A 72,089-nucleotide genomic window follows, 5' to 3' on the forward strand; every position below is an offset into this window, starting at 1 on the left:
TTGTGCTCTAGTAGTGAAGGCCACACATCCACCCTTGTGCAAATTTTCTTTTCATTTTCATGTGTTTCTTCTAAGATAATGTAAATTAATGCTAGATTATGTGAAGTATCTTGAGTTACATTCAATTTTACCAGTTTATGTATTTAGTCTTTTCCATGGATGAATACAAAAGGGGATTTACAAATGAATTATCTAGGTTTTCTTATTTTGTCTCTTGATTCTTCATATGCTATTAGCTTTGAGATTAAGTGAATAAGGTTCATTTGATTTAAGACATCTTGGATGAGTTGTGTATCAGATATGTTGTTGCTTTTGACTCAAGGAGTCAGGTAAATGCTTCAATGTTCTGATAGGGTTTCTAGGTGTATGAAGGGGATATTTCATAAGAATGGGATTAGGGGGTTTTAGTTGACAAAATTAATTGTAAGGCAATCAAGTTAGGTCATCTTGCTGGTAATGACTCTATGTTGCAATTGATAAGGCACTAATCACTAAATCAGATGCAAGCTGATATGAAGGTTATTTGCATAAAATCTTTTAATCAAAATCAATTCAGTTTTCATGTTTTGTAGTGGGCTGAAAAGAAATAACCCTCTCTTAACTTATGGATTCATAGGTTATGATTTGTATCTATCTCATTTCTATGTCATTGCATTAGTATTAGAAGATAAAAGGGGTTTCATCTACTATTATCAAGTTCAGATTATATGTTTAATTGCACTAGTACCATATATCAGAAGCTCAAGGTTAACTTGCCTAGGTTTTACAGAGCCTGAAGTGAAGTAGTTATGCCTTATAGTTGGCCCAAGACTTCAGTCAAGTGTATCCATCATAGGAATGTGCTAGCCTTAGATGAATTGGTTTTGTTTCTTGGTTATTTTCAAAACTATTCAACTAGGAGCCAACAAAATGGCGATTCTATTGGGGAAATATTGTAAATGCCTAAATTATTTAGCTGGAAACCTCTGATATATTTTGCATATTCATTTTTGTATGCAAAGTTTTGTGATCCCTAGTTAAGCTTTATTCATGGACAACAACATCTTGTAAAATTGGATGTCAATTGTGTTCTATGACTGTTATAGGTCTATCTTCAATCAATTCAATTTGCAAGTGTTGTTGAGAAAGTTTAGAGTCAAGAATTGATTTATGAAGTGTATTTTCTTTTCAAGGTGTTAATGATTTGCAAGTTTCCCCTACATTGAAGATCTGGTTTAGATTTATTAAGTGATACATTATGTTTTATTTCTCACAAAGTGTGAGTGGAAATTCTCAAATCTCTATACTAGTTTGTTCCTAGTTGATTCCACTGCAATATATTGAAGGATTTTTAGTTGTGTGGGTAGATCATAAACTATTCATAGTCTTTTGAAAAGGAAGTTTTAAATTCTTGATAGGTTTTTTAAAGTTTTGTGTTGATTTGTTGTCATAAGAAGTTTGAATGTAAGAATGGATCACAATAGTGATTTCATTTTGGTTCTCCTCAAGGAGATGACAACTCTATAGGGATTTGATCAGTGGTGTGAAGAATTGAAATCAACACCTATGCCAATCACCAGATCAATGTTTTCATGCAAAAATACTAAAGGTATTTTTCTACTTTCATGAGATTTAATTTCCATGAAAGTAAGCTTTACAAGAGATTCTCTGTGAAATGGTTTCTAGCATTAAATAGGAGAATGGTTTAACACATCTCAACATACTTTTTGGAAAGTAGATTCAACAAAAGTGTCTGTGCATTTTGAAGTATGTTTGAAGTTTTGAATTAGTAGAAAGAACTCCAAATCTACTGCAATAAATAAATTCTGAGAGTATTTATGATGAATGAGTTTTAAGTTTGAAGAATGTCAAGTTTCCTTTCATCAAGTATGTAGCTGGTCAGTGAAATTCCTAGATCTATTTCTATCAAGAGATATATGTCATTAAATTTTGATGGTATTCATCATTTCCTAAATGTCATTTGTAATGATGTTATAAATAAATTGCCTAAGTTTAATGGGAACCATCTTGTTTCAGCTAGTCATCATGTTGAATTGTTCAGTGATTTGATGGGTGACTATGAGATTCCTCATGAGGACGTGCACATGAAGTTATTTTTTCAAACTTTGGAAGGTGATGCTAGAGATTGGTTTTCTTTTCTATTAGCATGTTCTATTTCATATTGGGGTGAGTTGCATTCTACCTTCATGGAGAAATTTGGAGAACAAGTAAGCATATGTGATTCTTATGACAAGTTCTTGAAGATTCACATTGAGAATGGTGAACTTGTTCCTCAATTTAGCATCAGATTTGCTAGAGTTTTGAACAAGATCCTTGAGAGTTATAAAACCAATGACCAAATGTGTTTAGGTATTTAATTTGATGCATTTGACAAGAAAATGAATTATCTACTTAGGGATAAAGAACCATAGACATTATATCAGGCTTTCATGACTGCTAGGGATATTGAAAATAATTTGAAGTATGGATTGATTAGAGGTCATTTTTCTATGAATGATTGCCGGTATAATGGTTATGAAAGAAAGGATGAACATAGTGTTGATACTTTAATCCCAAATCAGAATATCAACACCCTTGTTGTAATGAATAATCAAATTGAAATTTCAAATCAAAATGTGTGTGTAAAGAAGAATGAGTTTATTGCAAATGAAGCTACATATGTTCCTGATGTTATAGTAGTAAGATGTATTTCAGACTTTGATAGGGTTTAGCATTGTATTGATTTTACGAATCAAGGTTTAGTTATAGCAGTAAATTCTTCTCATGATAACTATATGTATAATGATGTAACTAATGCTTCAAAAATTGAGGTTTCTGCACCTATATCTTAGTCTTGTGCAAGTGAGGAGGCTAAGAGTTATCTCTCTGATCACAAGTTTGATGTTGTTGATCTGACATGCCATGGAGAGATAACACAAGATAAAGAATGTGAGTCACATTCATCTCAGTCACAGTCAAAAGAAAATAGTTCACATGTTTGTAATGTTTTAGCAGTAGATGATAAAGTGGATTCACTTGATCCATCAGATATGCAAGAAATGTTTTCTCTTATTCATAGATTTCATCATGTTGAGAATGTTATTAGATCTAAAGTTGAAAGATATTCATCTCAATATGAGAACAAAGAAGCTGAAAGTCATGTTTCAAGAAATCAAGGTGCAGTTGTTGATTCAATGTGTTGTGAAGAAGCTTCATGTGAAGACAATGGTGAAAATTGTTGCTCGAGTCAAGAAAAGAATAGTGTTAGTATATGTTCATCTTCAAGTGAATCAGATGTAAATTGGGAAGAAGAAAGTAATGATGAAAGTGATTACTCTTGTGATAGCAGAGGTAGGAGTACTATTTCTAAATCTGAAAATGAAATTCTAGTTCAGAGTTATACAAGTCAGCTAGATGTTCAAACTTGTGAAGAGTTGTCTACACAATATGAGGATAAAGAGGTTGTTTATAATAATAGATTACCTAATTGTGTAGATGAATGTCTTGAAGGTGCATTTAGTAATAATCAGCAATACATGAATGATTCTAAGATCAATGCATTAATAACTATTGGTAAGATAAATAATGATAGGTCTGCAAGGCATTTGAATCACCTTCATGAATACAATGAAAGTAACTTTGATTTATATTCTACATGCTTCATTGACGGAGTGGATATTGAGTCTTCATATGGTTCTGATTTTTCTTCACATGTTGAAAGTCTTCATGAAGATGAAATGGGTAATGGTTTTAAAATGTATACTAATGCTTTATATGATGAATATTGTGATGATGATCAGCCCATTTTTTGTCAAAATGTTCAAAGAGGATCACTACATGGAGTTATCAACTCGTTGTTTGAAGAAGACATGGAAGGTCCAGATTTAGCTGAGGATGAGTTCAATGATGATACATTGTCTTACTACTATAAGAGATCATATTTCTCTTTTTCCAGATGTGATAGTGAAAATGATGATTATATTGCATCTCATGATATGAATAACATGGTGTTTGACAAGGTTGTTAATGAAAATCAGCATGCTCCTTGTAACGAGTTTTATGATGCATACTTTAATGTGAAAACTAATCCATTTTCTGATTGTGAAGAATCATTGAAGGACTCTAGATTATTTTTAGATTCTAACATTGATGATATATGTGAGTGCAAATTTTATCGCTTGCTTGAGTATCATCTAGTTATGCATAAGGATACACATTTTCAAGGTATGTGTGATCCTTTTCCCCAAGTTGACTATGAAGCTTTCATATTCAAGAATGATAGCATGCATGAGTCATTAAATGAAGAGGATTTTTAGTTTCAGTCTGATATGTTTGAGCATGCTGATCAAAACTTTTATAATGAGCAATTTGTAGAAAATGAAGCTAGTTGTTATATGCATTATGAAATTGAAGGTGTAGATTTCATTTTGCCAAGTGAGTTGTTTCAAGATGCTAATATGATTAGTGAGATTGATAGAAAGAATATTTCCAGCTTATCTCATGAAGAAAGGAATGAAAATCAGATTTATGATAGAGGTAAGAAGTTTTGTTGAAGTTCGGTGGCCTTGGGTCATCGTTTATACATAGTAAAGCTAGTTGTTTTTGCTTTCAATAAAGCTATTCGAGAGAAGTTTTTGAAGTCAGGTGTGTGCTCTGCTTCTTCTAGAGATTTGAATCCTTGCCATGCCTGCAAGGGACATGCATCCTTAGACAGAGCCACTATTGGTCTAATTTTTTACAAAATAAAATTCTCCCAATCTAGGTTAAAAAAATCTGAATTGAGTCAAAATTGTAGCCTTGGTTATGATAATTTTGAGAAAATTAAGCCTTATGAGTGCTTTTAATGCATGTGAAACTGGCTGTGCTTTTGAGCCCCAAGAGGTGTTTAATGTTTCTAACACCTTTTATTCAATGTGTATACTTTTTCCATGAAGTTAAGTCATCATTCCAAGCTATTTCGTGAAGTCCTATTTTGAGCGTTTATCAAATCTGCATTTTTGCTCGTGTCAAACAACGACAAGAGGCTATGTTTACAAGTGAATATCTTACACCCAATAATGTTTCATGACTCACCACTTTGGGAGTGTTTAGTGTCCATACCAAAGAGCCTATGTTTCAGATTTTGAGTCGTTTCAAATCCGTTTGACTAGGTTTTGAATCCCTCAAAGTTGGTTGTTTATCAATGTCATGTTGATGCAATTAGTTTTGAATTCTAGAAGGCCTTGTTTGACAAGTTATAACTGTGAACCAGTTGACTAAAATGATGAAATTCCTTTTGAATTATATTTTAGAGGTTAGAGCCATGCCATGTTTCAAGTTTGGGCTTATGATGAATTCGTTTGATTAGTTTTCAAATGCGATTCCAAACGGAATTTCTATCTTTTTACTGTTGTTAGCACATGCAAGTTTGTTAGAACCCTTGTTTGTGATGTTATAACTTGAAATTCATGATAGGTTAGATCAAATGGATTGTACCACTATGTTTTACTCTAAAAATATTTTTAGTGTGTAAATTTTCAAGTCATTACAAATTCGTCTGCACACTTTTCTAGGTCAATTTCATTTGCAAAAATCACTTTTCTGCCATTGTTTCAATCTGCAAATTCTGAGTAGCCCACTTTGACGCTTGCCATTTGTGTCCAGTTATTCATCATGAGCCCAAATCCAAAATTCATACTCTCCTCATGATAGAGAATCAACACCCCAGTTTTCATGCCCCCAAATGTCTGTTTACCCAGTTTTCAAAGCCAAATCTAAATGCATTTTACTACTTTCTGACATGTTTTCTTGCAAGTAGTTCTGAGAGGTCAACTTTGACAGTCAATATCTTTTGACTGAGAATTTTTCATAGGATGAGATTCAATAGGGTAGGAGTGTGCAGAACAAAGAGTCAGTGTGCCATTTTTTGAGCCCGATCAAGTGTTCTAGTCAGTTCTTAAGGCCGGTCAAAGGACCGTCTGGCATTAAATTGGTAGTTTGTAGATAAGTGATAAAATAAGCTTTAACTGATAGTTCAATGATTGAATTTGATTTTGATCAATATCAGATGATGAATAGATCAGTTTTTCTTTTCGGTTGTTTGGAAACGAATTTTTTTAGCTTGTCCCACTTTGGGGCTCGACTAATCTTGTCGTAATGATAGGACACTGTCGAATCTTCAAAGGGACTAAAATGGGTTATAATTTTTTTATTTGATTAAAATGTTGTAATACAGAGGCATGTCTAATAGTGATTTTAGTGACTTCATTGAGGAAGATGTGTCAGACCGTGAAAGGAGGTTTTCAAAGTAAAAGAAGAGACACTGGTCAGATTCAGAAATTGAAACATCAAAAAGTTTGGGCTTTCTGGAAGAGGAATTTCTAGAAAAAGATGGCAAGAATGATATTGATGATTCAGATTTAGATATGAAATTTGGCTCTAAAGGTGAGGACAGAGGCTTTTTATGAACAAAAATATGGAATTGAAGCCATGCTTAGAAAGAGGGGGTTGCATAACTTTGGATTGAAAATTGTCCAGTGGAGTTCCATGCTCAATGTAGCAGTCTAGAAGAACCATTGGTCTGCACTACAAAAAGTAAAAAAAATACATTTTAAAACCTAACATTATTGATATATTAGAGCATAACCAATACTATCCAATGTTAGACAAGACTTCCACCAAAATAAATCTTGATTTAACTCTTTTGATATTGGGATAAAGGAATGATTCTTAAAGACAAAATGAAAGTATCCTGTAGCTGAGCTCATCCAAGCTAAGAGATGAAACTGTTCTTGTTTGATATTGACCTTTGAATGAAGGAGCCCCATGCTTCAGCATGCAAAAAAAAGGGGTGTCCATGCTTTGAAAAGGGGAGACTCATGCATGGAAGGGGAAAAAGCCCAAGAAAGAGCAAGCGCAGGGGTGTTCAGGACAGGGAAGCCATTGAAATATAGGACCACATCAATAATGTTAGAGTAAATAAATAATTAATTATTAATTATTTATTCTATTACTTAAGCTTATTTAGGTTAATACATTTATTTAATATTTAGTAGTTAATAGTTGTAGAGATGAGTTGTTGACAACATGAGAGTTTGTTCCCTTCTAGCATGTTCTACTTTTTTGTGGATGCTTGGTTGTCAACCTTATCTTCTACCAATTTCTAGCTTGTTCTACAAGCTTCTATGAGGCCTTTATATTTGGGCTCTCTCATTGTATTTTTTCAAGTCATAACTCTATTTTCATTGTAAATACATTTTCTTTGTTTTGTAATATGATCTCTCTCATGTTCGTTTAGGGTTTTTCCAAGCTCCACCTCTTCCTTCCTTGGTTTCCCTTCGACAAGTTGTTTGCAGTCACGATTCATATTTTTTTTTAAATTTTTGAGACAGGGCTCCAGGAGGCAATATTTTTTTTACTTGGAGGGCTTTTTGTACAGTCGTACAGATGCGTAAACCGAAAAAAATTAAAAAAAAATTAAATTGTAGGAGTCGCCAGCCGGCCACCACCACACCACTACAGGGCCTGCACGTAGCCTGCAGGGACTGTAGTTGGTAGCGCCGCCTCTGGTCTATCATGGGCCGGCCTCAGACTCTGCTCTACCTAAGCGCCTCCTCTTCTGGTAGCTCCACCTTATTAATAACCTCTCCTCCAGTGAAAACCACCTATGCACCCCTAGCCTGCTGCTCAGCTTGGTTCCTCCACTGTCTTTTGCCCATCCTCAGCCATCAGATCACCGTGCACAGTTAGTGTGCCCACATGGGACAATCAAATTTTTGAGGCACAGTCAGCAACAAACAGTGATTAACACGTGACATGGGTGTCACATGGCACCTTGCCACCCTGACACTATGATATTAGCCATTTTCCATGTGGCTACCACATGGACCTACCAGGTGGCATGCCATGTGGCACCCTTTTTTGTGACAACAGCCCCCAAGCCGTCAAATTTAAACACATGATCTACTGATGTCAACACTACATCAACAACCCTCTTGCACCTCTCTAGGGTCATTTTTGACCTACTTACAACTGTTTGGCCATATCTTGAGCATACAAAGGTATTTTTCCAATCCAAAAGAAGTGTCAAAAAGTTGGTTCTAAGATAGAGACATTGGTGTAGGTATTTTTAGGTTTTGATGCAGTTTCGTTGCCCATTTTTTTAGTTGAAGTCTAAAGTTTTTCTTTTGACTCTGGTATGCATATCTTTTCCATCCCATGTTAGTTTTTTGAACACATTATATCTTTGGAAAGCTATTTTTGTCATCTTTTAGAAATGTTGTCTTTTTCCTTAAATTCTAGCCCATGCTCTTTCTATCATGTTTCTGGCACTTTTTCTCTATGGTGGATATCTGGGGTGTTTCAGGTCTGAGGATCATTTTCCTGGCATGGTTTCTAATGTTTTGAGCTATATTATCTTCTGTGTCCATCTTTTTCCTTTTTTGATCATTGTAGACATCATTTGTAAGAACTTTTATATATATGCACTGAGATAAAGTGCCACTCTTGCATTTCAGGTTCATGAACGTTGTTTTGAGATAGTTGTACCTATACTTTTTTTATAAAGCACCATGGGGGGATAGTTGTTTGCTATTTTAGGCCTTCTTCCTTTTTTTTTCCCATTTAGTGTCAGTGTGACTGTGTCTTTATAGGTGTTTGTAGCTCTTCATCTCTTGTTGTTCTTGATTCTATCTACAGAGGATTTTGGCCCACCTTCTCAGTTGCCTGTCATCTCACCTTGCCTGTATTAAGGGGGATTATGCTATTGTTCTAATGCATCCTTGGTTTGATGGTTCAATAGTGTGAGCTATGTATTAGTGGTTGATCCTATATACGAGGCAATTGCAGTGGCTAGCTACCTATGTATTTTAGTGAGATGGATCATCTACCATATAGAAACGCTCAGTTCATGCCTTCTTTTTCCATGGAGGTTTTTCAAATCAGCAATTTCTTTTTGATGGAAGATTTTGCGGCTTCTTCATGCTTCAGTGATGCTCTCATCATCACTCTTTTTTCCTATTTTAGGGGACATTCCCCTAGTTGGAGGCTTCTTCGGTTCTTCACTAGGTTCTTACCTCTTTTTTGGGGAGGGTTTTTCCCATGTGGTTTTCTCTCTTTCCCTATTTTCAGAGGTTGCATCTCTTTGCATTGTTCATAGGTACCTAACATGGTCTCGTTGCTAGGACTCATTTTGCATTTTGCATTTCGTCTTAGATTTGTGAGCTTAAGGCATTCCCCTAAGTTACACTTAAGGGGGGGTGTTAGAGTAAATAATTAATTAATTATTTATTATTTATTCTATTACTTAAGCTTACTTAGGTTAATGCATTTATTTAATATTTAGTAGTTAATAGTTGTAGAGATGAGTTGTTGACAACACAGGAGTTTGTTCCCTTCTAGCATGTTCCACCTTTTTGTGGATGCTTGGTTGGTCAACCTTATCTTCTACCACTTTCCAGCTTGTTCTACAAGCTTCCATGAGGCCTTTATATTCAGGTTCTCTTAGTGTATTTTCTCAACTCATAAGTCCATTTTCATTGTAAATACATTTTCTTTGTTTTGCAATATGATCTCTCTCATGTCCATTTAGGGTTTTTCCAAGCTCCACCTCTTCCTTCCTTGGTTTCCCTTTGACAGGTTATTTACATGCAGGTGATCTTGGTGAGTTGTGGAGTTGGATTTCATCAACTCCTACAAATAATGAAAGGTATGCATGCGAGAGAGAAAGTAGATGAAGAAAGGAATTTTCTAGCTTGAAGAACAAGGGAGCACAATGAATGAAGAAAGTGGCCAACAAGTAAGGGAGAAATGCCTATGTTAGGAACAAAGCAGGGGAGTCAACATCAGCAATAGTCCATGCATTCTAGGAACCCATATAGTTTAAGAGGTATAGAAAGCCATTTCAAAGGGGTTTGAGAATTTTTTTTTGATATGTAATACTATGTCAAAGGATGGTGGCTAGACACTAATTAGTCCATTGTGTGCAGAATGAATCCTTTGTAATGGATCATTTTATAAAATGCTTTATAAACACATAAGACAGATTAGGAAGCCACCATAGAAGAGGTCATAGCATATGAAAGGTTGTCCATGCATTAAGGAGAGACCACTGTATTATGCCAAAAAGGAGATGGAAAGGCAATCTAAAATGACAAAGTTGCAGAAGACAGTCTAAAAGAGACCCCACACAATAGAGAAAAGGGAGCAAATGGATAAAGAGAAGATGCCACACAAGAAATAATGGATGTTATAGTGAACTTGTTTGTCCCACATTCGTTATGTGGTAGATGTTTTAAGTATTTAAATACAAACCTACACAATGAGCTTAATGTCTTAAAGACAATGGCTATTGTGAAAGCCAAGTCCATGCATGGGGCCCAGTAACATAGGTGGATGCTAGCTGGAGGATGTCAAAGAAGATATTTTAAATGAAAGCAGAAGTGAGATGATGTGGCGATAAAGGACAAGATTGTGACATGTAGCTGCATCGAAGGGCTAGCACATGCCCACAAAATCAAGATGCTCGATGGTTAAATAATGCATAAATGTAGGAAGATGCCAAGTGGTAGTGGGTCCCAATGCATGGTGATGTGGTGATCAATAGCTAGTTTAGACTGGAGGCTTAAGATCATAACACGTGTCTAGATCCTATGGTCAGTGCAATCCTGCAATATGAAGATGCAAGGTGGTTAAGAAAAGCAGGTATGTAGGTGATCGACATGTGGCACTGGGTCCCTACGCATGATGATGTGGTAGATGCAATGAGCAAGCCAATCAAAAGATGACACATGGCACCTAATGGCAGGAATCGACCAATCAGGTGCTCCCACATGGCATGCCTGGACAAACCTAGTTTAACCCAAGATGCAAGGATAAAGGGGAAAAATGAAAATATTTAATATATCAATTTTTTATCATTTTCCCAAATTTGAAAATATGCACATTCAAACACTTTTAAATCAAAAGGGGTTTTATTCTAAAGTTTATAATTTAGATTTTTAAAAAATTTTGATTTTAAAGTTGTAGACCTGAGCCTTATACTAGGGGGTGATTTTCAAATAGACTTTCAGGGGGTTCTTGAGATGCAAATATAGCAATGTTATATATCGCCAAAATCAAGAGAAGATGAAATTTTTGATTATGAAGTTCATTTTTTTTTATAGGAATTCATTAGTTCAAGTAATAGCCAAAAATGTAATATTTGGGGCCTTCTTAGTGGAATTGGTAAAAAATTGAAAATCCAATTAGAAGCTTGGTAAAACATGGTAAAGAGATAGTTGGGGTCGAATTTGGTCACTTTCAAACCAGTTTAACCTCAATTTCTTCAGTATTTTAGTAGACTTTCAGATTTTGGTGACTAAAAAGGTTTTCATCATTCAACAGGAGATATTTTTAGATCAATTATAGGAAAATGATGAAAACAAAAATCAGATCAAAGGGGAAAGAGATTATAGAGAGTCTTTTTAGTTGCAAGGGATTGAATTCCAAGTGGACACATGTCATTCTGAGATCAGATACAAGAATTCATCTTTGTCTATATCTTTCTTTCTTTCATTCATTGTAAGGGTTGACAATTTTCTCTAGGGAAACTAGTAGGGTTTCAGTGTTCTATTGTAAAAACAGGATTGTTGATGGTTTTTCTTTCTTTCTATTGAGTTGTGCTCTAGCAATGAAGGCCACACATCCACCCTTGTTTAGATTTTCTTTCCATTTTCATGTGTTACTTCTAAGATAATGGAAATTGATGCTAGATTATGTGAAGTATCTTGAGTTACATTCAATTTTACCAGTTTATGTATTCAGTCTTTTCCATGGATGAATACAAAAGGTGATTTACAAATGAATTATCTGGGTTTTCTTATTTTGTCTCCTGATTCTTCATATGCTATTAGCTTTGAGATTAAGTGAATAAGATTCATTTGATTTAAGACATCTTAGATGAGTTGTGTATCAGATCTGTTGTTGCTTTTGACTCAAGGAGTGAAGTAAATGCTTTAATGTTTTGATAGGGTTTTTGGGTTTATGAAGGGGATATTTTGTAAGAATGGGATTTGGGGATTTTAGTCGACAAACTTAATTATAAGGCAATCAAGTTAGGTCATCCTACTAGTAATGACTCTATGTTTCAATGGATAAGGCACTAATCACTAAATCAGATGCAAGCTGATATAAAGTTCATTTGCACAAATCTTTTAATCAAAATCAATTCAGTTTTCATGTTTTGTAGTGGGCTAAAAGGAATTAACCCTCACTTAGCTTATGGTTTCATAGGTTATGATCTGTAGCTATTTCATTCCTATGTCATTTCATAAGTATTAGAAGTTAAAAGGGGTTTCATCTGCTATTATTAGGTTTAGTTTTATGTTTATTTGCACTGGTACCATACATCAAAACCTCAAGGTTAACCTGCCTAGGTCTTGCAAAGCCTGAAGTGAAGAAGGAGTTATGCCTTATAGTTGGCCCAAGATTGCAGTTGAGTGTATCCATCATTAGAATTTTCTAGCCTTAGATGCATTGGTTTGGTTTCTTGGTTAATTTCAAAACTGTTAAATTAAGAGCCAACATAGGGATCACTTCAAAAGAGTGAAAATTGGTAGCATGTTATTGGTGGTTTTTCCCAAATCAGGCTTCCATGTTAAATCCTTATGTCAAATTGTGTGATTAAATTTGTGGTATTTCATGTTTATATTTTTACAAAGTTCATTTGACCTGGGATAGTAATATACTAAGGTTTGAGATAGTAGATGATCTAATCAATGCACGTACATGTATTTGTTAAGTACTGAAAAGTTTTATCTATACATTTGGACTTTGGATAACTGATTCACCCCCATCTTAGTAATTTTGAATTATTCCAACAATTGGTATCAGAGTGCCTAGTGCTTATGAAGTAAAAAGTTTGAAGGTACTTCAAGCTAAAGATCAAGATGTCTAGAAAGGAGGTGCCTGAGTTAAACAAGGATAATTCTCCTATAAGGAAAATTTTTATGAAGCTATATCTAAGAGGACTTGAAGATTATGCAAAGTCACCTATCACCACTAAACATGTTGAAGTAGTTGGATCCCTAACTGCTAAACAACCGAAACAAAAGAAAGAACACAATTAGGCAATGTTGGAGATTGCATTTATCCTAAGCTATTTAGAGTTTGAAGACATCTAAACATTTACTACTTCTAAAGGAATGTGGGATGCCCTACAAAAGATCTATGGAGGAGACAAGAATGTGTTAAGAGCCAAAGAAGAAAGTCTAAGAGGAAAATTTTATGAAATGAGAATGCAAGAAGGTGAGGCTATAGTCCAATATTGTGTAAGAATCAAAGATGTTGTAAATGCAATTAGAGGAGGAAATGGAATTATTGAAGATGAGACTATGATTAAAAAAGTGTTGAGAACCCTACAAAATATCTATGCTATTAGAGCCTCTACTATACAAGAACTATGATGTACTCTAGGTAGTGATCTAACCCTTGAAGGACTGGTTGGTATACTCTATGATTTTGAGTTTTTGAATTTTGATATTTCAAATCTAAGAATATTGATTTTTCTTTCAAAATGAAACTCTCACTCAAAGAACCTAAAAGAAAAAAAGGTCAAGCATGGTTCTAGTGACAATGACATAGATGATGAAGATCTAGAAGAACTAGACGCACTGCTAGTTAGGAGATTTTATAGAGGCAAAGGAAAATACAAATGTAAGTTACCCATTATATGTTTTAATTGTAATGAAGTTGGTCATATTGCAACAAGATGTCTTGAGAAGAAAAATGACATAAATGAAGACATATCCATAAGTAGAAAAGATGAGATTAAAAAGGCTATAAAGACAAGGGAAAGAAAGCTTGTTACATTGCTAAAGGAGAGTCTTATGATGAATTAGATGATCATGATGATGAAGTGGTCTATGTTGGCATGAAAGATGATTGAGATGAAGATGAATCAGATGATAATGATGATGAAGTTGTCTACATTACATTAGTATCTTATGTAACCAAAAGTGATAAATGGACCATTGATAGTGGATGTTCTAATCACATGATTGGTGACAAATGTGTATTGTCTTAAAATGGAAGCACTTCCATGATAAGAGCGTTTAGCCCTATGAGTAAGTGTTCTAGGGTCATGTCAAGCACCTTGAATAGGTATTTGCATGGATCTATCTATTTCCCCTTGTTATGCTTTTCTCCCCATGTTTCCAGCCTTTTTTCTAACAACTTTCTTTGAGAAATTGAAGACTTTGACTTTCTAGGTCAATAACGACCTAAAGGGTCAAGGTTGACCTCAACCTTGACTTAGGTCAAAGATGACCTTGACCTTGACCTAGGGTAGAGTCAACCTTGACCTTGACCCAAGGTCCAAATTTTAAGTTCTAGAGGTTTCAAGACATCGAGCATCAAAAAGTTCCATTTTCACACTTCCAGGTTGGTTGTTTTAGGTTTCAAATGGTAAACTCTTAAATTTCATTTAATCTAGGTATATTTCTAGGGGATAAGGTTAATTGGCATTTAATTCTCTAATGTCGACTTCTCTAGAAGTTTGTACCCTAGATCACTATATAATGAAGCCTTCGTCTCCCATTTGGACATCTATTATCTACTTTTTATGAGGAGACAATCTAGAGATAACTTTATATGATTGAGCATCCACATTTGAGAATTCAAATATCCAAGCATTTAATCGTTCAATTCATGAATGAGATCCATTGTTAGCCATTAAAGGATTTAATCTCTATAGAACCCTCTCATTGAACATTTCTATATCCACATTCATCCATGCCTCTTCCTATGCTAAGATCCATTCAAGACTGGTTTTGAAGCTCTAATTCCATTGATTTGAGACATCCTATACAATTCTACATTCATTTGGAGCATCCATACTTGTGGATTCAAGGATTTCAACATAAGTAAGGTGAATAGTTCCATTTATTTTGTTTATTCAAATTACAATTTCAATTACATTTAAAGATTTATTCCAAACTAGGGTTTGACCAAGGCAAACCCCCATCCAAACCAAAAATAATAATTTTTCTTGTAGGTACAGGTACATGATATCAAATTGGAGTTCATATTTGGATACCCTTTTTAGAGAACTTCCGAGATCCACACAAAAAAAAAAATTCGGAGTTGTTTAGGTTAGGGATGACCTTCATTAAGGGGTAAGATTGTGCCCTACTATGTGGGTCAATACTATGTGGGTCAACATCAAACTAACCTCACAAGGACAATTTTTTTTTGGATTTTCTCTGTCTCAACATTTTCTTGTCTGGAGCAGGTTGCAAAATATCCCAAAACTATGCACAAACATCATAGATTAGCATTTTCCTGATTTTCCCTACTTTGAGGTTAGTATTTTCCTTCTATTCATTCAAGATTTCAAGTACATAATTTCTATAATAGATTGTAGGATTTACTCCTTTCTTCATATTCTCCATCATTTGATTCATTGGTGCATTGATCATTTCTTTGTGATTAATACATTTGGATCTTTCCCTTTGGGGATTTGGGTTAAGGATAGGTCCTATATTCCCCTATAACATCACATTTATTCACATTCATTTTTAATCTATTCAAAAATTAATTTCATTACCCTTGAGCATTATAATATAAATGGTGTTAGATTTGGTAATGATGGACCCTGTTGAGTAAAAGGTAAAGGATCAATAAGATTGATAAACAAGATCATGTGCTACAATTCTTACTATACAAATGGACTTAGATACAATCTATTGAGTGTGTCATAATTGAATAGTTTAGGATGCAAAGTTTAATTTGAACAAAAGAAGGCTTATATCTATGATGTTGATGGTGAACTCATTGGAAATGGTGATCATACAAGAGGTAATATGTTCTATCTTGATATGACTGAAGCAACCTATTTTGTTGTACAATTTGATAATGTGTGGCTATGGAACAAAAGGTTATGTCATGTTAATTTTGATAACTTGGTTAGTATCAGTAAGATTAAAAGAGTTAGAGGTTTTCCACAACTAAAGAAACCTAATAATGTGATTTGCAAACAATGTCAATTAGGCAAGATGCCAAAATACAATTTTAAGAGTAAGAATCATACTTCAAAAGATATTTTGGAATTAGTTCATACTTATCTATGTGGACCAATTGACATGCAAAGCTACAAAGATGACAAATATTTTATTCTATTTGTTGATGATTGCTCTAGAATGAGGACAACAATGTTTTTGAGAGAAAAATTTGATTCTTTTCGAATGTTTAAGTGGTATCTAGAAAAGTTGAAAAGGAAACTAGTAAAATCTTAAAATATCTAGGATTTGATAGAGGTGTAGATTTTACATCAAATGAATTCAACAACTTCTGCAACGACAGAGGAATCAAAAGACAAACTTCTGCACCTAGGACCCCTCCACAACATGGGATAACTAAAAGGAGGAACAAATCTATAATGGATTATGCTAGAGCACTGATGATGGAGAATAATTTTGCTTTGAAATGATGGAGAGAAGCTATCAATACAACTATCTATACCTTGATGAGTACAAGTCAATAAAGGTAAAAAATTTAGACCTATTGAATTATGGTATGGATACTCACCCAATATTTAATATTTTAAAGTATTTGGAAGCAAGTGTTACATTCTTAAGGATAATAGAAATGGTAAAATTGATGCAAAAAGTGAAGAAAGTATATTCCTAAGATATTCCACAAGAAGTAAAGCTTACAAGTGTTTAGATACTAACACTACAAAAGTTGTGGAAAGTGAAAATGTAAAAGTTGATGAATATACATAAATACATGAAGATGAACAAAAGAAGGAACCTGAGAATTCAAAATTTATCAAATCGATGTTAAGTCAACATTTCTAAGTGGTATACTAGAAGAGGAGGTTTACATTGAAAAACATAAAGGGTTTTTAAATATGGTGTGTAGATTGCACAAAGCTTTATATGGTTTAAAGAAAGCTCCTAGAGAATGTTATGAAAGATTGCACAAATATCTTGTGAAGATTGGTTTAAGAAGATTGATGACAACAATGATCTATACTTGAAGACATAAGGAGGTAAAGGAATTTTACTAGTTGAAATATTTGTTGATGTTATCATATTTGGAGGAAAAAATGCATTGTGTAAGACATTTGCAATTGAAAGGATGGAAGAATTTTAGATGTTTATGTTTGGAGAAATGAAGTTCTATATTGGATTGCAATTATAACAGATGAGATATGGTATTTATAGTACTTCATCCAAGTATGTAAAGGAAATTTTGAAGAATTTTGATATGGAAGATGTTGGAAAATGAAGATGGGGTAACTGAGAGGGGAGGGGTGAATCAATTACCACAAAAACAAATTCAATAGTCCCAAAGATGCCTTAAACTTAGTTGCTGCTGCTACTCGGTAAACACATAAATTACTGCTTAAAACTTGATAGATGTTTAGTTAATTTATTAAGCATTTACTGAAATAAGCGACCATGCAAAAGAAAGTAATCATGAACACAGTAAACACCAGATTTACATGGAAACCCAATATGGAAAAAACCACCAGCAACTAGTCACCAATTTTCACTCTTCTGAAGTGAGCCCTATTAGGAGCCAACCCTGTTAAAGGTTACAAAACACACTGTTAGGTGTGACCTTGTTAGAGGATTTAATCACCCTGTTAGGAGTGGCCTTGTAAGAGGTCTTTAGAACAATTCAACTGAATTGCCACCTTGTTAAAGGATTTATGGAATGGCTGTTAAACCAACTCTGTTAGGAGATTTTGGAATCATTGTTACAATGGTTAGAAAGCAACAATGAATGATTTGAAAATACATGCAACTTATCTTGCTAAATACAAATCTCAGTTTAGCTCCACAAGATCCTTACTGATTAAATATATCTTTGCAGCTCCAAGATTTCCCTCTACTCAACTCTGCTTAGGCACACACAAGTCTCTTCCTTGCACTTCCTTGCACTATCCGTATACACTCTCTATTCCACACTTTTCCGCATCTTGAGCACCTCTTTATATACTATACATAATACCAGGTTGGCCCAACCAACTTGACAAAACATATTCCAAAGTCGGCTTGAACTAACAATCTAAACAAAATTCTTCACTGGCCGACGCTGCTCGGTCAATATAGAACAAAAAAAAACTGCTTCCTGTGTTAACCGACAGAACTCGGTAAAAACTACAATTACTGGAGAATTCGGTAAACCTGCCACTTCCTTTGGAAACCGACTAGACTTGGTAAAAGCTGTCTTCGACTACCAAGTGAGCTCGGTGAAAACTAAGCTTTCCTTAGCTTACCGTGCGAACTCGGTTAACACTAACCGTCCGCTACAAAATCCTTTGATACCCGAGTGATCTCGGTAAGAACTAAACTTTCCTTAGCTTACCGTGTGAACTCGGTTAACACTAACTCACTGTGTGACATACAGGAACACTCAGTATACACTGCAAAAGGCTTTACTGACCGACTGAGCTTGGTAGACTCTGTAAACTATTTTCCTGACTGACAGAACTCGGTAGACTCTGTCTGATAACTGATATGGCATTTGTGTAACATCAAAGACAATACACAATTACTTAATTGTATCCAACAATCTCCCTCTTTGGCATTGATGGCAACACAACATGTCATAGAAGAAATGAAATTTGAAAGCAAGTCTATAGAAACACAACACAATTAACAATTCTCCCTCTAAGATAGAAAACTCTCCCTCTTACAGTAATCTCCCTTTGTGAAGGAATTACATAATCAAATTTCGGAAAGATATGACAGTAAAAATCTCCCTCTTTGACAACACATGCCAAAGACAATCCAATTTCAATGAATTTCATTGTACCTTTAGTACTGATTCATATGCAATATTTTCTTGATTTGTTGCATCAACTGATGATTGTTCAATTTTGTAAGAGCTGATGCATCACTAAAACTTATTTTTAGTGAACTTCAGATAGGGGAATGACCCCTAACTTACCTCTGAGATACAAAAATTCATCCTTAGGTAAAGGCTTTGTGAATATGTCAGCAATCTGTTCCTTTGTATGGACATATTCCAATCTGATTTCTTTGTCCTGCACCAATTCTCTGACAAAGTGATACTTGATTGCAATGTGCTTAGTCTTAGAATGCATTACTAAATTCTTAGATATGTTGATTGCACTTGTATTATCACAAAACATGACAACTGGTTCCTTGATTTCCATCTTCATGCCTTGTAGCAATTGCTTGAACCAAACAATATTAGAACAGTTTACTGCTGCAGCAACATACTCTGCCTCTGCTATTGATTGAGATGTACAATTTTGCTTTTTTCTTGTCCAAGAAACCAACCTCTTTCCAAGAAAGAATGCACCTCCACTTGTGCTTTTTCTGTCGTCAAGGTTTCCTACCCAATCAACATTAGTAAACACTTTTAAGTCTAGGTTTCCTCCAAATTTATACCATAATCCATAATCTTCAGTTCCTTTCAGATATCTCATTATCCTCTTGATTGCCATCATGTGATTTTCTCTTGGTTTGGCTGAAAATCTTGCCACAATTCCAACTGCAAGAGCAATATCTGGCCTAGTATGAACTACATATTGCAACTTTCCAATCATAGATCTGTACAATGTCTGATCTATTTCCTTTGAATCATCTTCTTTGGTAAGCTTTAGTCCAGTACACATGGGAGTTCCAACTGATTTATAGTCTTCCATACCAAACTTTTTCAATATCTCTTTGATGTATTTTGCTTGAGTGATGTAGATGCCATTCTTGTTCTGCTGAATTTGAAGTCCAACAAAGAATTTGATTTCACTGAACATTGACATTTCAAATTCCTTGCTCATTTGTTCTAAAAATTCTTTGGAAAGATCATCATTCCCTGTGAAAACAGTATCATCTACAAATATTTCTGCTAGGACAATCTTATTTTCTGGTCCTTCCTTGATATACAAACTACTGTTATCATTATTTCTTTGAAATCCAATTTGAATAAGATAGCTATGCAATCTTTCATACCATGCTCTAGGGGCTTGTTTCAGACCATAAAGTGCCTTGTGCAATTTGCAAACCATGTTCTTTTTATCTGGATCTATAAAACCTTCAGGTTGTTCAATATAGACCTCTTCATCCAGTATACCATTTAGAAATGCTGACTTGACATCCATCTGATAAACTTTAAATCCTTTGTAAGCAACATATGCTAATAAGGTTCTAACACCTTCCAATCTAGCAATGGGAGAAAAAGTTTCTCCATAATCTATGCCTTCCTCTTGAGAATATCCTTTGCACACTAATCTAGCTTTGTTTCTTGATACTTTACCATTTTCATCCAACTTATTTCTGAAAACCCACTTTGTACCGATTACATTTTTGTCTTTAGGCCTGGGTACAAGAGTCCATGTCTTGTTTTTCTCTATCTGCTCTATTTCTTCATTCATTGCTTCAATCCAATTATCATTTTCTAATGCATCTTTGACAGTTCTAGGTTCAAAATCAGCAAGTAAACAAGTACCTTTCAACTTACTTCTTGTGATGGTTCTTTCAGATTTATTTCCAATGATCTGATCTGCTAAATGATGTCTCCTGACATACTTGGCTAGAACAGGTTCTTTTCCTTTTGGATGAATCTTGTCGTTATCTTCTTGCATTTCACCTTCATGCTCAGTTTGGTCTGGCTCGGTATCAACTGGCTTGATATGCACATGCTCGGTTACCTCTAGCTCGGTAATCTCTAACTCGGTATTCTCTGACTCGGTAGACGTTGGCTCGGTAGATGTTGGCTCGGTAGATGTTTCCTGCAACTCGGTTAGTGATGACTCGGTAGAAGAAGGTTTCTGATTCTCAGATGTAGTTGATATTATATCTGGTTCACTGAAGATGAATCTTTTGTAATCTTCTGGTTCTCTTCTGCTTTCTTCTTCAGTCTTTTCTGCAAACTCATCAACTTTCACATGTATACTTTCTATGACTTTGTGAGTAGATAAGTTCAAGAATCTATATGCTTTACTCTTGCATGAGTATCCAAGAAATATACCTTCATCACCTTTTACATCAAATTTACCTTTTCTAGATTCTTTCAAGATATAACATTTGCTTCCAAATACTTTCAGATAACTTACATTGGGTTTATAGCCATACCATAATTCATAGGGAGTTTTGAATGAGTCTTTTTTCAACTGTACTTGGTTTAAGGTATGAACTGCTGTACTGATAGCCTCCTTACAGTATTTGATAGCAACATTCTTTTCTATCATCAAGGTTCTTGCACAATCCATGATGGATCTGTTCCTTCTTTCAGCTATGCCATTTTGTTCAAGAGTACTTGGTGCTGAAACCTATCTTTTGATTCCTCTTTCAATACAAAAGTTATTGAATTCATGTGAAATAAATTCACCACCTCTGTCTGACCTTAGCATTTCAATCTTTTCCCTATTTCTTTTTCTACTCTTGCCAAATACTATTTGAACTTTTCAAATGCTTCTAATTTGTTCCTTAGGTACATGACGGTCATCATTCTTGAATAATCATCAACAAAAAGAATAAAATATTTTTCACCAGTATAGCTTTCAGTTCCAATAGGTCCACATAAGTCAGTATGCACAATTTCTAATAAATCTTCAGACTGATAATTTTTGCTTTTGAAACTAGACTTACCCATCTTTCCAATTTGACAATTCTTGCATAAACCGACCTCTGGTTTCTTTAAATCAGGAATGCCTCTCACTTTCTTGAATTTGCTTATCTTTACCAAATTGTCAAAATTCACATGACATAACCTTTTATGCCATAACCAACTCTCTTCTACTTGAGCAATAAAACATGAATGTTCACCAAGTTCAAGATAGAACAAGTTACCTTTAGTTTGAGTACTAGATCCAATCAGCTTTCCTTTACCGTTCAGCAGTCTTGCTTTGCTTTGGATGAATTCTACTTTGAGTCCATTGTTGAGTAACTGTGCCACACTCAAAAAATTGTGCTTTAGGCCTTCTACCCAATAAGCATTATCACATACAAGTTCCTGGGTTAGAGTGATTCTTCCTTTTCCTTTGATGCAACAAGGTTCATTGTTTCCAAATCTTACACTGCCACCATCATACTCTTTAAATTGATCAAACTTTGTTTTATCTCCAGTCATATGATGTGAGCAGCCACTATCAATGATCCATGTATCATTCTTACTTATGTGAGAGATGAGTGCCATTTCTTCATTGTCAGATTCATCTTTTACAGCAATGTAAACAATCTCATCCTCTTCTTCATCATTAGAATCATTAGAATCTTTAGCCATAAAACATGATTTCTTACTTTTATCCTTAAATGATTTGAGATCTTTCTTACTGTTCCATTTATTATCTTTCTTTTCATCTTTATCTTTCTTGTTTGGACACCTTGCAGCAATATGACCGACTTCTTCACATGAAAAGCAGATTAGGGGTACTTTACCTTTGTATTTACCTCTTCCTCTTGAATATTTCCTTGCAAGTAGAGCTTCAATTACTTCAAGGTCGCTGTCAGAACTCTGATCTGATTGATCTTAACTCTCTGACCGAGATTCCTTCTTCTTCTTGCCTTTGTCCTTGAGTGAAAGCTTGGCTTCAAATGCAGACTCAATGTTCTTTGCAGTTGGAACATAATTATCAAAATTATCTAGTTCAAATGCTGTCAATCTTCCAACTATGGCCTCTAGGTTTATCTTGTGATTGGCCTCACACCTTCTTTCTTGAATGGCTGATACCCTGATGGCATAAACTGGAAGTAGAGTTCTAAGAACTTTACTTATGACTGTCTCTTCACTGATACTTCCTCTAGAAGCTTTGATAGCACTGACACATGCTTTAATTCTTTCAACATATTTGGCAATGTTTTCATTTTCTTTCATTTTCATCCGATCGAACTGTCCTCTCAGACTTTCAGCTTTGGCTCTTTTGACATTGTCATCTCCACCATAGATCTCTTTCAGTCTTTCCCACATTTCAAAGGCAGTAGTGCAGTCCTTGACATCATCAAACTCTTCATAACTCAAGGCAGATGAAATATCAATCATCATAATGTTATGAGTCTTCTTTATAGCAATGTCATTGACTGATAATGTACCTGATGGTTCTACATATTCCTCATCAAGATATTTCAGACCAGTGTCACCAATGGAAGCTAGATGAAGTCTCATTAATCCCTGCCATGCTGAGAAGTTGTTTCGGTTAAGCCTTGGGATTTCCCTCTTGTAATACATCTTGATCTTTGGCTTAGATCTTTGAAATCTCCTCCTGCAAGCACCAAAAGCTCTGATACCAATTGTTGGAAAATGAAGATGGGGTAACTGAGAGGGGAGGGGTGAATCAGTTACCACAAAAACAAATTCAACAGTCCCAAAGATGCCTTAAACTTAGTTGTTGCTGCTACTCGGTAAACACATAAATTACTACTTAAAACTTGGTAGATGTTTAGTTAATTTATTAAGCATTTACTAAAATAAGCGACCATACAAAAGAAAGTAATCATGAACACAAAAGAAAGTAATCATGAACACAGTAGACACCAGATTTACGTGAAAACCCAATATGGGAAAAACCACCAGCAACTAGTCACCAATTTTCACTCTTCTGAAGTGAGCCCTGTTAGGAGCCAACCCTGTTAAAGGTTACAAAACACACTGTTAGGTGTGACCCTGTTAGAGGATTTAATCACCCTGTTAGGAGTGGCCTTGTAAGAGGTCTTTAGAACAATTCAACTGAATTGCCACCCTGTTAAAAGATTTATGGAATGGCTGTTAAACCAACTCTGTTAGGAGATTTTGGAATCACTGTTACAATGGTTAGAAAGCAACAATGAATGATCTGAAAATACATGCAACTTATCTTGCTAAATATAGATCTTAGTTTAGCTCCACAAGATCCTTACTGATTAAATATATCTTTGCAGCTCCAAGATTTCCCTCTGCTCAACTCTTCTTAGGCACACACAAGTCTCTTCCTTGCACTTCCTTGCACTATCCGTATACACTCTCTATTCCACACTTTTTCGCATCTTGAGCACCTCTTTATATACTATACATAATACCAGGTTGGCCCAACCAACTTGACAAAACATATTCCAAATTCGGCTTGAACTAACAATCAAAACAAAATTCTTCACTGGCCGACGCTGCTCGGTCAATACAGAACAAAAAAAAATTGCTTCCTGTGTTAACTGGCAGAACTCGGTAAAAACTACAATTACTGAGGAATTCGGTAAACTTGCTACTTCCTTTGGAAACCGACTAGACTCGATAAAAGCTGTCTTCGACTACCGAGTGAGCTCGGTAAAAACTAAGCTTTCCTTAGCTTACCGTGCGAACTCGGTTAACACTAACCGTCCGCTACAAAATTCTTTGATACCCGAGTGATCTTGGTAAGAACTAAACTTTCCTTAGCTTACCGTGCGAACTCAGTTAACACTAACTCACCGTGTGACATACAGGAACGCTCGGTATACACTGCAAAAGGCTTTACTGACCGATTGAGCTCGGTAGACTCTGAAAACTATTTTCTTGACCGACAGAACTCGGTAGACTCTGTTTGATAACTGATATGGCATTTGTGTAACATCAAAGGCAATACACAATTACTTAATTGTATCCAACAGAAGATTCAAGACCATTTAGTACTCCCATGGTGACAGAATATAAACTATCCAAAATTGATGATTTTACTAAACTAAATCAAACATTGTACAAGTCTATGATTGGAAAATTTCAATATGTAGTTTATAACAAACCTAATATTGCACTAGCTGTTGGAATTTTTGCAAGATATTTTTTCAAATCCTAAGGAGAATCACTTAATGGATGTTAAAAGGATTATGAGATACTTAGATGGTACAAAAGACTATGGCCTATGCTACAATAAGAATGAAAATTTTAAATTGAGAGCCTATAAAAATTCTTATTGGGATGGAACCATTGATGACATGAAAAGTACAATTAGTGGAGTATTTTTCTTAGGAAAAAGATTGGTTACTTGGACTAGTAAGAAATAAAATTGTATTTCACAATCTACTATTGAAGTTGAATATTTGGTTGCTATAATGAATTGCACAAATGTGGTATGGATCAATCATATACTCAAAGGAATGAAGGAATAATTATTGAATCTATGGTAATCTACTATGATAATACAAGTGCTATAAACATATCTAAGAATCCTATGATACACATAAAGACAAAGCACATTAAAATCAAGTATCTTTACTTGAGAGAAATGGTTTAGGACAAAGAAGTGAGAATGAAATATGTGAATACAAAGGAACAAATAGCTAATATATTCACAAAGGATTTACCTAAGGATGCACATGAGTATCTTAGAGGTAAGCTAGGGGTGATACCCATATCCAAAGCTACTTAAGAAGAAAGAGTAGTGCCCTGCATCAACTAAATTAAATGGCACACTTTACAACTTGATGTAGTGGATCTTACTTTAGGAACTACCTAAAGTAAGTGTTATCACCAAAGTTTCCACCCTTGTCCAAAGTTTTTACTTAAGGACAACCTTGTGAAACATGGAAACAATCTCCAAGCTATGGGACTTGAAATGTGAGATTGAGTCTCCAGAGAAGGCTAGCTTCCTTTTCTATTAGGATGAACCTAACTACTCTTGGAGAGGAAAAGGGAGAAGGGATGCATGAAAAAAAATCTACCTATTCTAAACTAAGGGATGATGCACCAAAGTAGAGTGTTCAAACAATTCTCCACCCATACATGCACACTTGAACCATCATGACACCAAAAGATATACACATCCAGACTTGTTTTAATCTAACAACCACATGCAAATGTAGATCAAAAAACCCAAATAAATGACACAAGAAAGAAGAGAATTCACTTATATATCATTCATAGGTCAAAAGGAGATATAGTCATGCAAGATTGTAGATATCCACAATACACTAATGAGAGGAAAATATTTCTTGCACAATACATCAATGTCTAGAGGAGATAAAGTAGAATGTCATATATATTTAGAGGCAAAGGGAATTTATAGTGAACTTGTAGAGAAATATCAAGAAAATAGAGAAGAGTTAACCTTAACAAAATTTACAAAAATTTCCTTTATAGCTTAAGCATAAGTAAGATATTTTTTTATCCTAAACCAAACTCAACCACTACCATTTAAGATTGCAGAGAACAATCATACAGATCTGGGGAAAATTTGATCTTGGTATAGATTCAGATGCAATGAAATCTAAATTTTTCCAAAATAAAGCCTTGAGAAGATAGAAATGATGCCATTAAATCACTCTAACCAAGTAGATAGATAAAACCAAAGATGGTGGAGTTTTTCCTTCATTTAACAGGCATGGCATTCATTAGAGAGTGGTTGGAATCAATCATGAAGATTAGATCGTGCAAGAAAACATCTCTTCCCTTTATTTTTGGTTCATGAGTCAGAAAGGTCACTAGGTCAACCAAGTTCTACAACCAAAAAGCACCACATGGACTAATATTCTTTTATCTTTCTACCATGTTGCTAGGTCTTCACACATTTGACCACATAACTTACTAACTGCGCTAACCTACCAACTTAACCTTAATGTCACATAATAGTTAGCCTTAATTTTGACTACCTTTCTTTCAAATTGGGTGTACGAGGACATGTGTCCTTCAGGAACTTCCCTATAATGTCTAAATTTCTTGCAATTTCATAAAGTGGGGATGCAACAACTATTGATCTAGGAAGATCTGATGGCACAGATAGAACTAAAAACATGTGGTCCCTATTAGAACTTGCAACCAACTAGGAACCACCCATACACCAACTTTCCAGACACATTAGCACAATCACACCATGAACCACAAAATAAAACCTGACCCCACCAATCCACATGGCATGATGCCACTTTCTTGCATTGTTACAAGGTCTGACAAAAGATAGAATGTAGGAAAGTGACTACCAATAGAAATCCAACCATATGCCAACTCACCTAACAAATCGTCCACCTTGTCTATGGTGACCCACAAACAAGAAGCAAGGACCCAACTAGGATGTGTGGAAGAATGTGGCTTTCCCACATTCATTAAAATCTCCATATTGCAAGAAAGTGCCCACTGTAGATCATCTTTGATCTAACGATGGATGAAATATGACCCATAAGATGAAAAAGCACAACCAAACAATATAACATGAGGTTTTAATATAAAGTATTTCATGCCCCATTTATTTGAATTTTCAAATATGTAAACATTACTACATTTGAATTCAAATATGAAAATTTTGACGGGTAGGCAAAAATGGCCAACAATTTTGGTGACTCAGAGGGATGCCAACCTACTATGTGTAGACTAGTGACCTTATGCATCCATTGGGCTACAGAGTCATAAAACATGAAGATCTAAACACAGTAAAACCCATAGCCCTACCCCTACTTCTCTAAAACTACAAAATAGGAACCAAAATCCTTTGCAACCTTCAAAACTTCAAAATTTCAAAAGAAACCTAGCCATCCCACCAGAGATAGCCTATGCTTGTGCACTTCTTGGAAAGAAAGAAAACTATTCTAATATGTACAAAATGCCTTTAACCTCCTCTAAAAGCAAGGTTTATGGTGAATCCCATTAACTGAGATTGGGAGAACTTCACTGTCAGGCCTAGATAGATGAAAAACATTGGCCTCTTTATAGTTGGTGATAACATATGGGCCACTCCACATAGCATCAAATTTGGAGTGCCTCCCTAGTTTTTCCCTATATGTATCCCATTTTAATACTGGATCACCCTCCTTGAATAAGAACAAAACACATTTCCTAACATGTTTGTGGTAATCATTGAAAAGAGTTTGCCAATAATAACTACTCCTCATTATATTCATTACTATAACCCTAGCTGAGAAATGACCTCCAATAGGCCCATCATGGAACTCTTTTAATAGCTTATTGATTTGATCTATTTCGATACACCTCAATATGACTCCAAATAGTATTCTATCCACCAAGACATAAGGGATAGACTGCAATCTAAATTGTCTTCTCTTTGCTCTATTCAAACCATGTGGATATCTTCCCTCTACCAAGAAAGTAATCATATCGTGCAACTAATAATTCTGATTTTCATTCTCTATTGGTTGCTCATCCTGTATTAAGAGGACAACTTCCTCGAGTGTCTCAAAAGAAGAGACCATTTTCTCACACAATCCCTTACCTCTTTCAAGTTTGGTGATATTGATATCAATGTCATATTCCATGACTTTTATGATCCATCTAGCTCTTTTTTCATTGATATCTTTGTTCAGTAGACACTCCTTTACACTTGCATGTGGAACCAAGAGCCAAACCTTGTTATGAGACAAAAGATGTTTGAAGTTTTTGAGAGCCCTTATAATGAAAAATACTTGTTTCTCTACATAGTTGTATCTTACTTCATAATCCTTAAGCCCCTCACTAAAGAAAGCAATGGGATACTCCAAATTCATCATTTAGCTATGATAGAATAGGTGATATACTTGATTCTCCTCCAAGGGAGTAAAGGACAAAGTCTCTATCAAACTTGGGATTGACAAGAGTGGGAGCTAATGCAATTGATTTCTCAATCTCTTCAAAACTAGCCTTCCCCTCCTTGGTACAAGTAAACATCATATTATTTTTCAACATATCTGTGAGAGGCTTCACCATGGAGGCAAGATCAGGGATGAACCTTCTTACAAAGTTGATCCTACCAAGAAAGCTCTATAATCCTTTCTTATGACTAGGAAGTGGGAGAGAGAGAATTGCTTCTACTCTCTTTGGATCTATTGTTAGCCCATTTGTTGACACAATATGTCCTAGGAGCTTTCCTTGGTCAATGGCAAACACACACTTCTTGGGATTAAGAACACACCATACTCTTTGCATCTTTCAAATACTTGTCTCAAATGATCAAAATGATCTACTGCATGTTTTGAGAAGATAGTTATATCATTAAGATAGACTAGTACAAAATTTTCCAACATACCCTTGAAGGCCATCTCCATTGCCTTTTGAAATGTGGTAGCTGCATTGGTTAGTCCAAATGACATCGTACAATAAGCATAGGTACCCCATTTGGTAGTGAATGTTGTCTTATATCTATTTGACTCTTGGACTAGCACCTAGTTATAACTTTAAAAACCATCTAAGAAAGAAAACCTTTTTAAGCCACTAACCTTGGACAAAATATGCTCCATAGAAGGAAGGGGATGGTGATCTTTAAGAGAAGCCTTATTAAGATCCCTAAAATCTACACACAATATGATTTCTCCTTTCTTCTTCTAATAGGAACAAGATTGGCTACCCATGTCTTGCATAATAGGAAAGATTATATTGGCTTCTATAAGTTTGGATAGTTCCTTTCTCATTAAAGTTCAATAATGGGGTTGACTGGCCTTTGCTTTTGTCTAATAGGCTTAGCACCATGGTTTAAATCTATAGTATGCTGAAATAAACTAGGGTCAAAACCCTTTAAGTCTTCACATGTCCAAGCAATAAAATCATTGAATTCTTGACATAAATTAATAAAAACTTCTTGTTCAACATCAGTGCATACCTTTCCCAAGTTAAGAGTCTTTCCATCAACAACAGTGATAGGTGTGTAGTCACCCCTCTTTGTATTTAGGTTTGAGCCTTTGTGTTTTGCTTGATCATTAGAGTTGAAAATTACCTTTAAGGTGACTAGACCTTTAGGTAATTTTTTGGAGTTTAGGTTCATAATCTAGTACCCATATTGACTTTGCAGCTTGAACTAATTTCTAGCGGAGAACTCTACTTCATTTTGCAAGAAATTAACAATATGTAAATAAGAATCAAATACTTGCCAATTTGTGCAATTATCTAGGATAGAAAGCCTTACAAAAATTCTGATTTGTTGCTTCTTTTCATTAGTAAGATGCTCTGGTTTATCATAATGAGCATTAATGGATACAAGCCTATCAACATGTTTTTTTTTGTTTCTTGGGACACTTTGAATATTGAAAGCTTGAAACCCTTCAAATAGATCCCAAACTCTATGTTTTTTAATTTGAGAAATTTTCTTAACAACCAACTCATTTTCCCCAAATACCTTTAAGAGTTTGATGCCTCTCCTTTGTGCCTATTAGAGACCTTTGATCAGAGCTTCATATTCTATGATATTTTTAGTGCAGCTGAATTGAAGCCTATATGCAAAGTAGTACTCACTTGTGTAGGAAAAATCAACATCACACTAGCTCTTAATCCATTCTCATTTCTTGATTCATCAAAATGCATACTCCATATCCCACTCATATCTTGTTGTGCCTTCATAAGATTAGGGATAAGAGCATCCTTTTCTAACACACAATATGTACCAAGACCTGTCTCAAGGGTTTCTGATATGGAATCAAATTGATATGCATTAGCCCATTCATCTAAGAGAAAATTAGGTACCTTTGCTAGAGAAGTGGTAGGTTCATTCACTATGTCATTCTCATGCATTTCTAGGATAGTGCAATTCATATTGATAATATAAGGATAGTGCAATTCATATTCTGATTGGAGCCTTGGTCCCATATCTTGTTCTATAAAACATATATGACCAAACAAACGATATGTAACCACCTATTTGGGTAGTAAAGTTTCTTGATAGACAAATGGAAAAATGTGGCTTAACTTTAACAACTGATACATCTTGAGTTACAGTACAACCAAGGCATGCATGTAGGGACATTTACACATTCTTAAGCATCACTACAATCTTGACAATACTACCATTCAACTATAATACATCCCTAACAATGGGCTCATATTTCATTTCTAAACCATTAGCAACACACTTAGGTATAATTGAACTACTATCCCTTGAATAAATCATGTAATTGTGGACTAGTTTATCCCCTATAATCAGAAAAACATAAAATGGAGGAGGTCTAACCTTTTTATTTGTTTTGACCTCCCTTGATGGTTGTACTAGACTTGTGACACTCTCCATGCTAGGTGGCTAATCCTTTCATTTAATACTTTCCAACTCCTACTGCAACAACTTCTTTTGCATGGGTATAGCAGCAATAGCATCCCACATGGAAATCTTCACATTTGTCTTCTTCATCTGATCTACCATACTAAACAAGGCATTAGGTGCTCTGGTAGAAGCCTTGGGAGCTGCATGTGTAGGGGGTTGAGTTGGAATAGCTCAGGGGCCATTCACATCCACTCTAGAACTACTCTATTTTTGTTGTAGAGGAACATTGGGTTGGTCATTTTCTACTTGTATATGAGGCACTACATTTGATGTTGAAGCTTGATTAGGAGGAGGAGGGGTAGCATCTTCAATAGCTATTCTTTTGCTCCTAGTGTTGTGAGAAATGGAATCCTAGTTTACATTACAATGTTCCTCCACTTGATGATTCATAAAGGATAAATCACCCTATCTTTGCATATATAAGGCATCTTTGGATTGGTTCTCCTTGTATGATTGTCCTAATGTAGGATCTTGAATGGTCAAAGCCAAATAAGATTCAACTTTCTAACACATGAAATAGGCATAGGAGTGGTTGTAGGAAGGACAAAAATCTTGATCTGGAGCCATATTATTTTGAGGGACTATAGCCCTACTTTTATTTGCATTTGAAGTAGAGACATGACTATTCTACCTACTCTAATCAAAATGACTATTCCAATAATTATAATTTGAAGGCCTACCATTCTTTGGAGTTTGATATTGCAATTGATGAGCCTTACTATCTTGAGCTTGCCACCTTTCCAAAGTCAACATTTTCTTGCCCACTTTTTGCATCATAGAGAAGTTATTTTCCAATTTCTTCTCTTGGCCTTGCAATCTTTAATCTATGTTCAACATCATAGACTGCATCATCTCCTTGATTTTATCTATTCCATTTGAAGATGTGGAAGATTGAGGGAATAGAGAAAGGGATTGTGATGTGGAAGTTATGGGAATAGGGGCCATTGATGGTTGGTGATTTAGGACATCAGGGAAGAAGGGCATAGGAGGCCTTGGAGCTAACTTCTCTCCTTGTATCAATATATTTTCTACCCTTATTGCTATTTAATAAGCATTAGGTAAAGTGTCTCCTCCCATGGTTTGGATTATGGTGGCAATGTCACTATTAAAATCTTTGAGGTAATGTAAGAAGGCATTACCAAGGGTAGGTTTTACTAAAGTCAATATTCTATCCTATATTTTCTAAAATCCATAATTGAAATTAGTCATGCATTCATGGGGGGCTCTTTTTATGGTAGCTAGATTTTTCAAAAGTGACAAGTAGTCACTTTTCTCCTCAAAGTGTTTACATAGTCATGTTTCTAATCCATCCCAATCTATTATAGAGTTATGAGGCAACCCTCTTTACCATTGAAGTTCTCTCCCTTAAAAAAATGAAGCTAGAAGCCTAATTGCAACATCATCCTCAGATATACCATGAATATTAAAAATATTTACAACCTCTTGAATGTGCTCTAAGGGAGAGATAGAAGTTTCACCAGTGAAATCTAATATACTTTTGAGAGCTAATATTGGTATGTCATGTCTTTGAGCTAGCAATAGGGGGCTTCCACCACTAAAAGTAGCAAAAGCATGAGCTCTAGGTTGTTCCATATAAGCAAGTGATCTATTGATATGAGCTAATGGTATTCTAGATTGAGATCTAACAACAGGAGGAGTGGAATTGGATGTTGCAGGGGTATGTGTTTCCTCAATACTCCTAATTGGTGATAAAGATAATCTAGTCTACTTCCTTCTAGGATTTGAAAATGAAAGATCTTGATACTGAAATTTACCTCTAGAAGATGCCCTTATTTCAACTTTGGGCATGAACCACTGCAACTTTGGTCTAGAAACTAGATATGAAGGGTGTAGAGTCGCCAAGTTCTTTATAGAAATTAGCCTCTTGAAGGCCTAGAATACTAAGAGCAATAGTATTTCCTCAACATCAACTTCAATTTTTTTTCTTTGACACTTGTAGACTTGAAATCTTCTAGAATATAGTCCCACAAGGCCTGCTAAAAATTATTGTCACAAAATTTTGCACCCTTGTCCAAATTTTTTACCTAAAGACAACCTTGTGAAACATGGAAACAACCTCCAAGTTATGGGACTTGAATTGTGAGGTTGATTTTGTGGAGAAGGCCGACTTCCTTTGCTATTAGGATACACCTAACTACTCTTAAAGAGGAAAAGGGAGAAGGCATGTATGAAAGAAAATCTACCTATTCTAACCTAAGGGGTAATACACCAAAATAGAGTGCTCAAACCAATCTCCATCCATACATGCACACTTTAACCATCACGATAACCAAAATATGTACACATCTAGACTTGTTTTAATCTAATAACCACTTGTAGATGCATATTAGGAAATCCAAATAAATGACACAAGGAAGAAGAGAATTCACTTATATATCATTCATAGGTCAAAAGGAGATATAGTCATGCAAGATTGTAGATACCCACAATACACTAATGAGAGGAAAATAGGTCTTGCACAATACATCAATGTCTAGAGGAGATAAAGTAGAATTTCATATAGGTTCAAAGGCAAAGGGAATTTACAATGAACTTGCAGAGCAATATCAAGAAAATAGAGAAGAGTCGACCTTAAATTTTTTTACAAAAACTACCTTTATAGCTTAGGCATAACTGAGATATTTTCTATCGTAATCCAAACTCAACCACTACCATTTAAGATTACAAAGAAAAATCATATAGATCTAGAGAAAATCTACTCTTGGCATAGATTTAGATGCAATGAGATCCACATTTTTCCAAAATAAAACCTTGAGAAGATAGAAACAATGTCATTAAATCACTTCGACCAAGTAGATGGATAAAACCAAAGATGGTGGAGTGTTTCCTTCATTTACTAGGAATGGCATTCATTGGAGAGTGGTTGAAATCAATCATGAAGATTATATTATGCAAGAAAACATCTCTTCACTTTGTTTTTGGCTCATGAGTCAGCAAGGTTAGCAAGTCAATTGAGTTCTACAACCAGAAAGCACCATGTGGACCAACATTCTTTTATCTTTCCACCACCTTGCGAGGTTTTTATGCATTTGACCATGTAACTTACCAACTGGACCAACCTTCCAACTTAACCATGATGCCACATAATGGTTAGCCTTAAATTTGATTGCTTTTCTTTCAAACTGGGTCCACAAGGACATGTGTCCTTCAGGCACGTTCCTGCAATGTCTAAAGTTCTTGCAATTTCATAAAGTGAGGATGCAACAACTATTGATTTGGGAAGATTTGATGGCACAAATAGAATTGAAAACATGTGGTCCCTATTAGTACTTGCAACCATCTAGGAACCACTCATATGCCAGCTTACCATACACATCAACACAATCACACAGTGGCCCACAAAATAAAACTTGACCCCACCAACCCACATGGCATGATGTCACTTGCCCACATTATCAGAAGGTCTAACAAAAGACCTTAAAAACAAAAAAGAAGCAAGGTCCCACCTAGGATGCATGGAAGAAGGTCACTTCCCCACATTCATTAAAATTCATTCATTTCCACATTACGAGGAAGCGCTTGAAGGACACATGTCCTCGTGGACCCAGTTTGAAAGAAAGGAAGTCACAGTTAAGGCTAACCATTATGTGACATAAGATTAAGTTGGAAGGTTAGCATAGTTAGTAGGCTATGTGGTCAAATGCATGAAGACCTAGCAAGGTAGTGGAAAGATAAAATAATATTGGTCCATGTGGTGCTTTCTGGTTGTAGAACTTGGTTGACCTGCAGACCTTGCTGACTGATGAGCTAGAAACAAAGAGAATAGATGTTTTCTTGCATGATCTAATCTTCATGATCGATTCCAACCACTCTCCAATTAATTCCATGCCTAGTAAATAAAGGAATCACTCCACCATTTCAAGTATTATTCATCTACTTGGTCAGAGTGATTTAATGGTGTTGTTTCTATCTTCTCAAGGCTCTATCTTGGAAAAATGTGGATTTCATTGTATCTGAATCTATGCCGAGATCAAATTTTCTCCAGATCTATATGATTGTTCTCTGCAATCTTAAATGGTAGGGGTTGAGTTTGGTTTAGGATAGAAAATATCTCAATTATGCCTAAGCTATAAAGGCAATTTTTGTAAATTTTGTTAAGGTTGACCCTTCTCTATTTTCTTGATATTGCTCTACAAGTTCGCTATAAATTTCCTTTGCCTCTGAACCTATATGGCATTCTACTTTATCTCCTCTGGACATTGATGTATTGTGCAAGTCCTACTTGCCTCTCATTAGTGTATTATGGATATATACAATCTGGCATGACTGTATCTCCTTTTGACCTATGAATGATATATACATGAATTCTCTTCTTTGTGTAATTTATTTAGGTTTTTTGATCTACATCTCCATGTGGTTGTTAGATTAAAACAAGTTTGGATGTGTATATCTTTTGGTTTCATGATAGTTCAAGTGTGCATGTATGGGCGGAGATTAGTTTGAACACTCTATTTTAGTGCATCACCCCTTAGGTTAGAATAGGTAGATTTTCTTTCATACATCCCTTCTCCCTTTTACTCTCCAAGAGTAGTTAGGTGCACCCTGATAGCAAAGGAAATTGGCCTTCTCTAGAGACTCAAGCTCACAGTTTAAGTCCCATAGCTTGGAGGTTGTTTCCATGTTTCACAAGGTTGTCCTTAGGTAGAAAGTTTGGATAAGCATGAAAACTTTTGTGACAATAGTAAGGAGGGAGCTGAAATAAAAGATTTGCATTCACATGCAAGGTGATAGAGGGAGAACCTGAATTGTTGATATCTACATGAATATATGACAAGCCTTTGCATTTTTGTCAAAGAGGGAGATTGTTATAAAAAAAGAGGAAGATTTTTCACTAAATATTTGAAGAAGAAGATAGATTATAGCCTATATAGAAGAAATACAAATACTGATAGAGGGAGATATTTTAGTAAAAGGTATTGAGTTTATTTTTGGTATTGTTGTTGGTATTCATTTTCCATCAATGCCAAAGAGGGAGATTGTTTTAAAAGAAGATTGTTGAAGTATAGAAATGAAGGAGATTGTTGAAACCCATCATGAGAAAAATCATTATTTTATCATTGATATCAAACTTACTACTTGTTGGTAAGACATTTGCTAACTTTGATCTAAATTCTATCATTTGATTGATTGATACAAATGATTTGAAAAGAAAGGATAACAAGAGTACCTAGAGAAATGTTGAGTTATATGGTGTATAAAAGGAGCCCTAAGACCAAGTAAGACTTTGATGATATAGTGCATTGATTATCTACTTAAGGCTTCAATGAAAGGATAGTTGAGAAAAGACAAGAAGAATGTTGATCTCATATTGGTTTTGACAAGTGAGTGTCTATATACTTAAGTAATTTACTTAGTTCATGCCAAACAAGTAGTACACACCAAGCACAACATGTATAAAATAGAGCATGTTGAGTCCATAGTGAGTGTCAAATCACTCATGTGCCAAATCACTCAAGTGCCAAGCAGATAGTATATGCCGAGTGATATAGGAGCCATGTAAGTAGTGCATGTTGAGTCATTTAGATTCCAAGTCACAGTATATAAATTAGTATATGTCGAGCATTAGAGACAACAGATGCTGAGTAACATAGTTTTTTCATAGTTTTTTGTAATGGAACAAACTACTATGTAAACCATTTTGAGACAACTTATAGAAAGTCACTCAAGTGCCAAGCAAATAGTGTACGCCGAGTGATATACTAGCCACATAAGTAGTGCATGTCAAGTCATTCAGATGCAAAGTCACAGTATAGAAATTAGTATATGTTTAGCATTAGAGACTACTTATGCTGAGTAACATAGTTTTTTTATAGTTTTTTGTAATAGAACAAGCTACTATGTAAACCATTTTGGGCCAACTTACAGATTAAATTACAATATTTTGATGATAAGGATGAATCTTAAGTTGGAATCCCTATGCATTACATGCATCCAATTAGAAAAAGGGAAGGTTTAAGCAAAAAAATGGATGAATTACAGAAATTGGTTCATACTTATATGCACCCTAAAATGGTCGCCTAGATTATGGGCCCCCATTATTCAATTTATCAATTTATCAAATTTTTCAAAATCAATGGTTTGCAATATTTTATTAAATCAATTTAAATCAATTTCCTTGATCAAATTCGATTATTTCATTTCTAATGTTGAAAATTTTATCCTAAGTCTTATCTAATTAAAAGAAAATCTCCCTTTTAATTAAATAAAATAAGTCCTCATTTAATTAAAAGAAAACCTCTCTTTTAATTAAATAATTCATCCACATTTAATTAATTAAGAGAAAAACCCCTCTTTCAATTTAATTAAATATTTCCTATTTAATTAAAAGAACTTGCTCCCTTTTAATTAAATAAATTAAACTCACTTGAAAAAAGAAATAAATTAAATAAAAATTAAATAAATACTTTATTTATTTTCTCTACACTTAAATGCACATATCTCTAAGTGAGACTTATCTTTATCCTCTTTCCACTTTCTTCTCAACCACTCCTCTTTTCTCATTGGTGGAATTTTGTCTCACATGGATCAAACTCCATTATCCCATATTGGTTGTGAGAAGCCTCTCACCTCCATATTTTTCTTTATAAGGGAGAGCCCTCTCTTCATTTTATTCATCCACAATACAACCACAATTCATCCGTAATTCATCCGCAATTCATCCACAATTCATTCACAATTCATCCACAATTACGCTATTGTTATGCTATAGGTTTGGAGAGCAATTTTTGAAGGAGTTTGAGCATCAAAGATTTTTGTGGATAAATTCTATCTTCTTGTCTTATTCTCTCATGCGTCCATGGCTTCCATCATGAGGTTTCATCCTCACATTTGCATATTATCTTAGAGTCATATTTATTTTCATAGATTAGTATTGCATTGCTATTAGATTTCTTTTCTTGCATTGTTTTGCATTGTTATCATTTAGGTTATTTTTTATTTTCATTTGCATGCATATTTTTATCATTGAATCTCTTGTTTCATGGTGTACTTGCATGGGCACAAACTAGGTCAAATTGAGGGCCTCCATTACAAGCCCTTGCACTCCATGAACAGAGAGCTATGAGTCACCATTCGAGACCTAATTCTTGAGTAATTTTGGATATAATGACTCATAGAAGTGTGCTCACATTTTAGGCATACATTTTTGGCACCCACCATGGGGCAACCCACCTTTGCTTGTTTGTTTTTGTGTAGATCTACTTGCAGACTCAAAGAAACCCTAGATTTGAAAGATTTGATCATATCTTTCAAAAAGCTACGTATTTTGATTTGAAATTTTATTTGTAGGGTGGTGATATATTCGAAAAGCTTTGGTCAAATTTTTAGGTTTTTTGTGAAACATTTTCAAATTTTTATGATTTTTCCTTGATTTTTCAAAAATAAACATTTTTGGGAGTAAATCAGCTTATTTTTTTGAAAAATTTATAGTTTTGGAAAGATATTGAAATTTTAAATAGAGTTGGTTCTTTGTGTTTCAATTTTAGAGGTCATATTAGGGGTCAATAATTCAATTTGCAAAAAATGGTCTATTTTGACAAAATGACTCCCTAGGGCACAAATTAAAAGATCTTTTCAAAAATTTTGGATTTTTGGAAAGCTCTTTGATTTTTGATAGGGGTTACTTTTCTATATTTTGAGTTTTAGATCCGAATTCATATCATGTAGATCCAATCTTTATGACTAAGTCAAAAAATCAATTGAAAAAAAAAGGCATTTAATGAATAGTTTGCATTTCAAATTTACAATGAATCAATGCATGATGTGAGATTTTATTTGGGTTACTTGCTGATTATTATCAGTCTTAAAATTTATATTTTTAGAGTTAACCCTAGTTTTGCATAAGTTGGACATATATTGCATATCTTGTGTTTGCTTGTGTTGTTTTTTGCTTTGTTCATTGCGAGTGAGCGATCAAGCGTAAACAAAGGTACAACAAAGAAAAGAAACATTGCAAGGATTATCAAATATTTTGTTTGAACTCTAAAACATTTAGATTTTGGATTAAAATTAAAACTCTCATGTGTTTGGCTTAAGTGTTTTACATGCTTTCATAGAACACATTTCAATTGATGCTCTTAATGAGAAATGAATGAACATAGATTTTCTTTCATACAAGTTTGTGTAAGTGAATGCTTGTTTTAAAACCTTACGTAATTTTTGGTTCCAATATCAAATATCTCATTAAGTTATTGAGGGCATGGATTCATTCCTTGTTTACATAGGGAGTTAAATGCATCACTTCGTGGACTCACTCTATGTTTACTTGGAAAGATAAATATTCCATTATTCAACCCCTTTTTCATTTGTGATTAGTATTAATTAGTAGTCTTAGATTACTTGTGATTGATCTAGATTGCTATCTTTGGTTATTGGACTTGCTAATGCACCGATCCCTCATTTCTGCCCCGTGGTTGTAAGATCAACGCCACATGGAGGGGTCTACAGGAAAGAATCGTTAATTGCTCCACTAGGCAACCCCTTTGTGCTTTTTGGAACTCACTTGTCTTCTAAGGTGTGGAATCACTTTGAGTTGGTGTGAAGAGTTAAATGTTCCACTTTTGGACTCACTTTGAGTTGGTGTGAAGAGTTAAATGTTCCACTTTTGGACTCACTTTGAGTTTGTGTGAAGGGTTAAATGTTCAACTTTTGGACTTGCTTCACATTCTCTTGAAGGGTTAAATGTTCCACTTTTGGACTCGCTTCACATTATCTTAAAGGGTTAAATGTTCCACTTTTGGACTCACTTCACATTTACTTGAAGAGTTAAGTGTTCATCCTTTAGTGCTCTAAATACTTTTGATAGTGAATTACTTATTTTTTATTTCTAGAAGGCCTGCTTGGGGACACACTATCTCAAGGGATGACCTTAACTCCTGTGTTTTGGTGGAGTATAAATATCAGGAGGTGAATCCAAAGACACCTCTCTTGGAATTGAGTTTGATACCACTCTTGTCTAAGCCTCAAAGAACTTTATACCTTTGAGAAGTGAAGGAGGAGATTTGGGTTACCATCTCCCCCTTGGCTGTGTGATTTTAGATTCTTCTCATCTACAGATTTGGGCCTCACGTACCTTGCATATATTGAGGACTCCTTTTAGAAAGCCACATATATCCTTGTAGACAACTTGATAAGGTGTTGTTGTATTCTAAGTGCCTGCTAAAACATTGTCAAGAATATACACAAGTAGAACCTTTAAGGAGTAGAAATACTAAGTCACTATACTTGTTCATGCGCAAGGTTGCTTTTCCCCTTGCTCATTATTTGAAGACTATTTTCTTGAAATCCCTATTTTCTACCTTGTGTGCTTGGTTCATGATAAAGAATCTATTCATACATCTAGTTTGAAATTTAAAATGAACAAAATCTAAGTTCTTGAGTTGAGACTTTATGATCAAATAAGTTTGTTATCCCATTATTTCTAGTCTCCCTAGGTTGGTCCTATTTGGATTAGGCTACTTACCCCATTGTTAGAAGCCTTTTTTCACCTTAAGTTATTGTGCTTTGACCTCTTGAATTAGTAGTCATTGATTTCAAAAGAGATCTTGTTTGAAGTTGGTGAGTTAGAAACCATCCTTGTTGAAAAAGATATACACTTGGATCCTTTGATATTACACTTGGAGAGTCTTAGTGATCTCTTGTCCATTCACTTTCATTAAAAAATTAATTTTTATTATTTATAATTTGGATAAATCATCATCCTGGTCCATATGTACTAGGGTATTCACCCAAAGTTTTGGGCACCTCTGTGGTAGTGTTGGTTTATGCCTATTGAAAAATTCTATCTTATCATTTCTCTTTTGGACAAGTGAGAACTTTTACTATCCTAGTTTGGTACCAATGTTTCTTAGGGTTATCCTATCAACTAGTACCTTTTCTTTCATGTTGATTACAAGTGCTACTACATGTTGCTCAACATTCAAATGATCTCAAATGGTATCAAATTTCCCAAAATGACTCTTGGTCTTCTTTCTTCTTCATCTTCCATGTCTTTCTAATTTCCCATTTTCATTATTCCTCTTCTTCATGTCTTTTTTATTCTTTTCCTCTTATTATCATATAGTCTACCTTCTTCTATTCATCATTTCCCTTCTTCTATGCTTGATTCTTCTTCTTCTAGAACCATGGATCTTGAATATCTTTTTAGGGATCCTCATTTGAGCTTAGATGAAATCCATCTCCTTCTTGAATTTGAAAAGTGTTGTCACTCCAATGGGTACATGGATGCTAACGTTGCAACAAAAATGATTAAAAAAATGAATAAATCAGACACCTTTGCTAGGATCATGTGTAAGATCAAATCACAATATCCTTCTTCAAAATATTTCCCATCTTCCAAGTCTTATCATGATTCTTCTAAATATCATATAGATTTTCCATCTTCCAAGTCTTGTCATGATTCTTCTAAATATCATACAAATTCTTCATCCTCCAAGTCCTATCATGATTCTTCTAAATATCATTCAAATTCCTTATCTTCCAAGTCTTATCATGATTCTTCTAAATATCCTTCATATTCTTCTTCTTCTAAGTCTTATGATAATTCTTCTAAATATCATTCACATACTTCATTTTCTAAATCTTATCATGATTCTTCTAAATATCATTCAAATTCTTCATCTTCTAAGTGTTATGATGATTCTTCTAACTATCATTCACATTCTTCATGTTCCAAGTCTTACCATGACTCTTCTAAATATCATCCATCTAGGTCTTCACCTACTTCTTCTTCACGATATCATTCTTCTTCTACTTCTACCAAGAGTCTTATTCCTCTTATTGAGATAGATCATAATGAACAACATGAAAAGTCTTGTGATATGCTTATCTATAATTCCTCTAGTGAAAATGATTATGATGATGATGACTATTATACTCCTACACATTCTAAAATTCCTTCTAGTCCTATGTTTATGCTTAAAGGGGATGAGTCACAAAAAGATACTGATGGTAATCCACATGAATCAAATTTTGAAAATGACATTGATAAATTTTGTGAACAATACCTAAATGATAAATCTATATTTTTTGATGAAGAGAAAGAATTTTTGTGTGCTGAAATACAACATCAATGGGATAAGAGTTCCTCTTCTAAGAAACCTCATGCTAAAAATAAAGATTATACTCTTGAGCAAGATCATGTTAATTTTGAACCTTTGTCTTCTGATGCTCCCCTTCCATCTTCTACTTCCTCCACTATCCATACATCCCTTAAATATTTTGAGTCTCTCAAATCTTCTATCAATCCTTCATCCAACAACGATCCTTATGATTTTCATGTGGTTCCTTATAGTTATCCTCAAGGGCTACCTCTTAAAGAAACTCAAGCTAACCTTTACTTGGCTGCAAATAGTTTTGATAATGCTAAACCTAAAGAGCCTAAGCCTTCATGCGCTATAATTCCTACTTTAGCTAGCCCTTCATAATCTCCTCCAAAGTATTCCATACAATTCCAACATGCTTCCTTTTCCTTAGGAGTGGCTCCATGTCAAGAGGACTCTAAAAAAGATAAAGAAAATAATATAAAAAAAGATCAAGATCAAGAACCTCCTATGTCGTCCAATTATTTTCATAATGTCTCTGGTCCATTTCATGGTTCTTTTGATCCCTTACACCCTTCCTCATTCATTCCACCATGTCTTAAGTCTTCTCCTAAGCAAGATCAAGCTACTACTTACAATGTTGAGCTTATTGACAATCCAAATGACCTTAATATAGTTGCACCTTCCAAAGATGATACTTCCATTAAGGTTATTAAAAATAGTGTTGTTACTTCCAATAATGAGCCTATTGAAAATCAAGAGAAAAAAATCTACACTTATGTTATCCAAAGATCTTTGTCAAGATCAAAGTGTTCCATCTTATTGTTCTACCACTCCATGTTCCCTTCCACTTTCTACTCTTCCTAAGTCTTCTCAAGCTTTATGTAATCCTATCAAAGAAGTTGCTCCTATTCAAGATATTCATGACCCTGTTGAAAATCCTAATGCTCACTCTAAAGATGTTTATGTCCTTGATTGTGATATAGATGTTGACGAACTTATTGATTACCCTTTTGCATCTTCCACATCCATCCTTGGACCTCTCCCACTCATACTAAATGCTTCATTTCTTCCTTTCATCTTGGGTCCTTATGTCCCTTCACTTTCCCCTCCCAACTCTCCTAATTCAGCATCCATCTTGGGTCCTTATGTCCCTCCCTCTCTTATCTTTGCTCAAGATCAATGCGGATGCATATCCTTGAATCCTTTTCATCCACCCACTCACCTAAACCAGTCATATCATCCTTCTTCTTCCATAAGTCCCAAGTCTTTTGGAAGTAGCCTGAATGTTCAATACAAGAAAAAGAAGCAATTCAAGAATCCATATAAAAAAGACCACCATGTCTCCTCTAATCGACATGGGGGCATAAAGTCAAAAGAGATATCTAAGAAAAAAATTATAAGGCAAGTATGGGTTCCAAAATCCATCATTGAAGATATTATCTCTACATCATAAAAAATAAATGAAAAGAGGCCTACGACTATATGGATTCCAAAGTCTCTCTTGAGAAAGTCTAATGTTGAACAACAATTGAAGTTGACATTCAAGCTTTCAAAGAAGTCCACTTCATCTTCTTCCAAAAGCATTCTTCCATTCCATGTGCCTAAATTGCAACCTCATCTATCCACTCACCATATTCCTTCATTCACATTGTCTTCATCCTTTCACCAACCTTCAAGGTGTGTGTTGACATTGATCTTGCCTTCATTTCCATCTTCCAATCTTACTCACTTTCCATAAAGCCATATCCTCCATTTTTTTCTTCCCTCTTCCTTTCCCTATTAGCATATTTGAGCATATCATTTGAATTCATTTTTATATCATGGTTTAAAAATTCAAGGAGCATTATCTCAAAAGCTTGACTTCTTCCAAAATAATTCAAAAAAAAAAAGAGAAGAAAAAAATTGAAAAAAAAAAGAAAGAAAGAAAGAAAAAGAATGAAAATTTTGAAAATGTGCCTTGGTGAAAACTTGGTAATTAGGTACCTTGGTAGCAAAAGTAAAGAGAAATAAATTCATCCTATGGTGAAAACCACTCCCTTGTGGTGCCTTGGATAAGTACCATGATGAAAACCTAACAAATAGACATCATGCGTAGTTCTTCTACATCTTTCATCCATTCCATCTTCTCTCTTTGATCTTGATAATGTTGACCTATGCACAAAAAATTGGCTACCTTGTGAGTTATCTTATGATGATCATGTTTTCATTCTTTTCATGTTAGCCTTCATATCTATTTTCCTCCATCCATTCTAGTCTTTTTCTATCATTTTCCCATTTATTTACCCCTTTGGTCTTTATCTAATAAAAATAGAGTAAAATACGATGCTATGAAGTCTCTTGACATGTCTACTCCTTTGGATTGCATCTTTCCCACTTTTACTTTATGCTTTCTTGAATTATCTTATACTGGCCTTTCATTTCTTGGCCAAATGTTCTTTACATGACAATTTTCCCCCAGCTTGGGTACTCTTGAGGAGTTAGCCTTTGAAGATCACTTTCACTTACTTCATACACTCCTTACTTATCCATCATATCGACTAGCTTGTTGTTCCATCATGTCCTCTACCTTGCTAAACATTGGGACTACACGATGTGATCATGCTTGAGAGTTTGATGTCCATTCTGTCTGGGGGCATCTTTGTACATATTTATTGATCTTGAAAAAATATAAAAAATGATATATTTTTAAAAATACAAAAAAAAATTGATATATTTCAAAAACTAAAAAATGATATATTGTCAAAATTCTAAAAATTAAAAAATGTCCTGAAAAAAATGATCTTCTTAGTGACAACCTAGCAATAGGCACTTTGATGTATCACCCAAAAAATCATATATTCCAAAAATACAAAAAAAATTCAAAAAAGAAAAAAAGAAAAAAAGAAAAAAAAGAATCCAAGTGGTGAAAACCTGGAGACGGGTGCTACTTGAGGCCTTTGCACCCTTATTTCTTAGCACATATCCTTGACACTTAGCCTTTCTCCATCATGCCTTGTCCTTGTTGCCTTGGTTTGGAATTGGTCTTTGTCTAGGGGGCATAACTATGTTAGCTTTGGTCTCTTGGATGTGTTAGTCTTTAGGACACCTCACAAACGGTGTTTTTCAACACCACCCCAATTGTATTTTTCAATACAACCATTGACATCGAGTGTTTTTCAACACTTATTGGACTGGTCTTACCCAGTATCATCTTGTGATCTTCCCTTCTTGCGAGCATTTGATCCTTATCCTTGGAACTCGATATCAGCTAACACACTTAAATTTTAAATGCAACACTTAATGCTTGAATTATGTCATGATATTTTCTTTGTGTGCTGACTATTATTAATTTTTGTTGAGTGTGCTTGTTTGGTAAGTCTCTCCATGATGCATCGCTAGAGGACTTGGGGCATGGGACATGTTTTTATTTATTTATTCTTGCGGGTGTGGTCTTGAAACTCGAGTATCTCTTGTTCTCCCCTTCAAACACTTAGGAGATTTGAGGCATCTTCCTTGATTATTTTTGCACAACCGTTCTTATGGTCATCTTGGCATTTATGACTTGATGTGAGCATGGTTTTGCTACATTAAATTGGGTAAGGTAACATCAAAGTCATATTGACCTTTATGGCTTTGATGCTTATGTTAGAATCTTTCCACATTCCAATCCAATATAAATTACATTCATATCTTTATAGTTGCACTTGTGACTAGTGATGATTGTGTGATTTTTTGATGTCTGTTAATAATGGCCCAATCATGAAAATAAGTTCTTTTACATTCTCTAATGAATGATGAACACAAAATCCTATGTTACAGTTGCTCTTTTGCAAGTACACCATTGCATTTTCATGTAGCTTGCATTTTTAGGCTTCATGTTAGTTTGCATTTTTAGGCTGCATTATGAGTTTGAGAGGGTTTTCCCTTCAACTTTCTTGTGGAATTTTAATCAACTATGGTCACATTTTGATCTTCATTTCATTTTCTTCTTTCGTGATCTCAATCAAAATTTCTATCTTAAACAGTTGATTGATTTTGGGGCATTTTCTTTTCTTCTTTCTATTTCTTTCTATATCTTTCAAACTTCTATCTTCCATTTTCTTTTTCCCCACTTCTTTTCTTTTAAATCACCTTTGGGGCATAATATTTAATGCTTGATGATCTACCTTGGTTCTATGATTCTTATATCTTTCATCTTACATCAAGAACCTTATCTTTTGTTCGATTTGATCAAATTTATCAATTTGTTGTTTCTCCTCTATCTCATTTTGATTTTGATTACGAGGGGGTAGTAATTATCAAATTGAATCTTTGATTCAGTTTTATTAATTTTATCCTTGACTTTTTCAAGTCAAAATTTATTTGTATTCTTTGTCCTAATGTATTCCCAATTCGACCACACATTTGGGTTGTTTTTTGATCCCAAATTGACCTCACACATCAATTTCTTTCTTTGACTACATGTCTTCTCAAATCAATCACACATTAGTCAAAGAGGGGCAAATGTATGCACCCTAAAATGGTCGCCTAGATTATGGGCCCCCATTACTCAATTTATCAATTTATCAAATTTCTTGAATCAATGGTTAGCAATATTTTATTAAATCAATTTAAATCAATTTTCTTGATCAAATTCGATTATTTCATTTCTAATGTTGATCATTTTATCCTATGTCTTATTTAATTAAAATAAAATCTCCCTTTTAATTAAATAAAATAAGTCCTCATTTAATTAAAAGAAAACTTCTCTTTTAATTAAATAATTCATCCACATTTAATTAATTAAGAGAAAAACCCCTCTTTTAATTTAATTAAATATTTCTTATTTAATTAAAAGAACTTGCTCCCTTTTAATTAAATAAAGATTAAATAAATATTTTATTTATTTTCTCTACACTTAAATGCACATATCTCTAAGTGAGACTTATCTTTATCCTCTTTCCACTTTCTTCTCAACCACTCCTCTTTTCTCATTGGTGGAATTTTGTCTCACATGGATCAAACTCCATTATCCCATATTGGTTGTGAGAAGCCTCTCACCTCCATATTTTTCTTTGTAAGGGAGAGCCCTCTCTTCATTTTATTCATCCACAATACAACCACAATTCATCCATAATTCATCCACAATCCATCCACAATTCATTCAAAATTCATCCACAATTACGCTATTGTTATGCTACAGGTTTGGAGAGCAATTTTTGAAGAAGGAGTTTGAGCATCAAATCTTTTTGTGGAGAACTTCTATCTTCTTGTCTTATTCTCTCATGTCTCCATGGCTTCTATCATGAGGTTTCATCCTTGCATTTGCATATTATCTTAGAGTCATATTTATTTTCATAGATTAGTATTGCATTGCTATTAGATTTTTTTTCTTGCATTGTTTTGCATTGTTATCAATTAGGTTAGTTTTCATTTTCATTTTCATGCATATTTTTTTATCATTGAGACTCTTGTTTCATGGTGTACTTGCATGGGCACAAACTAGGTCAAACTGAGGGCCTCCATTACAAACCCTTGCACTCCATGAATAGAGAGCTATGAGTCGTCATTCAAGAACTCATTCTTGAGTAATTTTGGATATAATGACTCATAGAAGTGTGCTCACATTTTAGGCATACAATACCTAACCCTAACTCATCAAGATATTCTTAAGGATGACACACTCTAAACTTTATATGTGTGTGGAAGGAGTGAAGTGAGAAGTTTTCATGCACAAATAGAGCATGGACTAGTAGCTAAGGAATTGTGAAGTGAAATTACATTACAAAATCAGTTAAAGAAGAACAGTGCAAGGAAAAGTATATAGTAGAGAGACATTTGATCAAGAAGGATCAATAATACATTAGTTTAGAGGTGATCTGTCATCAAGCAACAAAGTTCTAACCACAAGATCAATGCTGAGTCATTCTAACAAGTGAATCAATTAAATTTCTTAACATAGTAGTCCTAACAAGCTGTATTGAAATTCTCTAACAAGGTGCTTACTTAATTGTGAGTTAAAATGCTTTAACAAGGCATACTTTTAATAGGGTGTTGAAATCCTTTAAAAGGGTAAGACCTAATAGTCTTTGTAAGCCTCTAACATGGCAGACCTTTCACACGATAGATCATGTCTCATGATCAAACATTATAACCTTCACTCGATACACTTTATTACTATAGTAGTGAGGATTTGTGGGTATCATCCCCACCCTAATTTTACCTTCTCATTGGAGGGTATCTGGGTAATCGTATCTGGTGTCATATATGTGTGAATGTTTACTTGTTTACATGATTTAGATGTACATGCTTTACATGGTATTTTAATATACTTAGTAAATGTATGAGATAGATGTGTGGTGAATGTTTTATGGGCCAAATTTTAAACTACTAATTAACCCCCCCTCTTCTCATAAGTTTACCTTTCCTATTGTAATTCTAACAATTGGTATCAGAGCCTTGTTCTCCGAAAGAGAAGCTTTGTAGCTTTGAGGAAAAATATTGAAAATGGAAGTCTACAAGTTGGGAAAGATCATTGAGAATTAGGAAATTGAAATACAACTCATTCTACATCAACTGAATGAAGCAAGAGAAGAATTAAAGAAATCCTTAAAGAGAAGGAAGGAAATTGCTATTGAGGATAATGACACAGAATACAGAGAGATGGACACTACTAAGCTATTTGCTAATTTAGATTCCAATGAATTTGATGTAGCAATTGTAGATCTTATTGGAGTTCTTCCTTGTAAAGAACATATCAGGTGGATTTAAACCTGATACTAGGAAACGTAGATAGGGACAAGCCTAAGGATGAGCTAAATCCTATATTCAGCAAGGCTAAATCTTAGTTATGGGCCAATAAATAGAGTCATCAAGACTCACTTCACTTTAGGCTCTACTAAGCTAAGGTGGGCAGACCTAAGGTATTTATCTCATTAATTTGATACTCTTTTATGCAAGACTATTCCCTATAGCATAAATGGTCAACATTCTTCTACAATTTGTTGAGAAACTTCTAGAGTAGCTAACTAAAACTAAAGAAAGTAATAGAAAACAAACCATGACCAATTTTTTTTTATCTCTTCAATACAAAAAATTGGAAAATGATATTCAATTTAAAGTTTTTGATATCTCAGCATAACCTGGGTATGCAACAATAGAAAACATGCAACCTCTAAGCTGACTAGTCCCTTATCCATTGGGCATTAACCAAACCTAAACATAGACATGGAAATCTTAAGTATACTCATATATCCAAAAATCTAATCTATCTATATGATTTGCAAATAGACATCAATATTCATAATAACTCTCATACTTATGATGAAATCTTCCTGGTGTAACCTAAAACTCTGTCAATGTAAACAAGAATTTACTTGGCTTCTTTGTTCCAACAACAAGTTTATCTTGACATCAACCTTAAGGGATTGCAATTGAGTTTAAAATCTTCATTTTCAAACACAAAAGATTGCAAATAATAGAAGTAGGAGATGCGAATCAGAATGAAACTAAAAGAAATGAAACTCTTTGTATTAATTTCCTTGAAAATAATACATCGTTTGTATGCCAAAATTTAGAAAAGAACACTAAGAAATGATCGTATATCTAGCATGCCTCAAAAGAAATACAATACTTCTGTTCACAAAAAAGGAACAATGGTAAAAATGGTATCACAACTCTCAGGAAATTCTCCAAAAAAATGGAACCCTTACAATGAGCAGAAATGGAAGATATATAGAAGAGAAGATATTTCTAAGTCTATAATCTGAAATTGACATCTGTCCCCCTAGAAATGATCTTCAATCTGAAATTGTTGAAATTGAACTTCCTCATCTACTTGCAATTAAAATCATCAATGATGCAAAAAATATTTGATATATCCCCACTAAAGCAATCAACAAAATATCTCATGGAGAAATATCAAGTAAAAATCAAATCTGAGTTGGAGGCTCAAAATTTGATTTAGCTGGTCACATCTCATTTTGCCATAAAATTCATCTTGTGTTGTTGGAAAAGACATAACTGCTTCCAACTACATTAAAAAACCACCAAATCTCCCTTTAATTTGTTGAAGAAGTCAAATATGATACAATCTAATCAAAATCTGATTGCAATTTCATCTGCAACTTTAAATCTGCACTTTTCACTGAAAGGCCCCCAAAATTAGAAAACCTCATGTAGCTACTTCTAGTTGATGCCTGCACAAAATATGACCCTAGAAATGGACAATTTACTTCTTCCCAGTTCTTATGGTATATTACATTGCCCATTTTGATCAATTTCGTACCCCTGGGACTGAATTGAAAAACTATCTCCCATGCCATGAACAGTCATAAGATTGAAAAATTTAAATGTTCATATAGCTTAAACTATATGAAAACATTAAAATTATCAAATCTTCAAAAAATTGTATCTGTGCATTTGAAAACACTCTAAATTTTATTTTATTTTAACTATTTACCATTTCCCAATCAATCAGTGTCACTTGTTGAAATGTCATTTGCCATCACCATTCATGCATTTGAAATATGTTAATCATTTTAGCCTACAAAATTATGAACCCAAATCATAATATCGTAGCTCTTGAAATTATCTTCCTTGACCATACAATAATAAATATTTGGTCTTAAATGTTTGAAAAGTACCTCGCGATCACACAACATCACGGCATTGTAACTCCACACACGAAGGCCCCCCGATCTTATAAACTGTCATATCATCACAGGCCTCCAAATGAAGCCTCTTGATCATATGATGTGGTCGTAACATTGTGCACCTCCAATTTAACATCTTCGATCTTGCGACTAGGCTCAATCTACCACGTGGCACCTTTGGTTTGCATGGTTCTTGATTTGAATAGTCAAAATGATGGGGACACAACCCAAGAACAAAATGGACACAATAGAAAGGGAAATTGTATTAACTGAAAAATAAGATAGTACATTCAGTACAGAGAAAATAAACTTCAAAACATGCCCTAAGGGCTTACAATAGCATAACTGTGGAGATAATTTCTCCTTTCAGTACCTCCTCTCAAACTCCACTCCGAACTACCTTTTACAATGCCAGAAATTTCCTTAAATAGACCCTAGAGGATTAAGGACTAGGAGTACATTCTAGAAAGTGCTAGTAGGCATCCACTAAACAAATAGAAGGTTCTAGAAGGTATGTTAGAAGTTGATGCAAATCTAGAAGAATCCAAAAATGGTAACCAAACTTTTGGGTGGCATAACTTTTGAATCGTAGCTCTAATTGACGAACCATTTACATTTTTGGAAAGCTCTCAAAGTTCTCTATAGCCCTATGGACTAGATTTGCTCATCCCCCATTTTTTGGTCCTTTTTGAGGTCATTTAATGCCCCTAACCTAACTTTGAAGCATTCATAGGAGGTCTCCACAACCCAAAAAACTGCAATAACTCTCAAATAATGGGGCCTTTTGACTTGATTATTTTTCTGAAATACTCTAAATTATAATTACATTCATCTAGCCAATTTACACCTACTAGTTCACCAAAATGATGGCTCAATTACATACTCCTATTTTTTTGGGATTTACACTAACACTGATAGTGGAACTGTGAGAGTTGGAACCTTTATTTGACCCAAATGGGTATCCAAAAATGAAAACACATGAAACAGAAACTAAGTCTAAGTATATTTTTTTTGGGTGACATAGGATTGCCCTTATACCTTTGGATGCTCCTGCATCAGACACCCAGGGCAGATTGAAAAGTGACCCTATCACTTTATGAATGGTAAAGGAAATCCCAAATGGGAAACCTTAGCTGCTGAAATCCAAGTTGAGTCTTCGATCAGTCATCCTTTCCATTTGACCAAATACTCTTCATACTACCTGTTTCTGGTACTCCTATCCACATGATGATCTAGAATTTCTTCTATCTCCTTCTTCTTAAAAGCAGGAATTGGACATGGCTCTAACACCAGCTCCTCATCTACACCATCATCATGATACTCTGTTAAATCTGCAATGTTGAAAATGGGAGAAATGTGAATACCATCTGGTAGCTCCATTTCATATGCATTTCCTGAGTCATGTTTCTTCAAAATTTTGTAGGGGCCAAATTTCTTCATTTTTAGCTTGTTGTAAGTACCAGTTGGAAATCTTTCTTTTCATAAGTGCACCATGACTAGATCCCCTACTTGGAATTCTTTATGTCTTCTCCTTTGATCAGCCCTAGCTTTATACTCTTGATTCATCTTGGTAATGTGTGCTTGAACCTCCTCATGTAGACGTTTGATATGTTCAACAATTCTTCTACTTCAGCACTTGTCCTCTCCCCTTGCTCTATCTTTCTCAATTCTGGTGCAGTCCTTGGGCTATTCCCGTATACAATTTGGAATGGTGATTTTCTAGTACTCCTATTTATAGAGTTATTGTAAGCAAACTCTGCTTGTTTTAGAATCAAATCCCATCCCTTGGGCTTATCCCCAACTAAACATCTCAGCAAATTGCCTAGACTTTTGTTTACCACTTCTGTTTGGCCATCAGTTTGTGGGTGATGCGTGTAACTAAATTTTAGGTCTGTTCTCAACTTCTTCCACAATGTCCTCCAAAAATACCCCAGAAATTTAGTATCTCTATCAGAAACTACACTCCTTGGAAGACCATGTAGTCTTACCACCTCTTTGAAAAACAAGTCTGCAATATGGACAACATCATGAGTTTTGTGGCATGGAATGAAATGTGCCATTTTGGAGAACCTATCAACCACCACGAATACGGAGTCATTACCCCTTAGTGTCCTTGGCAATCCAAGAACAAAATCCATACTTATGTCCTCCCATGGCCTTGATGGAACAGGCAATGGCTAATATAGACCAGTATTGTGACTAAACCACTTGGCAACTTGACAAACCTGGCAAATCTGTACAAACTTCTTCACATCCTGTGAAATTTGAGGCCAAAAATAATGTTCTCTAAGAATGGCAATGGTCTTATCTCAACCAAAATGTCCTGCCATCCCTCCATTTTGCTTCTCCTTAATTAGATTTTCCCTCATGGAACTCCTTGGAATGCACAATTGACTACCCTTGAACAACATGCCATCCTGAATCAAATAGTCTAACCACTTGGTTCTATCTACGACAATAGGCTCTTTACAAGCTTTCCATGCTTCAGAAAAATCAAGATCCTCAGGGTACAAATTCTTGAGTTCATCAAACCCAACTACTTCAACCTACAATACTATAAGCAACAACTGTCTCCTACTTAGTGCATCTGCAACCTTGTTAGATTTTCCACTTCTATGCTTCAACACAAATGTATAGCTCTGCAAGGACTCTACCCACTTCATATGCCTCTGATTCAATTTACCTTGGCTATTTAGGTATTGTAATGACTAATGATCAGTATACAAAAAAAATTCTTTTGACAATAAATAATGCCTCCATTTCTTTAAGGCCTAAACTATTGCATAGAACTCTTGATCATAAACAAAATACTTCTTCTTTGCATCATTCAATTTTTGACTAAAATATGCAATAGGCTTACCTTCCTGGCTTAATACAGCCCCAATAGCACTACCACTAGCATCACAATCCACCTGGAACACCTTTCTAAAATTTGGAAGTGCCAACATAGGCTGTTCTGTCACCTTCTTCTTCAGCAATTCAAAACTTCTCGTAGCTGCTGCAGTCCATTTGAACTCTTTTCTATCCCCTCTTATTGTATTAGTTAGGGGTTCACATATGCCACTAAAATTTTCAATAAACTTCCTATAAAAACTAACCAGACCATGAAATGATCTTACCTCAATAGCAGACCTTGGAGTAGGCCATTCCAAGATGGCTTTTACCTTCTTTGGATCCATTTTGAGACCTTTAGGTGATATAACAAATCCCAAATAGACTAACTCCCTTTTTGCAAAGATACACTTCTTCAGATTAATTAACAATTTCTCTTCCCTTAGCCTTTCAAGGACACTATGAATATGCAGTAAATGTTCTTTCAAAGTCTTGCTGAAAATTAAAATATCATCCAAATAGACAATAACAAATTTTCCCAAGAACTTCTTAAGTACCTCATTCATAAGCCGCATGAAGGTGATTGGGGCGTTCGTCAATCCAAAGGGCATGACTAACCACTCATAAAGAACCTCCTTGGTTTTGAAGGTTGTTTTCCACTCATCTCCTTCTCGAATCCATATTTGGTGATAACCACTCTTTAGATCTATCTTTGTGAAGTACTGAGCTCCACTCAAGCAGTCCATAGGATCATCCATCCTTGGCAAAGGAAACTGGTACTTGATGGTTATCCTATTTATAGCTTGAGAATCTATATACATCCTCCACTCTCCATCCTTCTTTCGTGTGAGTACTACAGGTACTACACATGGACTTAGGCTCTCTCAAATCAAGCCCTTCCTCAACAGCTCCTGAACCTGTCTATTTAGCTCCTCTATTTCAGTAGGAGTCATCCTGTGAGCAGCCTTGTTAGGCAAAATAGCTCCTGGAATCAGATATATCTGATGACTGATTTGCCTTACTGGTGGCAATCCATCTGGAACATTATCAGAGATAATATCTCCAAATTCCCTTAGTAAATCTGAAACTTCAAGTGGTATTTCACTACTACCTTCTTTATCTTTCCTAGGAATCAAAGCATAACACATATGCTGATGTTTCATGCCATCTAAAAACTTCCTTTCATCAACAAGAAAAATCCTAGCACTGCTACATACCTTTTCACCTTCCTTTTTCATGGGCTTCAATTTGTGGCAAACTCCATCCTTTGTCAGAGAGTATGTGTTTGCATGCCCATCATGTACTGCATGTCTATCAAACTACCATGGTCTACCCAATAATAGATGGCAAACATCCATCAGAATAACATCACAAAGAACTTCATCATGGTAACTCCCAATTTTGAATTTCACTAAACATTGTTCACTTACCAGGACCTTATGATCATCTTTTACCCAAGAAATCTGATAGGGCTAGGAATGTTTCTCCCTCTTGAGCTTCAGCTTAGAGACCATCTCTTCTGATACCAAGTTATCAGTACTACCACCATCAATGATCATGTCACAACATTTATCCTCACACTTGCATCTAGTATGGAACAAACTCCTCCATTGTCCTAGTTAAATCTCACCACTTTCATTTACCAAGGTCTCTCCTCTTTTTGTATCCTTTGAATGTGATGATTGTGCATCCTCATCCACATGAGCAACCCTAGCTTGGCCCTCAGCTCTCCTATCTGTCCTTCCTTGTCATTGAGGGCATTCAAAGGCATGATGACCTTCTTTATTGCAATGGAAATAGGTACCATGGAAGCCTCCTCTTCCTTGTCCACATCCTCTACCTCTTCCTCTCTAATTTTCAAAGTCTTGATCATGGGAGCGGTTGAAACCCTCATTCCTCTGGTTCCTGCTAGTACCCACATCTTCATTTTTCTTTTGGGTTTCATTGCAGCCTCCAGATGATCTACCACTTCCCCTTCCTCCTTGACTGCACCCTCTTTGTCTTCCTTCAAACCTTTTATTCAGCTTCTCTTCAACTCGTAGGGCAAAGTGGTATGCCTCTTCAACGCTGGTCATTCTTACCAGACTTAATTCCTCCTAGATACTAGGTTGCAACCTACTGATATAACGAGCAACCTTCTCCTTATTTGCTTCTGCATACCCTACTCTAATCAAGAGTCGGTAAAATTCCTCTATATATTCTTGGACTAATCTTCCTACTTGCTTTAACCCATGCATCTTCTTAAACAAATCAAGTTCATAGTCCACAGGAATGAACTGCTTCTTCAATTTGTCCACCATGCGATCCCATCTTGTGATCTTCTCCTTTCCTCTTCTATTTCTTTCCAATTGAACCTCTTGCCACCAGATTTTGGCATGGCCTTTCAATTTGGCCTTTGCAAACTTAACCCTATCTGGGTCCCTAATATTCTCATACTCAAAGTATTCTTCTAGTTCATTGATCCAATCGATCAACTCATCTGATTTTAGATTTCCTGAAAATACACCCACTTCAATTGTGGGTCTTTTTCCAAACTTAGTAATGGCCCTAAAAAGTATTTCCTCTACATGATTTAGAACTTCCCGATCAAATTCCCCTTCTGGTCCAATTTCTTCTTCTTCATTGTCATCCTCACTGTCGTCACCTGTGGCAACATTTGCTCCTCTACGGAGCTCCTCTTGCAATGTCTGTACCTGCCTTTGGAGGGCTCTAACCTCCTCAGGATTAATAGCTCTGGCCCTTCTGCCATTCTCTCTTTGTGGAGGAATCTTCTAACTCGAACCCACAACCACACAATCCTGGTGCAAACTGCCTCACAGTCAGCGCTTTGTCTACACACTCAGGAAAACTAGCTCTAATACCACTTGATGGGGACACAACCCAAGAACAGAATGGACACAACAGAAAGGAAAATTGTATTAACTGAAAAATAAGCTAGTACATTCAGCAAAAAGAAAATAAACTTCAAAACATGCCCTAAGGGCTTACAATAGCATAACTGTGGAGATAATTTCTCCTTTCAGTACCTCCTCTCAAACTCCACTCCGAATTGCCTTTTACAATGCCAGAAATCTCCTTAAATAGACCCCAGAGGGTTAAGGACTAGGAGTACATTCTAGAAAGTTCTAGTAGGCATCCACCAACCAAATAGAAGGTTCTAGAAGCTGCATTAGAAGTCAACGCAAATCTAGAAGAATCCAAAAATGGTAATCGAACTTTCAGGTGGCATAACTTTTGAACCGTAGTTTTGATTGATGAATTGTTTACATTTTTGAAAAACTCTCAAAGTGCTCTATAGCCCTATGGACCAACTTTTCTCGTCCCCCATTTTTGGCCCTTTTCAAGGTCATTTAATGCTCCTAACCTGACTTTGAAGCATTCATAGGAGGTCTCCACAACCCAAAAAACTGCAATAACTCTCAAACCATGGTGCCTTTTGACCTGATTCTTTTTTTGGAATGCTCTAAATTACAATTACATTCATCTAGCCAATTTACACCTCCTAGTTCACCAAAATGATGGCTCAATTACATACTCCTATTTTTTTGGAATTTACACGAACACTGATAGTGGAACTGTGAGAGTTGGAACCTTTATTTGACCCAAATGGGTATCCAAAAATGAAAACACATGAAACAAAAACTAAGTCTAAGTATATATTTTTTGGGTGACAGAGGATTGCCCTTATACCTCTGGATGCTCCTGCATCACAAAATTAGATAGGCATCACCCATCTTGGCCAATTGGGCCCCTCCATGCACGAACAATGACTTCATAAGAAACATGTCTTAAGACACTAATGCTTGTGCCTTGGGTTATTTTTAAAAACTTTGTCAAACTGCCACATCCCCAATGTGGGATATTAAAATTTCATCCTCTACACATAAAATGTGGACCTTGAACATCTTTTAGGCTATGGGTGCTCTATCTTTGGCGTGGCTATGTCCTCTTCTCTTGCGTGGGGGTCTGCTTTGTACTTTGTATGCAGTGCTTTCAAACTTTTCCCATGCCATGGACTATTCTCCTACTACTTAGAGCTTTGCACATGGGATGCATTATGTCTTTTCTTGTCGGTTTTATCTTTGCCACTTTGGCCCAAAAATGTGGGCTGCCCTACCATTTAGATGTGGGAGGCCCTTTTGCTAAAGTCGTGGATTGAATTTTACATGCCTCCCTTGCTAAAATGTGGAGACCCTGTCCTTGATGCATGAGCTACTCCCTGCCATATTCATCTCTCATTTTGCCTATAGTTTCTAGATGTGGGATGTTGTTTGGAGCAGTTTGCAAGTCACATGGAATGCACCTTAATTGTTGTGGCTTGCATTGGATGTAAGTACCCTCACATTTGATGTGGATTAAAGCTTTGTCTATTGCGAATGCTCATTTGACACCTTTGCTAACTCTGCCAGGCATGGTTTCATCATTTATGTACATTGAGTCTTCCCCTCAAGCACGTGGATAGCTTCAACTTATGGGTAGTAGTTTCAAATGTTGATTGTAATCTCTTCCAATGTCATGGCATTTTCTTAGCATTGCCCAATATTTTTTTTAAAACATCCCATGGATGCTGATAAACACATATTAGATATTATCCCTCTCCATCTTTTTCAAATAAGATGGTAAATATAAAAAGCATTATAGTTATTGACACTATTATATTCTCTCCTCTGAAGCATCTTTAAATTCCCTCAAGCTCTATTAGTCCTGGTGGTTTCAATCGGGCCCAAATTGGGTCAGGCTAAGTTTTTGTTTTGTTTTTAAAAAAATGACATTGCAAACTGATCCATTGATAGCCTTGAACCGACTAGAATCAAATTTGATCACAAATTGATCATTTAAAACTCATTTAACCCGTTCTTTGCAAATTGTGATTTTTTGATAACATGGCCTGTTAGCTGGCTTTAAAAACTGATCTAAATACTTGGCCATGCAACAAAACTTTGAACATATCATCTCTCTAACACATTCAATAGGCCTACCAAATTTCATCACATGATGACATCGGGGTCAAAAGATATTGACCTCTGAATATGCCTACTTCAAATTACATGCAAACAAACATGTCAAGAAATTGGAAAATGCATTTGGAATTGACTTTGAAAACTGGGAAAATGGGCGATTAAGGATCTAGAAACTGAGGCATTGGTTCATTTTCATGGGGAGAATGTAATTCTACTATTTGGACTCATGACGAATCATGGGGCACATTTGGTGAATGTCTAAAGTTGGCTACATGGATTTGCAGGATAGTGAACATCAACAGAAAAATGTTTTTTGCAAATGGAATGGTCTTGGGAAATTTTGCAGACAGATTTGTCAAGAATTAAAAATTGGCACACATAGGGGAATAAACCATTTGACCTAGGCAATCATGTATTCAAAGTTATAACATCCCGAATAGGGCTACGAATAATTTTGCATTTCTGATTACTAGTGAAACTTTATAAATTGCAAACAGAATCACGTTTGAAAACTAATCAAATGGATTTTTCATAAGCTCAAATATGGAGCATATAAAGTCTCTAATCCCTAGAATATGATGCAAAAGGAAATTTCTTATTTGGGTCAACTGGTCAAGAGTTATAACTTGTCAAATAGGGCTACCCAGAAATATGAACAATTTGTAGATTTACAACAGAGGCAATTGACCAACTTTGAGACATTCAAAACCTAGTCAAAACATGGTGAAATGAATTGAAACTTGGAAAATAGGTTATTTGATATGCATACTAAATATTCTAAAAGTGGTGAGTCATGAAAAAGAATCAGGTAAAAGATAATCAAAGGAAAACTGGGCTAGTGAACATTGTTTGACACTTAGGCAAAAAATGCAAAACTGAAGACTACTCAAAATGGGACTTCACAGAATGGTCCAAAATGTCACTTGATCGTTATGAAACACATGCATAGGCTAAATTAAGGGTGTTAGAAACATGAAACACCATTTAAGCTTTAATACAATAGTTGGGTACACAAGCAAGAAAATGCATTCATAAGGGGCTCAAAGTGACTAAAAAATTAGAATGGTCACTCAAAATGTGAATGCAATTTTGAGTGCCATCAGTGGATTTGTCTTGGGATGAATGCCCATTGCAAGGATGGAAAGAAATTAGATCTCTGGAAGAAGAAGACCACTTTGACAAAAACTTTCTCAAACAACTTACTGAAAATAAGGAAACTAATTTAACTATACAAGATGGTGACGCCAGGGCACCAAAACTCTTCAAATGTCTTACCTCTATCAAACACTAGATTCTCACTTATGTTTTCCTAAGGTAAAATGAAACTTTCATTATCCTTTGCTTCGTGCAACACATAGAAATTCTCAATTAGCTCAGGTGGTAAAACAAAATAATTTTCCTAACTTTCATAGTGCATACTAGGAACATCCTTAAAATAATGCTCACTATGAAAATAGGGGTTAGCATGCTCAAATATAGCAAGATCAAATTGATAACTATCTTCAATAGATGAATTATGCATGCAATCAAAATTGGGAAAAAGTCTAGACACACCTTGAAATTGTGTATCTCCATGTACAGTCTGTTGACTTTCAAATGAGTATCTAGATTTATACCCACTAATATTATCCTTATCAATGACTTAAACCAATCTAGGGATCTCCATTGATTCTTCACAATCAAAAAATGAATCAGTCATATTAGAGAATTCATCATAAAATTCCACGCAAGGTGCAGGTAGATTTTCAATAACCACTTCATCTAACACCTTGCCCTCATAATCATAATTGAAATGCTGATTAGCTCTTACCTCATATGAATCATCATAAAACTTACTATGAAGTGCTAGATTATTTTCAAAGACAACCCCATCAAGAACCTCATCTTCGAGCTCACAAAATGCAACATCATTAGGATATTCACTTTCACAAATGGAAAAAGAAAAATCTGATTTGTTACAGTAGTATGATAGTGTGTCACCATTAAACTCATCCTCAACTAAATCTAAAACCTCTATTTCCTCTTCAAACAAAGGATTGATAACTCCATGTAAGGGTCCTTTTTGAACATTCTGAAAAAAGATGGGTTGATCATCATCAAAATCTTCATCATATAAAGCATTACTATAAACCTTGAAACCATTTCCGACATCATTGTCATGAGAGCTTTTAGCATGTGAAGAGGAAAAATCAGAACTAGATGAGGACTCACTTTGTATTTCTTCTACCATGCATATAGTATCCATAATTACATTCTCTTTACTATCTTGTTTAGGATAACCATTACGAAGAGACCATGATTCATTCCTAAACCCTTCACTACATGCTGTAACTTTAATGTTTGATGTGAAAAAACTTGACAACCCTTCCTTGATGTCTTCATATTCAAATTAATTATCATCAATTGGATTCACCATTTCTTTATTTTCATAGCTTGAGGACAAATCACTTTAAAATTATTCATTGACTAACTAATTTGTATAATGCAAAGACTGAAGAGAATTTTCACTTTCAGATTTAGAAAAATAAATCATATCTTCACTTGTATAAGAACACTTACTTTCCTCATTTCTCTCTTCTTCCCAATTAGAATCAGACTCGTATGAAGAAGAATATGTAGCATCATTTTCCTCACTTTGATTCAAGTAACCACTCTCTTCATCTTCTTCATATGATGCCTCTTGATTATATACTAGATCAGCAACAATATTCATATCACTTGAAACAAAACTTTTAGTTTCTTTGTCCACATAAAATTGGGATGAATGCCTTGAAACTTCATAATTAGTTACATTCTCAACACAAAGAAAATCATCAACTAGATAAGCAACAACTGAAATTAAATCTTCTACATATAGCTTATCAAGTGAATCACCCTTAACATCTACTGCTGAAGTATTGCAAACATTTGCACTCTATTTGGCAAGAACAAGATCATCTCTCCTTTGAAACGAAGAGACTTCAACTTCAACTTCACATGTTTTTTATTCTAAATTTTCAATAAGATTATCTACAATATTAGGGGAATGTATACACTGATCTGTATTTGAATACTCAACATGACATTGCTCTTTATTTTTGACTTCATTATGCAAGCATGCAACTTTAGAGAAATGACTCCTAGTAAGTCCATAGTTCAAATTATTCCCAATATCCATAACAGTCATAAAAGCCTGATATAAAGTTTTGGGTTCTATATCCCTTAACTGATAACTCATTTTCTTATCAAATGCACCAAGATAAACAATTAGACTCACCTAATCATCCAGTCTACGTTTCTCAGGGATCTCATTCAAGGTTCTTACAAATTTGATATTGAATTGAGGAAAAAGTTCACCATCCTCAATATGAACCCTTAAAAATTGACCATATGAATCAGATATGTTTACCCTTTCTCCAAATTGCTCCATGAAGGCCGAATGCAACTCACTCCAAGATGAAATAGAACATGCTAGTAAAAATGAAAATTAGTCTCTAGCATCACCTTCCAAAGTTTGAACAAATAATTTCATATGTACATCCTCATGAGCAATCTCATAGTCACCCATTAAATCATTAAAAAATTGAACATGATGACTAGGTGAAACAGTATGGTTCCCACTGAATTTAGACAAAGTTTTTCTAATATCATTAGGAATGACATTTGGGAAACCATAGATACCATTGAAAAATAATGGCATGCATCTTTTTGTAGAAAAGGATCTATGATTTTGGTCAATGGACTGCATACTAGGTGACAAGAAATCTGCCATCTCTTGCAAACAAACAACTCACCAAAATAACTTTCAGAATTTATAGCTTGTAGTAGATCTAAAAATTCATCTACCAACTTAAATCTCTAACATATTCCTAGATGTAAATACATTTTCTTAAACAATCTTTCATAGAATATGCTGAGATGCATTAAACACTTCTCCTACTTAGTGCTGAAATATCACTTAGCCGAGAAAACTTTTGTATCACCTTCTTTCCTAAAAAGAAATCTCAAGAAAAAGGAAAATACCTTAAATGTGATGCTTGCAAACCTCTTCAATGCTCTGAACAATAGCAGATTCAAATCTTGTCTTGGTTTTGTAACTCTTGCATAACATCACCCACTTTCTTTACAACTATTGCCAAGGGCCTCAGATGACTTCTTCAAATTTGCATTCCAACTGTTGCAACTTTAACAATACCCTCAACTTCACAATTGCATTGGTGCAAAGATATAACTTCGGGTCGCCACTCACTAAGTGAGGAAAGATTTTCCCAACTTGCACGAAACAACAAGTTGGTCTAGAATTTATAATAGGTATTTGAAAAATCATACACAAACTTGGAATTTCACACCCTTAACAAAGTGAAAGAAAACATAATCTTGACCCTTAAATACATAGCAACACTTTGTGTTCACTTATCTACCACTAATCTTCAAATTTATTGCTATCTTGGATAAAACATCATTGGGATGCATGAAACTTTAGTGTGGCCTTGCTGTTGATAACAAACTTTACACATGCCTTTCTTGTAATTGCATTGAATCACCTTTAGATTATAATACTCCCCAATAGAGTCACATTTTGTTGTAGTTCTTTCTTGCAAAGAACATATCAGGTGGATTTAAACCTGATACCAGGAAACAAAGACATGGACAAGCCTAATGATGAGCTAAATCCTATATTCAACAAGGCTAAATCTTAGTTTTGGGCCAATTAACAAAGTCATTAGGACTCACTTCACTTTAGGCTCTACTAAGCCAAAGTGGGAAAACCTAAGGGATTTATCTCATTAATTTGATACTCTTCTATGCAAGACTAATCCCTATAGTAGAAATGGTCAACATTCTTATACAATTTGCTGACAAACTTCTTGATTATAGTAGCTAACTACAACCAAAGAAAGTAATAGCAAACAAGACATGACCAACATTTTTATCTCTTCAATACATAAAATGTGAAATTGATATTCAATTTAAAGTTTTTGATATCTCAACATGACCTGAGCCTGCAACAACAGAAAACATGCAACCTCTAAGCTGACCAGTCCCTTATCCATTTGGCATCAACCAAACTTTAACATACACATGGAAACCTAAAGTATACTTGTATATCCAAAAATCTAATCTATCTATTTGACTTGCAAATAGACATCAATATTCATAACAACTCTCATACTTATGATGAAATCCTCCTGGTGTAACCTACAACCCTGTCAATGCAAACAAGCATGTACTTGGCTTCTTTGTTCCAACAACAAGTTTATCCTGACATACAACCTTAAGGGATTGCAATTGAGTTCAAACTCTTCATTTTCAAACACAAAAGATTGCAAATAACATAAGCATGATATGAGAATCAGAATGAAACTAAAAGAAATGAAACTCTTTGTATCAATTTCCTTGAAAACAATACATCATCTGAATGCTAAAATTAAGAAAAGAACACCAAGAAATGACTGTATATCTAACATGCCTCAAAAGAAATACAATACTGCTGTTTATAATAGAGGAACACTAGGAAAAATGGTATCACAACTCTTAGGAAATTCTCCAAAAAATTGGAACCCTTACAATGAGCATTAAAGGAAGATATATAGAAGAGAAGATATTTTGGAGTTTGTAATCTGAAATTGACATCTTTCCCCCTAGAAATGATCTTCAATTTGAAATTGTTGAGACTAAAATTCATTATCTACCTACAATTAAAATCATCAATGATGCAAAAAATATCTGATATATCCCCACTAAAGCAATCAACAAAATATCTCATGGAGAAATATCAAGTACAAATCAAATTTGAGTTGGAGGCTCAAAATATGATTTAGCTAGTCACGTCTGCTTTTGCGGTAAAATTTATCTTGTGATGTTGCCAAAAATATAATTGCTTCCAACTACATTAAAAAACCATCAAATCTCCCTTTAATTTGTTGAAGAAGTCAAATATGATACAATCTGATCAAAATCTGATTGCAATTTCATCTGCAACTTTAAATCTGCACTTTTCATTGAGAAGCACCTAAAATTAGAAAACCTCCTATAGCTGCTTCTAGTTGATACCTACACAAAATCTGAACCTAGAAATGGAAAATTCACTTCTTCCCAGTTCCGACGGTATATTACACTACCCATTTCTGATCAAATTCATGCCCCTGGGACTGAATTGAAAAACTAGCTCCCATGCCATGAATAGCCATAAGATTGAAAATTTTAAATTTTCATATAGCATAAACTATATGAAAACATTAAAATTATCAAATCTTCAAAAATTTGTATCTATGTGTTTGAAAAAACTCTGAATTTTATTTTATTTTGACTATTTACCATTTCCCAATCAATTAATGCCACTTGTCAAAATGTCATTTGCCATCACCATTCATGCTTTTGAAATATGTTAATCATTTTAGCCTATGAAATTATGAGCCCAAATTGTAATATCATAGCTCTTGAAATTATCTTCCCTAACCATACAACAAAAAGATTTCATTTTAAATGTTTGAAAAGTACCTCGTGATCACACGACATAATGACATCGCAACTCCACACACCAAGGCATCTCCATGTTACGAACTATCATATCATCACAAGCCTCCAAATAAAGCCTCCCAATCATATGATGTGGTCACAACATCGCACACCTCCAATTTAACATCTCTGATCTTGCGACTAGGCTCAAGCTACCATGTTGCACCTTTGGTTTGCACGGTCCTCCGTTTGAATGGTCAAAATTAGACTGGCATCATCCATCTTCTCCGGCTAGGCCCCTCCATGCACGAGCAACAACTTCATACGAAACATTTCTTAAGACACTAATGCTTATGCCTTGGGTTATTTTTATAAACTTTTATAAACTGCCACATCCCCAATGTGGGATATTAAAATTTCATTCTCTGCACATAAAATGTGGACCTTGAACATCTTGCAGGCTGTGGGTGCTCTATCTCTGGCATGGCTCTATCCTCTTCTCTTGCATGGGGGTCTGCTTTGTACTTTGTATGCAGTGCTTTCAAAATTTGCCCATGCCATGGACTATTCCCCTGTTTCTTGGAGCTTTGCACATGGGATGCTTTACTTCTTTTCCTATAGGTTTTATCTTTGCCGCTTTGGCCCAAAAACGTGGGCTGCCCTACCATTTGGATGTGGGAGCCCATTTTTCTGAAGTCATGGACTACATTTTACATGCCTCCCTTGCTAAAATGTGGAGACGCTATCCTTGATGTGTAGCTACCCCCTACCACATTCATCTCTTATTTTGCCTAGTATTTCTAGATGTAGGATGCTGTTTAGAGTAGTTTGCAAGTCGCATGGAATGCACCTTCATTGTTGTGGCTTGCATTGGATGTAAGTACCCTCACATTTGATGAGGATTGTAGTTTTTTCTATCATGAATGCTCATTTGGAACCTTTGCTAACTCTGCCAGGCATGGTTTCATCATTTATGCACATTGAGTCTTCCCCTCAAGCACATGGATGGGTTCAACTTATGGGTAGTGGTTTCAAATGTTGACTATAATCTCTTCCAATGTTGTCGCATTTGCTTAGCATCGCCTAATATTTTTTTATATAAAACATGTAGATATTATCCCTCTCCATCCTTTTCAAAGAAGATGGTAAATATAAAAAGCATTATAGTGATTGACACTATTATATTCTCTCCTCTAAAGCATCTTTAAATTCCCTCGAGCTCTATTAGTCCTGGTGGATTTTGTCAGGCCCAAAGTGGGTCTGGCTATTTTTTTTTTGTTTTTGAATAACTGACATTGCAAATTGATCCATCGATCACCTTGCACTGACTAGAATCAAATTTGATCACAAATTGATCATTTAAAACTCATTTAACCCATTTTTGCAAATAGTGATTTTTTGATAACAAGGCCTATCAGTTGGCTTTAAAAATTGACCTAAATACTTGGTCAGGCTCTAAAACTTTGAACATCTTATCTCTCTGACACATTCAATAGGCCTGCCAAATATCATCAAATGATGACATCAGGGTCAAAAGATGTCAACCTTTGAACATGCCTACTTCAAATTACCTGCAAATAAACATGTCAAGAAACTAGAAAATGCATTTGGAATTGACTTTGAAAACTAGGAAAACGGGCAATTGAAGATCTAAAAACTGGGGCATTGGTTCATTGTCATGGGGAGAATGTAATTCTATGATTTGGACTCATGAAAAATCACGGGGTGCATTTGGCGAAGGTCTGAAGTTAACTACATGGATTTGCAAGACAGTGAACATTAGTAGAAAAGTGTTTTTTGCAAACGGAATGGCCTTGGGAAAGTGTGGAGATAGATTCATCAAGACTTAAAAACTGGCACACTTGTAATACTTTTAGTATAGAACATAGGGGAATAAACCATTTGATCTAGGTAATCATAGATTTAAAGGTATAACATCCTAAATAGGGCTACGAATCAATCTACATTTCTGATTACCAGTGAAACTTTATAAATTGCAAACAGAATCATGTTTGAAAACTAATCAAAAAAATTCATCATAAGCTCAAATCTAGAGTGTATAAAGTCTCTAACTCCTAAAATATGATGCAAAAGGAAATTTCTTATTTGGGTCAATTGGTCAAAAGTTATAACTTGTCAAACAGGGCTACCCAAAAATATGAACAATTTGCTGATTTACAATAGAGGCAACTGACCAACTTTGAGACATTCAAAACCTAGTCAAAACATGTCAAAATTACTTGAAACCTTGAACATAGGTTATTTGATATGCATACTTAACATCCTCAAAGTGGAAAGTCATGAATCTCAATTGGGTAAAAGATATTTAAAGTAAAACTGGGCTACTGAACACTGTTTGACACTTGGGTAGAAAATGCAAAACTGAAGACTACTCAAAATGGGACTTCGCAGAATGGTTAGGAATGTCAGTTGATCATTATGAAACACTTGCACAGGCTGAATGAAGGGATTTAGAAACATGAAACACCATTTAATCCTTAATACAACAGTCAGTTACACAAGCAAGAAAATGCATTCATAGGTGGCTCAAAGTGACTCAAAAATTGGAATGGTCACTCAAAACAGGAATGCAATTTTGAGTGCCATCAGATTTATTAGAAAAGTATAGAGCCCAAGATAAGGAAATTAGAAATCTCAAGTTAGAGCAAGAATCATAGGCCATACTACTATGTGAGGTCACTAAACAGAAAAAGAAAGCTATGGAAGACAAAGCCATGATTGAAGAAGAAAAAAGACTTTTAACCAATGTACTGGAAGAGAAATCATCAAAGCCCAAGATTTCTAACATGCAATTGGATACTCTGAGTCAAATGATGAATGCCAACTATAAATTGCATATCAAGGACAATGAGATAACAACATTGAAGTTGCAGAATGAGCAATTGCATAATGACCTAAAAAGGGAAAAGGAATTTGCTAAAAATTTTAGTAAACCAAGTGTGGCTATCAAATACTTTGAGAAATTATTGAGATCCCCTAGAGCCAATAATGATACACCTAGATTGGGATACACAAGTACTGAAGAAGGAGAGTCATCCAAAAGTGCTGGAGAAAGGAGCAACCAAGGTAAGAACTCCAAACCTACTTGTCATAATTGTGGAAGAAAGGGCATACTACTAATTTGTGCAGGAGCAAGATTTTAAATTAGAATGTCAAGCATAAGAGCATGGTTCACTATGATAAGTGCAACAAAAAAGGTCATTAAGCACATCAATGCAGAACTAAGACCATGCACATAAAGATTTGAAGGATATTGTTATAACTGTAAGAAGTATGGACATAAAGCTTTTGAGTGCAGATCCAAACCCATGTGGTCATCAAACTGGCAAACAAAAGTAAATAAAAATGGAAACTCTTACAACTAGGATTATAATACAAGGTGTAGTTGTCACTATTGTCAAGAGTATGAACATGTTCTTGAGAATTGAATTAGAACACACTTCAGAAGTGACTACAAAAGGTGGTTGAGTCAAACCACTTTTTTTAGCTATTTGAAGATTGGTCACATTAGTTGATATTGTCCAATAAGGTCAAAGGCACCAAGTTGTGAGTTTAATAAAGGAAAAGGCAAGGAATATGTTGAAAATATTATAAATGATATGAACAAGACATGGAAGAAAAAGGAGGATTGCAACACATCAAGTGGAGAAGGGATCACCTCACCCATTGGATTAGGTGATCACACCTCATCAAACTAAGTAATCAAGAGGTATGTGGGACTGATATTCAAAAGTTATATCATACATCAGTTCAAAGGATTTAGTTCTAATAATATTTTTTAAGCATGAATAAAGATGCAAGATGCTGTTAGGAATCAAAGAAAATCTTTAAGTTTTTCATGTTATTACTGAGCATGAAAATTTTCTTATGATTGTCGAGTGAAATACTAGAGGATGCTTAGCTAAGAGACTGGCTAGTTCTTACTGAGCTTGTAATGGTTTCCAAATCAATGAAAAGACTAATGGATGCTGAGTGAGCCTAAAATTAGTTAATGCCGAGCTTACAACTATATAAGAACTCAACATTTATTAGAATATTTTATAAAGGTATTCGATCAATTTTAGTTCATTTTACATCATTTCAAAATTGAGAGAGCAAAAATATCTAGAGGAAAATTCCATCCAAAGCATTTGCAGAAGATTTGAACAACCATTTGACACCATTTCATCAAATTTTGCAAGGTATTTAACATGTGTCGAGCTACGTTGTTTCTTATTTCTTAAACCCTAGTTTCATGAAATGTCATCTAGTTTAAAGGGTGTAGAGGATAATGAGGTTTTGAATGTTTAGTTGGTTAGTAACAAAGTTAAATAACCTATTTTCAAAACCATACCAGATAGTGCATGCAAACAAGGTCCTTTCGGTGCATTATCTATGATACCACCAAAAATTCTAATGATTCGGGATGTTAGAAAGTGTTACAACTATAAGATTGGTAGTATTGGAGATATGGAAATTAGAGAAGCATATGGTAAATTATTTCAAAATAGAATGCTAAGGGAAAAATTTAAGATTGTAGAGAAGAAAGGGTTAACTTGTGCCCTAGATTTCCCTAATGTTTTCAAAACTAAATGGACTAGGATTGTGTTGAGTATGATACATGATAGTTCACTATGGTTAGACAATGGGCCTATCAAAATGACCAAAAGAATAATCCATAGGGTAATAAGGTATCCAACCCTAGATCAGCCTAAGACTATGGGGAGTGAATTTAAAGAGGTTATTGAGAAGAACATAGGGGCTATGTAGAATAAGATGGGAATAACAATTAACACCATCATAGATCCTCTAATAGATTTTGTAGTAAGGGTAATTTCACATAAGTTTTACCAATCAAGAAGTTTGAATAGTGTGCCCTGTATTGCAAAAGATGTGTGTTATAAGATTGTGAAGAAGGACCATACATATGATCTTGCTGAGCTAAAATTGCAACAATTGATTGAAAACTTAGGAGCAATAAGGAAAACAAAGAGTATCTTAGTGAAAATTTGAATCTATTTTGATATGTATCTTCTTTTATATTCAATACACATTTCCTACATTTGGCACTATGGCATGAAAGACAAACAAGTTTGTAGCAACTCAAATAGGAGAGTTTATTGAACAACTAGGTGAAAATTTTGTGTTAGTAATGACTAGTTATGTTGAGGATTTCAAGAAATCTATGAAGAAAAGATTGAGGATTCTAGTATCTTTATTGGAAAAAAATTATGATGATGTTTGTTTCCTAGTTGATGTTGATTATACATTTTTTCAAGAAGCAACTCCAAGAGTAAGATGGCTAAGGCCATTAGGATATGAAATTAATGTAGATGAGGCCCATACAACAATAACAACATTACTTGTAGAAGAAATAGACAAAAATTTTAAAGCATTTGGTAATTATGAGATGGCCAAATCCAAGAATACCATGGAACTAAAGACTGTCTCTATCATCAAGAAGAAGGAGAAGTTGGTAAAGAAATTGAAAGCTAAATTTGGTGAAGGTGTTGAGTAGGAAGAGGATGAAGAGGAAGAAGACACTCAGATCCAAGAACCACTTGCATTAACACAAGGACAAGGTGAATATTAGAAAAAGGAAGAGACATAAATTGTAGAAGGTACTGAGGTAGAAGAAGCTGAGGAAGCACCTACTCCTACTGATAAAAAGAAGAGAAAGGCTAGGGCACAAACATTAACAAGACCCAAGAAGATTGCTAAACCAAGCCAGCCCAAACCTATAGCACCTAACACAAGGGCTAGTACATGTGTCACATGAAAAAAGGCTAAAGAGAAAGCCAAACCTATAGAGCAAGAAGGAGGAGCAAAGAAAAGACCAAGCAAAAAGTACATTTTTCAAGTTGATTCTAATGAAGAAAGGACAAAATCAGATGACAAAAACCAATTCAAAGTGGTGAGTCACAATCCATCTTCAGATTTAGACAACCTATGTGAGAATGTTAAATATAATGTAGATTTATCAGAATTTTCTCACATTGATTTTGATAATCTTGGAAAAGTTGAAAATAATCAAGTGGAGGAGGCAATATATTCCATAATGGCAAATTTTAAGAAAGCCCCACTAGAGATTGCTAACTTAATGCCTAAAACTTTATATGAAAGAGTGGATAAAAAATGACATTATTGTTTGAGAATAAAAAGACAAATTAAAGAGACATCACTTGCTCAAGTTATGCCTGAACTCAATAAAGAAAAAATTTCTAAAGCCATAAAAAAATGTGCTATTAGATTTGTACCCAAATATAGAGCCTTAAACATATAGCAAAACAATATTGAAGATGTTCTAAATAAGACCACACAGATGTGGAGAGTTACATATGGGTTAGCTATAGTAAAAGAAGGTGAACAAGAACCCATTGAGGTTAAGGATGATGAAGAATATGACAACAATGAAGGAAAAATTGAGGGAGGAATATAAATGAATATAGATGACCAGGAAACAACTGAGAAAGAGTAGCAACAAGAACATAGCGTAAAAGATACACAATTTCCAAGTGTCAACCCTCAACAAATAACAAGTGTAAATACTAAAATAGTTATAGTAAAGGATGTTTCTAATCTCACTACTCAGAAAATCAACCACCTAATAGTGGAAGATCTGAAAAAGATACTTGATCAAACTACACTACAGGATAAATTATGTGACAACCTTGTATTAGTGAGTGTAGATGAAATTCAGAAGTTAGTGACTAACACTACAAGGGAAGAGGTGAATACACAAGAACCATCTACTATCACCCCTCAAGTCACTAATGTACAACCTTTATATAAAGTACAAGAAGTTACACCAACAAAGGTTGATACAATTGAAGTAGATAAAGTGAAAACTCAAGCCACTACTAAAACATAGAGTCAAATAGGTTAGATAGATTTATCTGCACCTTTAGCACAAGTTCAAGGTGCAATCCAAAGCATTATGGTAGAGAAGGACAAGCCTGAAGAGATTGAGTTCTCACCAAAGTTGAAGGAGCAAGAAGCCATCTAAGAACTGGTAACTTTACCAATATTTGGCACTCCTTCAAGTCACACTCTTTAGAAGCTAAGCAAAGATGCAACACCTCTACAATTTTTAGTGTTGATTCCAAGTTCATCAAAGGTAGAAGAGGTCATAACATATGGAAATGTAATCCTGGATGAAGAAATTGTTTTACAAAAATATGATTATGACACAATGACAATAGAGCAGATGCGTATACTACAAGAAGCCTTGGCTAGAAAGAAACATCAAGAACTACTCAGAAGGGAGCATAGGTAGAAGCAACCTTTGCATGATATTAAGACATCTTCCTAGATGTAT

Source organism: Cupressus sempervirens, chromosome 4, assembly GCF_028749045.1.
Source record: "Cupressus sempervirens isolate cs-2001-9-10 chromosome 4, ASM2874904v1, whole genome shotgun sequence".
NCBI lineage: Eukaryota > Viridiplantae > Streptophyta > Pinopsida > Cupressales > Cupressaceae > Cupressus > Cupressus sempervirens.